Genomic DNA, 72089 nt, shown 5'->3' on the forward strand with positions numbered 1-72089 from the left:
ACCGGGATTTTGTTCCACAGCATAGGGAGTCTCTGGGTGATGAATCTGTCCCTCCAGCACGTTCTATTAATAACCGTGTCAAGGTTTAAGTCTCCCGCCCTTGTGGTTCTGAGGAATCTAGATTTTTGAGGTGAAGCATATTCATCAAATCTGGGTTTGACATGGCCTTATATGTCAGGCACAGGTCACCTCTGAGCAAGCGGTATGAGACTGAATAGAGCTGGAGTTCTTTCAGTCGGGCAGCATAAGACATATTTTTGAGACCCTTTATCCTTTTGGTGAGGAACTTTTGGGGCCTTTCCAGCTGCTGCAGGTGTCGGGTCAGATACATTCCGAATGGGGCATTGTACTCAATCATAGGTCTAATGAGTGATGAGTACAGGGGGACGATGACCTCCCTTGATCTAGATGTGAATCCCTTCATGATCAGGTGGGCAATGTAGAAGGTTTTCCTAACTACTTTAGCAACATGAGTGTCAAACGAAAGGCTACTGTCAACCTGGGTCCCCAGATCCCTGATGACTTCTTCTGTGCTCAGTGGATTGCCACCTATATGGTAGCTAGGGGTAACCTTGTTTTTTCCGAAGGGTATGACTGCATTTCTTGGCGTTTAACTTTAGGCCATGGCTCTGGCACCAGTTATCCATTTCTGTGAGGCCCTTCTGAAGGATATCTGTGTCAGATGTGTTTTCGACTATGGCCCAGTTTGCAGTCATCTGCAAACTTTGTCAGCCATAACCCTCCTGTGTTTGCTTGTACTTCAGAAAAGTAGATGCCGAACAAGAGTGGACCCAGGACTGAGCCCTGTGGGACACCACTTGTGACAGGCTTTGAGTCTGACATGGCTCCAGCAACTCTGACCCTGTGGGTTCTGTCACTTAGCCAGTTTGCAACCCATCTTGTGATGCATGGGTTTACATTCAAGCTGATGAGTTTTTCGATGATACCTGAGTGGGGTATTGTGTCGAAGGCCTTTGCCAGGTCGAGGTAGGCTGTATGGACTGCCTTTCCCTCATCAATGGCCTTGGTGATTGTCTCGAAAAAGTCAACCAAGTTTAAAAGGCATGATCTGCCTTTGACAAAGCCAAACTGGGTTGGATCCAAAGTCTGCAAGTTCCCTGTGTCTTTATTTATGAGTTCCATTATGATCCTCTCCATGGCTTTGCAGATAAGGCTTGTCAAGCTAATGGGATGGTAATTTCCAGGGTCGGTGGAGGCACCGCCCTTGAGAAGTGGGACCACAGTCACCGTGCGCCACTCCTACTAGCAAGATTCACATGCCATGCATATATATCCATGGGCAAATGAATGCACTGCAGAAGCAAAGTTGCATGTTCCATCAACAGGAGACGATACATATCGGTCAGTGAGATTCAAGGCTTGCATTTTGGACAGATCAAGACCAAACTGTTTATTTATGTATGTATGTATGTATGTATGTATGCATGTATGTATTTATTTATTTATTTACTCATTCATTTATTGGGTTGGTACAGTAACCCAAAGACCCTTTTCAGTTACGGCATATACCAAGAAGCAGCAAGAGGCAATTTACATAACTATCACAGTTAAAAGAAGAGAAGAAATAAAAGGCCAATTACCTGTAAACAACATATGCAAAACTGTAAACAACATATACAAAACCATATACCTAACTCAAGATACAGTGTACAAAGTTAATATAAACATCATGATATGTTACAAGTAATATATGAGAAAAAGACCCCTCACCTCTAAGTATGGTTTCACAACTTATATATAGTATAAAGCTGATTAAAAAATTAAGATATAACACAACAGCAAAAGTACATAACATTTTCTGGCCTTCATTGTGATTATTCTTGCTGGTTTACTGAAGCAATCATACTTGCTTGTAAAATATTACATTTTTTAACAGTCAGTGAATGTCTGAAGGCTGCTGTTGCTTCATAGGCTCACAAAAATATTCTGGAAAGCTGGGAGAATTTAATTAAATGATTTTTCTGCAATGGCAAGAGTTAATGGTGGGATATGCAATGCTGTACTACTTAAGGACTCTTCAGAGAGTGTATACTACTTATTTGGTGTGTGTTCTTAATGTAAGGACAGCTGGCAGAGAGATTCAGTGAAACCTTCACTCCTCTGCTCCCCCATCAGTAAAACAGGAAATCCCCAGTACCTGCTCCCCTCCCCTTATCTCTAGGGAGCAAGTCATCACTGCCCTCTCAAAGACAAAACATACAGCCTCCATGGTACCCAATAACATCCCAGGATGCATCCTACATGAACTTAGGCAGGAACTTGCAGCACCATTAGGCACTCTAGTCAATCAAAGCCTGAGTATCGGCTTCATCCCAGCCGAGTGGAGGACAGCTGCTGTCATCCCTTTGCACAAAGGTGGAGCATCTACAGATTCAGGAAATTATAGACCCATCAGCCTAACTTGCCTGATCTGCAAGGCCATAGAGTGGTTTATCATGGACCTCATTAGAAAGGGCATTGGCAATCTCCAGTCACTTGATCCCACAGTTTGTTTTTTCAAGGGGAGGTCATGCCTGTTAGATTTGGTTGACTTCTTTAAGACAGTCCCCACGGCCATAAATGAGGGGAAGACAGTGCACACTGCCTACCTTGACCTGGCCAAAGCCTTCAATACTATTTCCCACTCAGGTATAATAGATAAACTCTCTCAACTAGGCATCAATCTATATGTTACCAGATGGGTAGAAAACTGGCTCACTGATAGAACCCACCTAGTCAAAAAGGGGAAGCCAACTCAAGAAGTAGACCCATAACAAGCGATGTACCACAGGGATTGGTCTTAGGGCCTCTGCTGTTTGGAATATACTTCTCAGAGGTGCAGGCCAAATCTAGAGGAGTCTCACCCAAACAAATGACTGGCACTAGAAACATGGCCTCAAACTGAATGCCAAAAATACATCAGCATCCCTTTTAGGGAGAGTAATGTCCCCGCAAATTATCACATTGATAATAAGGTAGTAAGCACACAATCAGTCATGAGGTACTTGGGCAACCAGATTGATAGAAAACTGACTTTTGACCACCATATTGCCTCCACTGTATGGAAAACCTTCTATATGTCCCACCTCATTAGTAAGGGTATTTCATCCAGGGACAAGGTGGTAATAACATCCCTGTATTCTTCTGTTATAAGGCCCATAATTGAGTACAATGCCCCTTTCAGCATGTACCCCACAAAGCACATGCAACAGCTATAGAGACCACAGAGGTTCCTCACCCGGAGAATCCAGGGCCTCAAACATCTACCTTACACAGGATAAAATCCCTGTCCCTCTACTCAGTCTCCTACAGACTCCTCAGAGTTGACCTCTGTCTGGCATACAAAGTGATCTGAGACCCTGCCCTGATGGGACTGCTGCATATCTGCAAGTTAAGCTCCACTCGAGTAGCCCATATGCGTGACCTCAACCTGGTCTGTGACATCAATAGGACTCATTGGCAAGATAGATTTGTGTCCCAGAGGCTCCACCCTTGTGGAATAGACTCCCTCTCCATGTAAAGCAGAATACCTCATTAAACATTTTTAAGCGCAACCTGGATAACTGGATGGGGAACAGAAAATACACAACCTGCTGGACTGTGGCATAGGGTGCTGACTTGTTGGAACATGGACTAAATTGTTGGGTAGGCTTGTAAGGGCCTCAGGGCTAATAGCCTAGTAACTTCTTATGATCCTATGAATAACTCTCATTTATTAATTTAAATGTCAATTGATTTAATAAGGAGGCTGCTCTGTCTTTTACTAGTAAACACATTGATTTTTTTCAATGTAATACAGATGGGTTCATTAGTAGTGCTCAGATTAGTAAATCTAGAAATTTAATCCCTCAGTTTTTTGCAACAACAATGAATTATGTAAAGATAGCAAGGACATGACTGGTTGACAGCAAAACATTTATAAGTATGATCAGTCTTACTTCAGTGGTAAACCGATGAGAGATTTTAAAGGCTACCTTCAATTGATTTAATCCACTTAGTAAAATATTTTCAGTATGGGATATGAAAGTCAGTTTCTGACCAACTGTAAATCCTAGGTATTTCAGAAGAGTAACTATAGTCAGATTACTCCATGTGGATCAGAGGATTTGGTCAACCTATGAGGTGTTCCAGGGAGCACTATAATTTATTTTTGAGCATTTAGAGATATCTTTATGCTCTGTAGCTAATTCTAAAACAAAGTTGGATCTCTTTAGAGAGTATTGTTGATACCATGTACAGATTTACCTGGTCTTGTAACTATGATATCATCTGCATATAAAAGGCAGTTAAGATTTCTTTGGTTCATGGGAAGATCATTAATAAAGAATGAGAAGAGTAGATGCCCTAGGACTATCCCTGTGGTACACCTAACTTAATTGTGGCCCTTTGCTTCTGAAGTCCAACAGCACAACAGCAAAAAATCTTTCCTTTAGTAAATCTTAGTAAATCTGAAAAACAATAGTCCTCTTCAATGGGAAAAAACGCACACACTTTGTTTTGCAGTTTCTCCATAAGCAGTTCATGACTGATAGCTTTTAAGACCATTTTTAGACCATAAATGGCCCATGTAAGTAAGCCTGTTTCCAAATTGCTGAAGACCTTGTTGGTAAGGATGTAGAGTGCAGTAAATGTACTATATTTTGACCTAAAACCATGGTGTCAGTTTGAAAGTATGCCACATTACTTATATATTCTAGAATTTAATTATAAATACTTTTACTTGGATTTTAGCAAGTATGGCAATTTTAGATATATGCCATAAATATGTTAGATTGTTTCATGCTTAAATTGCTGTGGTGCAGTTTTTGTGGTAAACAATTGATTAAATATGTGGGTCCATGGTTAATATAGAGTACTTGGTTTACATATTAAGACATTAATTTCTTGGTAGTTAAGACTGAAGTTGGTTTGAAGGTTGTCAAGATATTTCTTAACTTTTTTCATAGTAATAGCTTTGAAACAGAAGGCAGTAAAAATTACACTTTTGTGGGGGTTGTTCAATAATGTTGGAAAAGTGATTCATACCTGGGATCAGAGGATTAATCATGTTTTATCTAATACTGTTTTTAAGGTTTCTATGTTGACGACATTACTGGCACTTGTGTTAGGAAATAATGTGGGTGTGGCTAGTCTTTTGCAGTTTTTTAGAACTGGTATGGAACTACTTTGCAGTATAAAGCATTAGTGTTATTTATATCGTCTGGTTTATTTTTTTATGATGTAATAAGCTGCTATTTAGTTTGATTACTAGGTTCTTTTTTCAAGCTTTCTAGGCTGTATGTCTCTTTTTAATTTCTGGAAAAAAAAATCTGGCACTAGCTAAGCAGTAATTTTACCACTTCATCTTTTTGTTCGTAAAGGAAAAAAAAGTTTATCTCAGATAAAAGAATGCATGTTTAAATTGTTTGTCAAGAGCTGAAGTAGGGTCAGTGGTATTTGGTGACCAAACTATTTGAGTTAGTTTGGCATTAAATATGACATCAGAGGATTCAGTTATATTTCTCGTATTTAATTTAATTGTGGTTTCCATCTATCACTTGAAATAAAATTGTCATTGTGTGTAATGTATTTGCTAAAAGTGATGATGTAGTGGATAATTCTGAACAGGAGATTATTCAAGACTGGTTTCTCTTAAGAATTCCCTCCTCCCACAGCACACAAATTTTTTTATTTGTTTACTCACTCCCCCTTTAGAGATCTGTGACTGAAGGATTAGTCACATTCCTTCTCGAGATTGTGTACCCAGCAGTCTTTATTATTTCTTGATCATGCAGAAGCACATGCAGAAAGTCAAACAAACAAAGCCATCTCCATACACTCAACAGTAATCGGAAGAAAAAAAATAGTAAGGAATACACAACCATCATAAAAAGAAGGACACTGAGTCAGCATACACATAAATATAACCACAATAAAAATCCAAAACAGCCAAAGATGAAGTAAAAGTCCACAGTGGTAAAATATATCATACAAGATAAAAAGAAAACCAAGTGGAACCACCACAATCAGTTAAAACTTTATTTAATACACAGATAAGACACTTTTGAGCATTAGCTCTTCATCAAATCTAATTTTTTGTCCTAGCTATTTTTCTCTTAACTCTTTGTGTTGGATAGCCACAACTAGCAAACATATACAGCATGTTATCAAACTCACTTTCATATATACTACCTTCATTGCAGAGTCTAGAAATTCTTAACCCCTGCCCACTCATTACATTATCAAAAATGTGCCTTAGGTGAATACTGTCATACATTAACATATTTCCCCAACAACTTTTTCTATGCACTCTGGTTTGTAGTTTGCCAGTCAAATCTTTCTAAATTTTCACATCTAAAAAAGCTATTGATTCATCAGGATAGCTCACAGTAAAACATAAGAAATTTGTTGTGTTTTCCAAATATCTAACAAATGACAATCATTCTTCAGATGTATCACTCCATAAAATAAATATGTCATCCACAAAACTATGGGATAATTTCAAAACTGCCTTCCATGGACAAGTACTAGATAGAACATGGGGAGCCTCCCATTGTGCCAACACCAAGTTGGCATAGGTATTGGCACAGGGGGTACCCATAGCTATACCATCTCTCTGCCAATAATATTGATCATAAAACATTAATAAATTATTGCCCAAGATCAATTAAAAAAATGCATATCTGTGCAACTTTCCTTTCATCAAATGTTGCATGAGTTAGAGTAAAATCTTTAACAGCTGTGATTCCACAAGAATTCAGAATTACAGTAAATAAATTATTTACATCTACAGTCACAAATATGAAACTTTCATGACCAGTTATAGTTTCATAAGAATCACTCAGAGATTGTAAGAAACAGGAAGTGTCATTTATCACTGCTGGCACATAAGATAACATTATTTTAAGTTTCATCTCCACCCATATGGAAAGGAGCTCAGTACCCCAACCTCTGCCAGATAGTATTGGTCTATAGGAGGGTTTGAGGAAATTCTTATCAATCTTAACAACACAGTGGTAAATGAAAATTAGTTGCAAAATGAAAATTTAAGTAAAAATGGCTGTATACTGCAGTTCCAATGTGATGCAGCCACAAACAATGATACAAGCTCACATAAAGAACTCGGAGCCAGACTGAAAGTGATGCCTTTGATTGGTTTGGATTTTCCTACTCTTCCAGTCCCCATGAGGATAAAAAAATACACAGCGGAAGGAAAGATCAACCAACAGATTCAGGAAAAGTAGAAAACTGATGGGATAAAATGTACTATACTTTATACTGATGAAAACATTGTTTACAATCTTTCTAAATATGTTTTATCAGACTCTGAGCTTAACCAGTTGAACAGAGGTAGGTCTTTTATATGAGCACAAAGTGCCAGAACACATCAATTTTTTTTCTGGCTTACATTTATTTGGGAGAAATGTTCTCCTTTAATTACTGTTTGGCCAACAAGACAATGATAGTACTGAGATAACTCTGAAGAAACCAAGTACATTTTTACCACCTGCATATCCTGTTATGGACACTTTTTCGAACTTATGCATAATGGAAATTTCTGATATGTTAGCTACAAAGAAGAGACATTGTTATTATAATTTAACTGAGTGTGAACTGAAAGCTTTCAACAATTTGAAGAACAATTTTGATGTTACTATCAGACCAGCTGTTAAGGGGGTGGAGTTGTAATGCTTGATTGAGGAGGTTACTTACAAGATATGTTGAAAATGCTTAGAGAAAATGTTACTTATCAGAATATGATATGCAATCAATTGAGTGAATTCATTGCATATGTAAAACATATTTTAGATGATTTATTGCAATGCAATGTATAACTGAAGACATATATTGGTTTGTGATATTCGAACAAGCTGTTATACCTATATTGAAGGGTTTAAGTATGATTCATAAGAATCTCCTCAAACCCCGCTATAGACCAATAGTATCTGGCAAAGGTTGGGTTACTGAGTTCCTCTCCATATGGGTGGAGAAGAAACTTAAAATAATGTTATCTTATGTGCCAGCAGTGATAAATGACACTTCCTGTTTCTTAGGATCTTGGAGTGATTCTTATGAATATATAAGTGGTCATGAAAGTTACATATTTGTGACTTTAGATGCAAATAAATTATTTAGTGTGATTCCGAATTCTTATGGAAGCACAGCTGTTAAAGATTTTATTCTAACTCATTTGATGAAAAGAAAGTTGCACAGATATGTGTTTTTCTTGAATTGATCTTGGGCAATAATTTATTCATGTTTTATGATCAATATTATTGGCAGAGAGATGGTATAGCCATGGGTACCCATTGTGCCAACACCTATCCCAACTTGGTGTTTGCACAGTGGGAGGCTACCCATGTTCTATCTAGTACTTGTCGATGGAAGGCAAGTTTGAAAATATACCATCGTTTTGTGGATGACATATTTATTTTATGGAGTGGTACAACTGGAGAATTATAATTATCCGTTAGATATTTGGAAAACACAACAGATTTCTTACATTTTACTGTGAGCTATTCTGCTGAATCAATTAATCTTTTGGATGTGAAAATTTGTAAAGATTTGACTGGGCAGCTACAGACCAGAGTGTACAGGAAAAGTTGTTGGAGAAATAGCATGTTAATGTATGATGGTATGCGCCCAAGGCACATATTTAAATGTAATGAGTGGGCAAGGGTTAAGAATTTCTAGACTCTGCACTGAAGGTAGTATATATGAAAGTGAGTTAGATAACATGCTGTATATGTTTGCTAGTCATGGCTATCCAACACAAAGAGTTAAGAGAACAGTAGCTAGGACAAAAAAATGGAGAAGGAATAGAGGCAAGCCATGGTTTGAATATAATAGGGGCAGTTCTGGCAATGGGACTATTGTTAGTGAACAGAAGCTGAAAAATAATCCATTTGTGAGAATAAATTTACATTATAATAGTGATATTGATGCCCCAGGTGATAAAAAAAAACTGGAAGATTTTACTTACTGATGATAAGCTGAAAGTATTAGGAGGTCCCCACCCCAGATTTGCTTATACTAACAGCCAAAATTTGAAGCAGATCTTATATAAGAACATACTTCCCAACAGGTCCACAACACGTAGGAAGAAGTTGGGAACTTTTAAATGTAAGAAATGCAAGGAATTTCAATGTATCAAAGAAAATGACATCTTTATACACCCTGTGTCAGGTAAGAAGTATATATCTAGATTCCATGCAGACTGCAGAACTAAGAACATGGTGCATTTAGCTGAGTGCATATCATGCCAAACATTCTATGTTGGGAAGACTAATAGAATGTAAAAGCAATGGGCAGGATTCACGAAGGCTTGCACGGAGTGTAAGAGACGTGCAACACTCCATGCAAGCCTCGCGATCCAGGAACAGCCCTAAACTCTGTGTAAGAGACCAGCTAAAACGTCTCTTACACGGACTGGGCATGGACATGCTAAATACCTCACTTGCAGCAGAAAGGTATGCAAATGAGGTATATTAGCGATCCATGAAGCAGAAACCAGTCTGTGTAAGAGACGTTTTAGCTGCAGAAATGTACTCAGTTGACAACTGAGTACGTTTCTGCAAATTCCACAACTGAGCCATGTCAGCTCCAAATAAAGGGTGCATATGTCTCAGGCAGCATGCCAATGGCCAAATATGTGGCCATTGGCAATGTAACCCGATGCAAAAATATTAAAAATATAATTTTTTTTTCGACGATCGCCGATGTTTAAACCCAGCAGCCAGCATAAATGGGCTGCGCTGTATAAAACCATAAAAAAGAAGGTTATAAACCCACAAATGTGGGTTTCATGCAATACACGGAATGACAATGCAGGGAGCAGCAGACCAAAAACAACATGGCCACCGTGTAGTGGTTGCTAAGGGGGGAAGCCTAGTCTAAGACATGTAACTAAGCATTAGTAGGCAATCTCATGTAAATGAGGGTTAGGATACTGAATCTCACAGTCACATAGCAAATGAGCACAATCTGAGTAGTGTAAGAGATACATAAGGGGGAGGAATAGAGTAGGAGATAGGTGACATCACAGGGGGGAATGGTAGAAAGAAATACAGTTCATTGGAGGTCAGTGTAACATGACAGATGACAGACACAGATCATGAAAAGAGGTGTGCTACTAGATAAGTCAGGGAAAGTCAAGAAATGGAAGGTGTACACTGTTACTTACACCAAAGTTTCTTGCTGGGCGGGCATGCAAACGTGTGCATGCCATGAAGCACGAGTAGGACACTGTGCATGCGTGTAAGGCAGACTGAGCATGTGGGAGCATGTTGGGAGATGTTTAACACTGTTTGCACTGGTGTTCGCGCGTGTAGGGCAGGCTGAGCATGTTGGAGGCTGTTGGCAGACATGTAACAGTGTTAGCGTGGGTTTGCATGAGTTTTAACCCGAATAAGTAGATTCTGAACCGTGTAAGCACTTGTGCGCTCGTGTAAGCCACTGTGAGCATGTTTCTGCTGGTATGCACTTTGCTCCCCCCTGAGGAAACAGAAAGGAAAAAGGAAGCAACAGAATTAATAGGAAGCTAGCAGGGATAACTGCTGCAGCTAGCAGGTGAAAGCAATTAGAAGCAGGCAATTATACAGGCAGAATAGTAGTCCAGCCCAGCACTTAAAACTCTGCAAACAGTAGTGCAGGATGTTTCTGTTAAGAGACACTGCAAGACAGGAGTAAGCTAATAGAAGTGAAAACTGAAAAAGCTTCACTCAGAGCAGAAATGTTAGGGGCTGCCATAGCTGTCATAATGAGACGTAGGCGACTTGCTGAGGGTGGTGACAATACAGATGGTGCCAGACAACCCACAGTGAGGAGATGGAGAAGAGTGTACAGGCCCAGGGTCACCTACCACGGGTTACATGAGCTGGAGATAGTAGAGCGCTATAGAGTGGACAGAGAGCTCCTGCAGCAAATTGTTGAGCTGTGCAGTCCACTTCTCACACACAGAACCAACAGAGGGGAACCCATCCCAGTGGAAACCAAGGTATGTGTTGGCCTTAGAATACTAGCAACAGGTACCTTCCAGAGACCAACTGGCGATATGATGAGGATATCACAGGCATCAGCCTCCAGGGTACTGCACCAGTTCCTGGATGCCATGTCAGCACATGTCGGTGATCATGTATATTTCCCCAATGCCCATGAGGTATTGGCCAGCAATATGCATCTCTTCCAGCAAATAGCGGAATACCCTGAGCTAGTGGGTGCAATAGACTGCACGCACATACGCATCAAAGCACAAGCCGGTGAGCAGGGTAGGGCCTACATTAACCACAAGGGCTTCCCTTCCATCAACTGCCAGGTCATGTGTGATGTCCAGGGCATAATAATGAATGTGTGTGCTGGCTGCCCTGGGAGTTACCACAATTCCCACATCTGGCATTTGACGCAGCTGTACCAGACATTTGCCAATGGGGACATCCCACACAGACACCTAGTGGGGGATGCAGGTTATGCACTGGAGCCATGGCTGATGACACCCATCAGAAACGCACACACACCTGAACAGGAATGCCATAATGAGGCACATGCACAAACACGTAATGTAATAGAGCGTGTGTTTTGGCTGCTCAAGTCAGGGTTCCGGTGTCTGGACACATCTGGTGGAGCCTTGCAGTTCACACCAACTACATGTACCCAAATTGTCATGGTATGTGCTATGCTACATAATATGATCTTGCAAAAACAGCTGCAGCAGGACCAGCATAGGGCTGGGCCAAACAGCCCCCCACCATTGCCAAGGCCATCACAGGCAGAGCGTGACTCGGAGGAGGAACAACCTGAGCCTGCCCCAGTAGGCAGAAGGAGGAGTGCCCAGTATGCCCTGGCCTTGGCAAAGAGGCAACGCATAGCACATACACTGGCTCAGTAGGAACCCTGGGAATGATACCCCCTCTGACTCACTCAGATAATAACATGGATGCCTAAAATGACATGACCTGCTCACAAACATGTACAGGGAAGTGTAATATGCGCATCCGACAGAGGCAGCCCTGCAGCACCACCTGAGGCATGAATGCCATGTGTTAAGTAATGTAACACCATGTACTATATGCACACCTGAGCACCCTGACTAACATCCACCCTCACCAAGCATGAAGCCACAAAATGACGATGGGATGATCAAGTGCAATAACTGGCTGAAGTAATGCAGTTATTCAAAGGGGAGCCAATGTGTTTCAGGCTGAGAAGACATGCGGAGCATGACATGATGCACCACCTGCTAGGGGTGGCGTGCACCTATCATGCCATGCCCCATGGATACTGGCCACGGCTGTCAGTACCCACAGCATGCCCTGAATAGGTAAGACTCAAAACACAAACCCACCTTCATAGGTACCACAAGGGATAGGAACCTAGATGTAACGCTACCCAATGCCAGAAGTCTAAACAGCAAGATGTGTGCAGTGTAAACGCACACAGTATGGAGAATGTAGATACCAGTCCTGTAATAGAGAACTGGGTCAAGGCTCACATCAGCACCCTAACATTACCAGGTCACACCTCATACTCTGCTGTACAGCCGCAAAACATGGAACAAGCTACAAAAGGAGGGTGACTAGCAATAAATGTCAAGGATAACCACACACCCATGTTGGTACCACAACAAGAAGCAGCATGGATTAGCCATGGTCAAATACCAATGGCTAAAACTGCCTCCCAGTATATAGCCTGCTGCAGACTACTGTCCTAATACCAGGAACTGCACCTGGCCTATGCTGGAATACATGAATATATCAAGCCCCCCAAACCACATTATATTGCTTGACTGAAAATACCCAGACATACACCGGGAGCATTATACTAGCACCAACACAGTAGGAGAAAAGTTCCCAGAATCCATAAACCAAAATGCCCAGGAACAATGTACCACTCCCACAAGAGGGGTAAGCATACTGGATGTGATAATCAGCAACATGTGTACTGTATGGCAAGATGAGAAGTGTATCCCTCACCGGTAAGACCAGACCATAGAGTAATCACACTGGATATACACATCCCGACCCCAGTCCCTGGCCAGAATACCACAGTGAAAAACATGTGTAAAGCATAGGTTGCAGCCCTCCAAACTCATGTTGAATCCACAAAAGGCCCTGTGCAAGTGCAGAATATGGGACACAACACATAACATGTTATACAGGCATTCCATGAACACAGCCAGGAATGCTTGGAGTATGCAATCACAAATAACAACAACACACAATGCCATACACGCAGGCATCTGACATGCTGGACCCCAGCCATTACCAAACCATGCAAGAGAATGAGGAAGCTACCACATGATAGAGCAAACATAAAAAAGGGAAGTAATCACTAACCAGTAGTATGGCAATAACATATGTCCACACATACAATCCACTAAGTCCAGCCACAACAAGTAGAATCTGTGAATCCAGAGGCAATGTGACACCTGTCCCAAGTACACAGACAACCACAACACCCCCCAATAAATACAAATATATGTGATAGATGCAACCATGTATCCAAACCAGAGGTTGAGCTCCACCAACTCAGTACTGTCAAAACTAGTCAGGAGGAGAAGGTAACCACATACACCACAAACCCAGTCCCACATAGACCTACCACAACTTTAAACCAAACACATAAACACAGAAAAATATTCCCAGAGGCCTTAATTACAAACACACCACATCAACAGAAGCCTCCAAAGCAGATCACAAGCAACCACAACCTCCAAACATAGCACATGCAACGAATAGTACACAAAGCTGGTGTGCCAAACAGTCACAGGCCAGAAGGAGAAACAACATGCCTGATACAGTTGTAATAGGTGTCTGTATAGGCAGACACACTGCTGTCCCACTCACCATACTGAACAAGGGAAAGGGTAAAGTAAGCTGCCTGTAGGCTGCCACAAAATGCCACATAACACAAGTACGCAGGTCACCCCAAAGCAAGCAGAAATATGATGCACTCAATGTCCATGCTGGTGTGAATGACCTGAGATGTACCTCCCTGGTCAACATGAAAAGAGACATGGATGATCCCTCTGAGTATGTACCCCAGGCCGGTATGACACTGGCTGTGTGCAGCATCCAACCCTCACCAAGAATGATGCCACAGTACAAACACAGAATGATCATGTTTAACAGCTGGCACAGTTACAGCTGTCAGTCCAAGAGGGTCTAATGTCTGTCTGCTTGAGATGTCAAGCATGACAAGCCATGCTGCTGTTCCAGGGATGGCTTGCACCTGTTACCCCTGTCGTCTGGATACTGGATAAGGCCTTTGCCACCTCCATAGAGCCGTATGTAGGCAAGGCCAAAGACTACCCACCACCCTAGAAAACATAAGTGGTAGGAAACATAAGGGTAATGCTGACCAATGCCAGATGTGTAAACTGCAATATGCATGCCCCTGAGGCACTTCCCATTATGGAGAACATCGATGTCTGTGCAGTGACAGAAGCCTGCTGCAAGCCTATTGATAGCACACCAGCACTACTAGGTTATACCACATATCATGTGTTATGGCCCCAACACCTGCACCAAAACATCAAAGGAGGGGGAGTATCCATATGCAGCACAGACACCCATATGGCCAGGTAACTGACACTGCACAAAGCAGGGGAGACCACCCATGTACACCTAAGTGTAGTCCAAACTGCTGTACAGTCTGTAGCATGCGACAGACCACACTCTCACACACAAGAACTCCATCCAGACATCCTGAAGACACTGGACAGTATGAATGTCCCACCAAATACCAGACAAGGTACACACAAATTACCACATAGGTGGCAAACCATTATGTATGTAAGAAGTAATCAGGGACCTAGGGACACAAGTCAACAGTAATCTGTCATGTGACACTCACAATGCCAATGTGGCTAGGAAGATTGTCGATATTGGACACCGTATCATGAAAGGATTCACATCTACATCAACAGAGGTCACTGTGCTGCTGTACTGTTCCCTTATCAGACCCATAATCTAGTACAATGACACATATGGGATGTACTGTACATGACACCTGCAGCGGTTCGGAAGACCTCATAGTTACCCCACCAACAGGATAAAGGGTGTGAAATATATGTCATATGCTGCCTGGCTGTAGACACCCCAGCTGAATGCAGTCACAGACTGCCTACACAGAGGCATTGTATGTCTGTTGTACAAGGCCATGTCCAACACAGGAGTAATGGATATGCTCCACCACAGGAAATCAAAGCCACTGGAGCTGTGAGAGTGACAGATGTCATCCTCAACACATAATGAAATAAGATGTGCTGGAGGGACAGATACATAACCCAGAGGCTCCCCACACCCAGAAACAGGATCCCAATCCATGTCAGGCATAGCCCCTCACTGACACCCCTCAACAGGAATATTGCCAAGTGGCTGGATGATCGTACATGTATACTGGGGGTCTTCACTGTGTCACGACCAGACAGAGGCACAGTGAGGAAATTCATAAATGGCCATAATAGAACATAGCAAGTGGTGGCGAAAGACACACACACTCTGGCTAGGCTTAGTAATGCCCTAGGGTGTATAGCCTAGTATGAACCCATGAACCTATGAAGATACAAAATGTACAGGACACTAAGGATAATCACAAGGCTTACCCAACTGATGGTAGGAACCATGTTGGGCATCCACAGATATGCTCCGAATCACACAGATATTACAAACAACATACCAAACACACACACACATATTGCTAACGTACAACTTGTCAGGTGCGGTGCAAACACCCCCCCCCCCCCAAGAGTGCAAAATATCTATCCCAGCAGACTATTGGTCCCCTGACATTGCAGATGCTGAGGTAACAGCCATCATCTGCAAAACAGAACACACAGCAGCAAAGGTATGTGATGGTGTCCTGGGCTGAGGCCAACATGGACTCCAAGAATAATGGAATGCCAAATCACACTACTGCCCAATGTCAGCCTTACCACAGGATATGTACCCAAAGAGCAGTGTACAACAACAGTGGTCCATCACAACAAAGGTGTTGCCTGAATGGATACTGCAAACTACCACCCCAGGATCCTGACAAGCTTGTTCTGCACAGCTATGGAAAGGATCAGTATGTACCACAGACAGAAGGCTATTGTGGACCTACTGATACTGGACCCTACACAGTGTGGCTGTCGTAACTGCAGATCCTGCCCCTAAACATGTTTGACCCATTTGAAGCAGTCATTAAGGTCATTGATGAGGGCAATGTGGTCCACACAGCGTAGCTGGACCATGCACATGCTTCTAGACAATACTGTACGAGTTCAGTATGGATATGTTCACCAGCTTAAATATATACCCCTATGTCAGTAGAGGGGTTGCAAACCAGACCAAGGACAGAACTGACATGGTCAGACATGCCACATCCATGTGAGACTACAAAGCAGATATGAGTGGCATCCCACAAGGCCTGGTCTTGCCCCCGTTCTGTATATATGTCCCATAGGTATAGGCCAACATGGAAGGACTGTGACTGAACATGTATGCAGAGGAGTACAAACAGCCCACCATATCTGACCCCCAGCTGACACAAGCAACCCACAAAAGGGCCACCTACAAACAGACAACTGGAGCCATAGGCATGTCAGCAAGCTAATTGCAGAACTGTGTATAGACAACCACCATGGATATACAGTAAGTTCCCACAAATTACCACACAGGTGTTAACCCATGACGTACCTAACATGTAATGTGAGACCTGGGTACAAAAGGTGATAGATATCCTGCACTGGACAAACATGTGGCTGTAGTGTTCAAGAGAAACATATACTATATACCCACCCAAACATGAAGGTTGGCAGATGTAGATAAGGGAGTCACTGTGGCTCTGCAGTCATCCTCCATCAGCGTCACAATTGACTACAATAGCCCCTGTGGGATATACCGCAGCAGACACCTCCATCAACTGTAAAGTACACAACAGTACCCCGCCAGGAGTAGCAAAGAGCATGAACAGATGCCATGTGTTGCCTGAGCAAACAAACTGCAGCCCCACACACTGCCATACTGCCCAGCTACAGGCAAGCTGTGCCTGATGTATGAAGCCATGTCCAACCTGGAATCAATGAACATGCTGCACCTTGTACAATCTGAATGGCAGTGAGCTATGCACATGAGAGACCTGAACCCCAGCACTGACATACATAGGACAAGCTGTACAGAATGATCCATAACACAGAAGGCACCCCCACTCTTCAGTAAACTCCTGGTACATGTCAGCCAGAGAGTCACTTATCGACATCCCTCAAGAGGAATCCTGACGAGTGGATGGGAGATGGTAGGCTAACCCTGGGTATCACTGTTATGTCAGAGGTAGACGGAGGCACAGTATACTAACCATGACATATGTCATGGCAAACTCCAGTTACAATGTGTGTCGAAGGACAAACACACCCTGTGACTAGCATCAGAAATGGCCTAGGGAACATCGCTAGTGTTTGCCAATGTCCACCCATGTTGTGGAATACACTAGCAATGTTGGACGAGCCTGGTGTAGGTAGTCCATATCTGAACATAATGCAACATGGTCATATGTGCACAACTGGCCCCTACACAGTCTGTTGTGCTCACTATGAAGATGTCAAGCAGTCATAGGACTAAAGCCCAGGATACTGTCCTCCACAGTGAAAGTACTGAACCAGTACACTATCGGTACTACAGTGTTATGTCATTATGAAAGTATGTTGAGAACTGTCTGCAAAGTATCCCATGCAATCCCTGCAGGCACAGTATAATCCCTGTTGTGGCAGACACGAAGCAGTTGGCCAGTTAGTACACAGCATGACACCCAACACACAACCATAAACGTGAGATATTGTTGAAGTTCACACACACCCAAATATGCGGTGGACTTCAGAGTGCAACATATGGAAAGCTCACACTGGGCATGCTCGCACACTTTGATAAATGAGGCATATGTCAGACAACATGCCATGGAAAGGCTGAACTGGGCATGCTCACACACTTAGGCCATATCTCCGTTTAGCAGTTGGCCACACATATCTGGTATTTGTACGTGTCAGTCCAGGAACCAACCACAACACAGCAATCTGCCCAGTGCACACAGTAAATGACTACAGAGACATAAGTGATATAGTGGATCGCCGTCATATGCAAACATCTTCCACAGATACACATGTTGGTCAAAAGGAACAGGGAATGCTATGGCAATAAAGACCTGCAAACAGTAGAACAGCACAACAAATATTGTGCATCCAACAATTGAGCATATGGGTGTAGAGGTCAATACTAGGCTTGTTGCCCTAGGGAATGACAGCTCAGCCAGAGTGTGCTTGGCATCTGCATCCCCAGTACAGTAGGCTACTGTGCCACTGTAAAGTAGGTCACAGAAGGCAAGATTTGAGGCTAGTGAGCTGCGCCTCTGTCAAGCAGGGGCACAGTGGAGGCCCCATGGATTGAATGTGCTAAGCCACAGCCATGTTGTCGGTGTGTGCTGGGAGAGGGTTGCAGAGGATCTCTGACAGTAGGTGTCCGTCAATAACAGACTGAGGGGAGCCCTATCTGCATTCTCTGGACAATTCCACTGTCAACACTGTATTGTAATGATTATGTGTGAATGAAGTGCCGTGCCGGAACTGTTCACAGATGTCCTCCCTCTGTGGGCTACAGCTCTGCAATGTATTAGCTCCCTCTGTCTGTTGTATGGCGCATATATGGCTAGTGTACAGCTGACAGGTGTCTTGTTGTGGAGCAGTCATGGGTATATGTGGGATAGCATGATCAATGCAAACTGTACACATGCTCATAGAATGCAATTGTCAAGGATTATGCTGAGTGGCCAGTATAGTCCCCCAGCATGGGTCCTCTGAAGTCGTCCACCCCAGTCTTCACAAGTGTAGAGTCTGCTTGTGCTAAATACAGTTTGTGTGCAGTGACAACCTTGCCTGGGGGTGGAGATGGGATATGGATGTCCAGGGAAAGGTGGGTATGGTCAGATATCAACAATGGTGGTCTACCTCTGGTGTGGAACAGTGAGTACCCACGTTGCAGATGGACAGGTGCAATATGTATTCCCCCATGTGGCTGTGGTGTGTGGTTCTGCCATAGCACATGGACCCACAAATTGTAGTGGCTGTAGGGTAAAGTGTTAGAGGCCTGAGTAGTTCTCACACACAATATGCCTGTACCTGATGTTAACAACTGGAATGGTGTATGTGAACACCTGCATATCCCGGCACTGTTCTCAGTGAAGCTAAGTGTGTGTCCTGGATGTGAGTGTGGTGTTCTGGACTGGTTGTGTTGTGTGTTACAGGTCCTGTGGTCACAAAGCATGGTATAGAACATAACCTGCCAGTGTGATTTTCATATCTGACTCTAACGTAGGTGGCTGCAAATGCATATATATGCTATCCCCCACCTGACAGGTAGTACTACATGTACATACCTCTGTAGAAATAAAGATGTCAGCACCCTATAAATACTGCAGGTGCAGAACAGATGCCCAGTAATTTGGATAGTGCGCTCTGCTAATGCGTCTCCTTCAAATGTCATAATATAGTTAGGTAGGAGTTTGAATCCTGCAAATGCTGTGTGTGTGGGTGGGTGAGTGGGGTTTGTGTGTGTGAAAGGCTATGAGAGGGAAATGTCCCTTTTGGCAACTGGGAAAACACACTACAGGATGCACATTCCCCTTTCTAAACACTGATGATGTCAGCACCCAATAAGTGCAGCAGGAGAAGGGAATCCTCCCAGTAATGCGAGTAGCGTGCTCTGCTAATGTGTCCATCTCGAGTGTCATAACATAGTTAGGTAGGGGTTTGAATTCTGTAAATGCTCAGTGTGTGTGGAGGGGGTTCGTGTGTGTTCAAGACTGTATGAAAGAAATATCCCTTTTGCCATCTAGGAGAACACACTACAGGATGCACATTCCCCTTTCTAAACACAGATGATGTCAGCACCCTATAAGTAGAGCAGGAGAAGGGAAACCTCCCAGTAATGCGAATAGCGCGCTCTTCTAATGTGTCCTTTTTCGAGTGTCATAACATAGTTAGGTAGGGGTTTGAATCCTATAAATGCTCAGTGTGTGTGGAGGGGGTTAGTGTGTGTTCAAGACTGTATGAAAGAAATATCCCTTTTGCCATCTAGGAGAACACACTACAGGATGCACATTCCCCTTTCTAAACACTGATGATGTCAGCAACCTATAAGTACAGCAGGAGAAGGGAAACCTCCCAGTAATGTGAATAGCACGCTCTGCTAATGTGTCCGTCTCAAGTGTCATAGCATAGTTAGGTAGTGGTTTGAATCCTGCAAGTGTGTGTTTGGATGAGGGGGGGTTAGCGTGTGTGCAATTCTGTGTGAGGGAAATGTCCCTTTTGGCAACTGGGAGAACACACTACAGGATGCACATTCCCCTTTCTAAACACAGATGATGTCAGCACCCTATAAGTACAGCAGGAGAAGGGAAGTCTCCCAGTAATGCGAATAGCGCGCTCTGCTAATGTGTCTGTCTCGAGTGTCATAACATAGTTAGGTAGGGGTTTGAATCCTGCAAATGCTCAGTGTGTGTGGAGGGGGCTAGTGTGTGTGCAAGTCTGTATGAAAGAAATATCCCTTTTGGCAACTAGGAGAACACACGACAGGATGCACATTCCCCTTTCTAAACACTGATGATGTCAGCACCCTATAAGTACAGCAGGAGAAGGGAAACCTCCCAGTAATTCAAATAGCGCATTCTGCTAATGCGTCTCTCCCGAGTGTCATACTATAGTTAGGTAGGAGTTTGAAACCTGTAAATGGCATGTGTGTGTGTGTTTGGAAGTGGGGACTCTGTGTGTGTGTGTGCAATTCTGTATGAAAAACATGTGCTTTTTTGAAATCAGGAGATCACACTACATGATGCACATTACCCTTTCCAAACAGTGATGATGACAGCACCCTATATATACAGCTGGAGAAAAGACATCTGCCAGTACTCAGAATAGCACAACCTGCTACAGCGTCACTCTCAAGTACCATAACATATTTAGGTAGGGGTTTGAAATCGGCAAGTGTGTGTGTGTTTGGATGTGGGGAGTTTGTGTGTGTGCATTTCCGTATGAAAAACATGTTAGTTTTGGCAATCAGGAGATCACACTACCTGATGCACATTACCCTTTCAAAATACTGATGATGTCAGCACCCTATAAGTACAGCCAGAGAAGAGGAACTATCTAGTAATCCAAATAGTGAGTTTTGCTAATGCGTCTCTGTCACGTGTCATTACTTAGTTAGGTAGGAGTATGAATCCTGTGAATGGCAAGTGCGTGTGTGTGTGTGTGGGGGTAGTAGGGTGTGTGTAAATGCAAGTGTGAGAGAACAGATCCTTTTGGCAAATACTACAATACACCAGATGCTGCATATTCCCCCAGTAAACACAGGGGATGTCACCACACTATCAGCACAGCCAAACAGGGCTAGTTGGCCAGTAATGCCAATAGTGCGCTCTGCTACTGGGTCTATTATCATTGTCAGAGTACAGATAGGTATGTTTTGGTAACCCAGAAATGCCACATGTGGTTGTGTCACACATGACCTTGTGTGGGTCTTTGTACATAACAATGCATGCCATTGCCTAAACCAGCAATGGCATTGCACACATGATGTATGTGTGTGACACATACACATAAATACCTGTGACCTGCAGTAGTTACCATGTCTGACACATGCCTCGAGTGGATAAATGGTATTTGTAATGTATACCAATATGACTGTGTCTTACTGTGCAGGGGCCGCATGTGGTATGTGTCTATACAGTGTGGGTGTATATGGTAAAATACCTACAGCAGGGGATACACATCTGGTCTGGGCCATATAGTCTACATGTAGTCGATGTACAGGTGCTGCATGTTCCCACCTGTTGTGGGAGTGGTAAAATGTCATTGCACTGCAATTAAGTGACCACATGCTGTGAACCCTTCAACTAGTGTGTTGTAGCTTCAGTAATGCTCACACGCACAATGTTTGGCTGGATGCAGTCCAGCCATATAAAGACAGTTTTTGAGACTGTCATATTGTCAGTGTTGTTATGGAGGATAGGTGGTCTTCCTGTGTATGGGAGGGTTGTGTGTGCCAGGCTATAAACCAAATGGCAGTCTGACACACTGTTAGCTGCACATGATTAGGCCCTGATGCTTTGTGCTGTGCCAACAACATGGAGATGTGTGTATCTGTGGTGCCTTGGGATACCACCCCCCTGTCCATGTGTGTTACATGTGTAGGGGATGGCAGACATGGTATGGGCATAACCTGTCAGTGATGGGTAACACCTGTGAGCCATGAATCGGGACTCTGGTACTGCACGGACATTGCAGTTCACCGTGCTGAGGACAGTGTCCAGTGCATGCATCTTGCGGTGTACACTGCTGGTGTTGTGTAGCAGCACTGTTAGTGTCCTAACCTGTGTGATACCCGCGGAGGTGGCTATGTAATCCGTGTCCTGCGTCATAAGGCAGTATGTGTGTATCAAGGAGCTTTGCCAATATGCATCGGGCCATGGGTGTCACGTGCAAGATGACCCTTGCACATCATTGTGGCTTCCCTAGCATGTAAGCACATGTTGACAGCCAGCGGATACCCTATGAATGACATTGGAGACTGAGCAGAATGTAGACATACAACACCCTTCCTACATATAGTGGTAGCATACCTGGTGAGGGTATGTTGGCAACCAAGATCAGGCTCATACTGGACTGTGCCACATGCTGAGAGATCTATTCTATGTTCCCTATCATGTAGTTCAGGGAGGTATGTCTCAGATCAGCCATAGTGGCATGGTCAATGAGTGAGTCATATATGTCCATGCCTCTGACTGACCTGTATGCATGTGTTCTGTGGTGGACCATAGTGCCCCTGAGGCATATCACTGTGACCTTCACCAGATACAGTCTGTTGAGTGGGACCCCAGTGCAGCACCCAAGACAGGTACCTGACACATCTGTAGCAGGTGTGTTGTGTAGCCCTACAGGCTGTGAGTGTGTGGCACACGGGATGTGTGTGCCATGTGTGGCATGTGCTCTGTTCTGATGGAACATATGACTGTGTGCCAGCTGCAGAGGTGTGTGATGCTCAGGCAGGATGCTATTCTGAGTCCCCACGTATGCCCCAGTGTGTTCAGCATGCTGTCAGTGCATGTCTATGTCTGACTTGTATTGTAGTCACTGTAATATGACATGCCACCTGACAGGGTATGGCATTACTGGGTTCAGAGAGCTCAGTCCCCAGATTGGCTGTGTGGTGGCATCCCACACATGTGTTGTACGTTCCTAGCCAAGGGTGATGGCTGACTGCATACGTGTGGCAGCTGTGACATTGCCACATGACTCACATAAACCACAACTGGACCATAGAGGTGATTCACAGGTTACCTTTGCACATGCTACCCTAGTAGCGTGATTGCCATGGTGAGTACCAACACATAGGGCCAATGGGGAACAACATACTGAAGGTGTGTATGTGTGGGTGTACTGCTACTGTTTCATAGCACTGGCATATATGACTGCACACGTGGGTAAATGCCAGGTAAGACATGTGCAATGTGTCACAGGCAACGTACATGCGAACAGGACAGACAGTGACGTTCTGTCATGTGTAAACTTGACATATGTATCATACGCTATGCAGATGTCACTAGGAGTCTACAGAAGCACTGTAACTCTGCATTGCAGGTGTAAGCAGTGTTCCAGGGAACCACAAGCGAACATGCATGCAAACAAAGCTACAGTAAGCAGGGCTGGAAGTAGTGCATTGTACAACAAAGAAGGGGTAACAATAACAGTAAGTAACAATGCAAATATGTAGGCACTATCAACATGTACCCAGGAATACACAGCACAGATGCCCATGGTAGAACTGATATTATGTCATAGTTAATTGTGATTTGGATTACATTGGTACTGCACACATATCAACATGCGCAAACATCCACATTGCATAGTCGTTGTGGGCAACTTGACACCATTACTGTACATGTCCACCATTGCATATCACTACTTGCATTAGCTTCCCCCCTGTGCTACCCATGTATGCGGCTATCTGTTGACATCCTTACCACCGGCATGCAATTATGTGCAGCTGTTACACTTTGGTGCGTACTATGGGTGCAGATGACAATTCAGGACATTCATACGGTTACTGCATCAGGCATGCTGGGATATACACACAGTCATATCAGCACACTGTACTGTTACCAACATGATACTACTAATACACTTCTATGTAGTCACCCTGTGCATCAACAGCGTGTTTACCTGTTCCGCAATGATGTTGGAGAATGCAGGAGGTGGCACAGTGTCATCATATGCACAGGGTGTGAATTAGGTATGCCTGAGTCTGCCACTGATACCACCAATTGACATGTGTGTGTATGCGTGTTGGTGAGGGGCAGCAGTACAGGGTGGGGCACTGTTGGTGCAGTGTGTGCATGTATGTGGTTGCCTTATGTGTTAACATTTTGCATGTGTGTATGCACACACACAGTTCCACCTCATGGCTGCCATATACAGGGGTTTGTGGACAGCCAGAGACTGCACCTGGCAGGTCATACAGATCAGTGTCTGTGGGCACGGACACAGTACCTGTGCCTGGCAAGGGTGCTACGGACCGTATCCAGTACTAAGCCAGACTGGGTACTGTCATCAGAAACAGGAGTGTGTTGACTGGACACAGGTCCCTGTTGGGACTGTCCAGAGCCACGTGATCTCCTGGGGTGTTCTGATGACAGCACAGACCCAGCATTGCTGGGGCTGCTGCTGGTACTGTGGGGGTATGCGCGGGCCTGTTGTCGTCCGTGCTGACTGCCAGCTGCTGCTGTTGCTGGCATACCACCACGTTGACGCCGCAAACGCCCACCATTGCCCTGGCTCATGGACATGTGGTTGTGGAACTGCTGTAATATGTCCCCACAATGTCTGTCTATGACATCGGTGAAATTATGGATAGCATCTGCGATGTCACGCATACTGTCAGTCATGGCTGTGTGACATGCTCTCAGCTCCCTCAGACCCTGTCTGGTGTACCTTTCCATACGCAACTGTGCCTACATGACAGCCTGAAACATAGCTGAGGTTGACAGACCTCTTTGGGCACGTCTGCCAGAGGCAGTACGCCCATGGATGCTCCCATGAGAACCCATGGGCAACTGTCTGTGTGGTACCATCGCAGGAACCTGCCCATGGCTGCTGTGTGGGGATGCATGTGCCACAGGTACCACATTACCCTGGTCAATGCCCACTGTATCCTGTCCATCACCTAGGGACAATGGTGACAAAGGATGTACTGGCAGGATGACTGTGCGCAATGATGGGGTTGACAGCTGTGTACTGTCAATTGGCTGACCAATGGCAGACCCTGACACACCTTCCTGTACCATTACACAGATATCATCATTACCAGTACCTGTGGCACCAGATTCAGGTTCCCTGCTGCAGGACACCAGAGCAGCACCAGAACCTGTGGGAGGAAGACAGGAAACACAGTTTACAGTGTCCACACATTGTTACCAGTGATGCACTTATGCACACATGCACACATGGACACATGCACACATGCACACATGGACACAGGCACACATGCACACATGGACACAGGCACACATGCAGACATACACATGTGGACAGATGCACACAGGCACACATGCACACATGCACACAGGCACACATGCACACATGCGCACATGCAGACATGCACACGTGGACACATGCACACATGCATACGTGGACACATGCACACATGGACACATGCACACATGCACACATGCACACATAGTCACATGCACACATGGACACATGCACACATGCACACATGCACACGTGGACACAGGCACACCTGCACACATGCACACATGCACACATGCACACATGGGCACAGGCACACGTGCACACATGCACACATGCACACCCCGCAGTATACACACAGAGCACTATTGAGTTACACTAGTGTTACTAGCACTATCAGGACTATTATAGGTATTGTTAAACACACTCACCAGCATGGATGGCCTGCCTTGCTGTAACCCCGGAGGGACCTGCAGAAATGATGAGATTAATGTCAGTGGGCACAACTGTGCCACTGATACTGCATATGATACAGTGCAGTAGTACACCAGTTGCCTTTCACATGTCAGCTGCTGATATTGCCAGTATCACACATGCACAATTACATACTATGATGACAGATACATACCACGGACACACCTTACACATGCATAAACTAACAGTGTACAGAACAGTCAAGTGTACATATGGCATATTGCCTGCATGCTCCATGTCATGCTGCTGTGTGGATCCAGCCTCCATCATGATGCAGGTGTACTGCTGTTGCTGTTCCAGGGCTGGATCCACAACACTTAGGAGTAGCCCCTCCAGTCTGGTGAGGGGGGATGTGTGGCCACCCCACCTCCTGTGGCAACCTGTTGCCTGTAGATATCCGATGCACGCTGGTGGACACTTCTGATTAAATCACTGCAGTGATGTCATATCTGCTCATATGTCCTATTATGCGTGCCAATGTCATTTACCCTATGGACAAGGTCTTGACACAGTGCAGCCCTCTCCTGCTGATTCTGACTGGTGCGGGAAAACAGTATGTCATACTCCCGCACCAGGCTCTGGTGTATCTCCTCATCTTCCGCTGCAGAGTAGGCAGGATTACGCTGACACGCCATCTCCCTGGAAGTGAACACAAACAGGATATCAGCAGGCTATGTCAGCAATATATGGCACACATACTATACATGATACTCATGTGTAGTGATATACTACTACTCCCATATGTTGCATGTGTGTGTGTCGTCGTGGATACACAAGTACATGGCCAGATATCAGCACTCAGCCAACACCTGTGCAACAATACCTGCCACATTCCACACAACATAGTAGCATGCCCCATCGGTCAGCACACACTGACAGGTCCAATGCACAACCTCACTCTGGGGGTTCATCCCAAGGTACTGTATGTGGGACGCCATCACTAGTGTGATGTTGACACAAGTTACTTGGCCTGGATATACATATCCCACCACCACCACCAGCACAGTAGACTACTTTGATATGTATGTGATTAGACAGTTATTCACTTGTTAGGACTGAGATGGTATCCATGCAGCACACTGGGCCAGTGGAAGCCACAACCCACACTGCTGACCCATTTGCAAATGCTTACCACGGACATGCCACAGATTGCATGGAACTTGCACACACATTTCTAACCCAGACCCTATGCACAAAGGTTAGGCATCCTGTCCGGTGGACCCCAGACAGAGGCAGATTGTATAACAATAGCAGGAGGCTACTGCAGGACAGAGCAGATTCACATTAAGGGAAGGCATCTGTGGTCAGCACTGGTACTACGCTACGGTCTCTCATAACAATGGCCACGGCCTACTCTGGGAGGGTAATGGCCACAAACACTATGGATAACCACAAGGCCTTCTTCAGTTATGTTACACATATGGACCAAATGCCTCAGATATGCTCTGCGTTAATACACACCTACTTAACATTCACCAAACACACAGATATTGGCAACATTCTTGCAGACAGGTTCGGTGCATGTATCCCCCCTCCTTCTCCCCCACCAGTTGAAATACTTATCACAGCTGTATGTAACCTCACTATCATTTCACATGTCCAGGTGAGGGCCCTCCTCAGCAAAGCAGAACACACAGCATCACTGTGACCTGATGGTATCCCTGGATGTGTGCTACCTGCACTCCAAGAGGACATACAACCGCATATAAGACTGATAATTAATCTTGGCCGTACTACAGGATATGTACCTGGACATTGGCATACAGCAACAGTGGTCCCACACCACTAAGGAGGCACCTCTACTGACCCTGGGAACTACCACATCATATGCATAACCGGCCTGGTCTGCTAAGCAATGGAATTATTCAGTATGGGATGCACATGCAGTGATATTGGGTACCTGCAGACACTTGTTCCCAGCCAGTTTGCCTTTGTGATGGGCTGAGCCTGCCTTTTGAACCTGGCTGACCTTTCAAAGCAGTCACTACAGCCATTGCTGAGGGCAACGCACAGACAACTGCTGCCAGGATCATGGCCTAACACTGATTGACATGTAATGTATAGTCATTCCCTTTTGGTGGAACTATGTACACACAACATATCACATGGACATACCTATAGATACAGACCTATGACACATTTGGAGGGTTCACAGTATGCACACTATTAACCTGCTACTTTGCATTACCTGTGTTTATCGCAGCTGGTTGCATTACCACTGCTTCTGCTTCCTGCTGCTACTGTCACTGCTGATAGCTTAAAGTCACAGTGTGTAGCGTTTTTTTTTTTTCTCTCTGTCTCGGTTTGTCTCTCTCCCTCTGTCTGCTTCCAGTGCAATGAATGTATTGCATGTGTGGAGTATTAGTACAGGATGCTTTTGTAGGTATCTGCATAGGTCCATGTGATGGCCTCTGCACCAATTGTAAGCCAGCATTTGCTAATTGCATGCAGCCAGTTGTGTACTGATTGCAGTTCTCACTGTGATTTCAGGACAGTGCTATAAAAGGGTATGTGAGATAGGCGTTGCCCTTTCAGATTGTAAGGGCAGGGACCATGCTGGTATGCTGTGGACACTGTTCTGTGAGTGTAAAGGTTAGTATCTCTCTCATGATTCAGGCTGTGTTGTAAATTCACATTTCTCCATTCCTCTCTCCTGTTCCCTGTAGTAAGTGTGTATGCACAATGACACCTACAACTATATATAGATATATATTTATATATATATATATATATATATATATATATATATATATATATATATGTAAATATACATACATTTATATATGTACATTAACTGACATTATTACCTACAAGCTACCAACTAGCATGGCTGTTTCTGTTCATACACTACTATTATGGAAATCCAGTAGTTTTGACAGTAATTCTAAATGACATGCTTTGTGTACTACACATCCTATATTCCCTTTACATTCATCCCTACTATTGCATGTTATATTTATTTTAGCACAATGCTCTTGTATAAGAGTCATATCTTAGTGGTAGGTCATACAGACTACTGTTTCCAAGGTCCTGGGTTCAGGACTGACAGTGGGATTTTATTTTGCTTTTGAACTGACTACAGGACCTGTCAATCAAAGTGACTAAGGCACTTTTAAGCAGTTGTAACCAGGTTAGCGCTGGTTTGCACGGAGCTCACGCATGCGCACTGGTGGTTAGCTCCGCGCACACCCGCTTACAACTGCTTAACAGTGCTTACTCTGGCGCACACCCGCGCTATTTTCTTTGAAAGAAATGAAAATGGGGAGACATGAAAGTGGTGAAAAAGGGGTCACAAAGAGGGTAAGACAGTAGGGAAACAAGCTTGGGATTTGCAGGTGGGATGTAGGTAAGGCCCATAGCTGCCCATTTCTTCATCAGCAACAGCTGTGCATATGTATGTAATTTGGTGTGACATTTGAAAGCTTCCACCCCTGAGAGAGGTGTCAGGACAACAATAATACTTGTTGTACAGCCAATTGTAATTGATAGTTTCCATGTCCAGCAGACATGTGTGCAGAATGGGGAGCTATGTATGGGGCGTAATTTTTTTGTGGGTACAGAGTGCCCTTTTTTTTTTTTTTTCAGGTGAGAGTGGTATGTCAGGTGAAGGAAGTCGGTACAGCTGGGGAGGTAGGTTGGGTAGGTAAACAGACAAGACAAACAAGACGCATACAGGGGCGGTGTATGACACGTGTGGGGGGGTTACACAATTGATGGGGATGGAGGTTTGGATGTCCAGAGCCTATGAGCCCACAGATGTCAACAGTGGAAATGATATCCCCACCCATAGGCAGTTGCAACTGTTCCTTCACTGCCCAGGATGGGGCTGTGCTGGGGGCTGTGTAGGTCGGGCAACAGGCATGCCCGTAAGTTGTGCCACCTGTGCCTCAAGCTGGCGTAGGGGCTCAAGAACAGAGTCCCAGATCTCCCTACGCACCACAGTCCGGACGCTACGGAGGGTGAGTGGTGGTTCTCCTCCGGCCACACTTGCAGAGGGGGGGTGAGCCCCATCCCCTGCAGCGCTTCCACCCGCAGGTGGCACAGGGCCACCGGAGGAGGGTCCAGACTGGACACTAGTGCCAGGTGCACTTGCCAGCTGAGGTGGGAGAGGTGGGTCCGCTGGAACCCGCCTTCCCTGTCGTCCTATGTTTTGCAATATGTCATGACAGTTTGGGTTAGTGACATATAATACCACTCACAATTAGTTGTAATAGCATGCATTAGTATTCCCATTAACCAAACACCCAGATATTCACACCATTGAACAGCGAGCATAACACATGCATAATTTGAACAGCAATATACAGTCCAACAACATGCAGGGTTGATTGATGGCAACAGGCCATCAGGTTTGGATGTATAAACAGGGCAGATGCATCAATGGATATGCAAATATATATGACCCAACAGGACAAATGTCCAGGGGTGTTAATTGTGATTGCACATACCATTTTCACGTGGAATGGGTTATATGAGGTTATAGGGTGGGGTGAAGAAAATAATATTAACACCTTCGAATACCAATACATATGCTGTACATTTCTAATAGCTGCACATATATACACACTACTGTTCTAACTACAGTTTCCTATATGATAACTATTTCAACTTGGTGATAGGACTGTTACTGCAACATCAATATACATTTTATTGTTCTTCATACACATTCATATCTAGCTTTGTTCAGCTACATCATCCTGCTACATTTGCTTTATATAGCTATAGACAGGTGTGGATATTTGGTATATCAGACAATCATACTATCTGCATATTGTAGACTGAGAGCAACATATCCAGATTTTGGGATACACATTCCAGATGCAGCAACACTTTGAACAGATTTTGCTGTTTGGTTTTGATACTCACATGCATTTAATTTTGTCTTGACTGCAGTATACTTTATTCAGGGGTTATTACTACTGTATTGCTGGATTGGGTTATATGTGGTTATAGGGTGGGGTGAAGCAAATAATATTAACACCTTCGAATACCAATACATATGCTGTACATTTCTAATAGCTGCACATATATACACACTACTGTTCTAACTACAGTTTCCAATATGATAACTACTTCTACTTGGTGATAGGACTGTTACTGCAACATCATTATACATTTTATTGTTCTTCATACACATTCATACCTAGCTTTGTTCAGCTACATCATCCTGCTGCATTTGCTTTATATAGCTATAGACAAGTGTGGATGTTTGGTATATCAGACAATCATACTATCTGCATATTGCAGACTGAGAGCAACATATCCAGATTTTGGGATACACATTCCAGATGCAGCAACACTTTGAACAGATTTTGCTGTTTGGTTTGGATTCTCACATGCATTTCATTATGTCTTGACTGCAGCATACTTTATTCAGTGGTTATTACTACTGTATTGCTGGATTCATGACACTTTCTCACACTCTCTCACTTGTTTTCATTTTACTATTCAGGATGGTACTTACTTCTAGGCTTTATTGACATGTTTTACCTGTAGTTATTACAAGCCTTTCCTGCAGTCTCACTTCTGTCATGTTTCAGTATTTCAACAGGGATATATTTCTCACATGTGATTTCATCATCTTCTGCAGCTATACTTTTCAGCCTGCTGCAGGTTGTGTACTATTTTCTTACAGGTGGGGCATTTTTATTTCAGAATTTATGTCAGACATTTTCATTTTTCTGTTTGGATTACAGACTGCAACACACTTTTGTAATCAAGCAATACTTGCAAACACTTTCACACTGTTATTTGCACATTTTATTACTTAGTGACTGCACTGCATTCTTTTGCTGACTGTCATACTTTTATATTTCTTTACAGTTACTGGTAGTGGATTACTGACCTGCCTGGTGGTGCAATCACACCAGCCTCTCGCCATAGGCTCTGCGGTTCACAGAACGGACACCTGCAGCTGTAATATAAATGAAGTAATATTGGAATACACATCTCCATAATATCAGCTAGTTTAATTTCTTACATACATAATTAAATGTACTTACTCAGTAGTGGGGCGTTGGGCATTTACTGGGCCCCCTGGATCCAAAGGTTCAATTGGTCCTGCTTGTGTCTATTCAGGTCCGCATGGTGGTGACGAACCTGCTCACCAGTCCTTGGAATCCCTGTGGCACTGGTGAGATCATGAGCCAACCGGTCCCACGCCTCAGCCCTATATGCTCCTCACAGGACCTGACCCTGCATGAGTTGGGCCTCATGATTGTGGACTAGGAGCCAGACCATGTACCTGGACTCCTCAATGCCCCACCTCTGTGCTCGAAAGCAACTACCCTCACCTACTCCTGTCATTCTGGCTGCAAGTCAGTTCTACAATCATTTATGCTGTGTATTCCCGCCTATGGGGCTTGTATAGTCCATTTTTCCCACACATATCTGTGATTGGCCAATTTGGAATTGTATCAACTTCACTAAACCTGCATTGACATGCTCCAGTTTGTATTCATTCCTATATATTAGCTATTATTGCATGCATAGGTACTGCTGTCATGGCTTAGTGGTTCAGTACCTTGACTATGGTGTATAGTATCCTGGGTTCGAACCTGGCCACTACCTTTTATTTTTTATGACTGTCTAGACAAGCTGAGGTGTGTGTCTGTGTAAAGGCTGTTTTGATACGGCTTGCTCAACGTTGCCCGCCGGTTAGCTTGTTTGCGTGCTGCGCAGCTCCACGCAAACGGGGTAAGCTGGTATAAGCCTCATTTGGCTATCGGCACGCATATTACACTCAGCTCAGTTAGGGGCACATAGATTTAGTGTGTTAAACCACTGCTCAGCTACGGGCACTCATTTTGCACCAGTTAAACCACTGCTCACCTACGGGCAGATGCACTCACCCTGTTAAACTGTAGCTCAGCTATGGGCACATCTGGCATTTTTTATTGTTTTGTTACTTCACATTTCTTCCATATAAATGGGCTATTTCATTACATTTTACATAAAATTTGATTTTATGTGTACATATTTGTCATGGACTTGTTTAGTGCTTATTTTGCTAAAAATAAAAATTGGTGTTGTAGTGGCTCGAACCATGAATGCCTGCTCTTCAGCCAACATCTTTACTGCTACGCTATTGCTTCTTGGCTTACTTTGCATATTTAGTTCTTATATGCTTTCCCACTGACTGCTAACTGTAGCTGCGCTACACGCCAGCAAACGAGCGCACTCAAGGTTAAACATCTTTACAATTTAAAAAAAATGATGAGATGTTCATTTGTACATTTTATGTTTGTAGTCTGTGGGGGCATGTGTTGTGTTGTGTTTATTCACATTTCCATGGACTCTGTCATGGGTGTTCACTTTGGGCACTTTTACTCTTCTGGGGGTGTGTCCGCTTACAGGGCTCGGCCTATGGACACGCCCCCTACTGTCTTACACGGACCGTGTTAGCCTTAGGTGTGATTCAGCATGCTCTCATGAATATGCAGAGCATGCTGACATCACTCCGTTTAACTGCAGCCTCCGTGTATGAGTTATAACTCTTACACGGAGGCTTTGTGAATCCTGCCCTATGTATATTGCAACATATGAGTGACATCAGATTTCATATAAGTGACAGATTATGTTTGAGAAGTAATGATCTATATCAGCATATTGAAATAAATAAAGCGCATAGATTTCAGTTTATGGTGTTATATATTCAACAAGTGAGTATAGGGGGATGACATTATACACAGTACTGAATTAGGTAAGTTAGGATGGATAGCTGAATTGCAAGCTAACCATACACCTGTGTTAAATGTTTGTATGCCTTTAAAACCCTTAGTGAGGGGGCATAGGTTTTGCTATTGATTTTAATTGGTTGTTAATTGTTTAACTCATTCCCTCCAGTACAGCTCTTTTGAGTGTGTACCTTTAACTCCTTGTGAGTGTGGCTTGAGGCTTTAAAAAAATGAAGTTATCACCTTACAATTCTAACAAATACTTATTTGCAGAGGTCAAATATGAATATGAATATAATTGTGTTTGCTGTCATGTATGCTTCAAGATAAAATATGTTGATACCTTGCATGTAGCATGGTTTTGGAATTATTAATGCAAACATGACCATGCAAACTTTGACGCCTAGAACCACAGTAGGAGGTAACTGCAGAAACACCTGGAGGCACACTTGGCTGTAATAATATGGTTGATTTTAATTGTTTTTTTAGATCTGATGAAGAGCTAATGCTTGAACTTACTTATCTGTGTGTTAAATAAAGTTTTAACCAGTTGTGGTGGCTCCAGTGGGTTTTCTTTTTTTCCCACAAGTATAACCATGTGCTACATTTAGATTTTAGATTATGGCACATTTAAACAACAAAGAGCAAAGAATGTGAAACAAAATAACATCATTGTATCCTGTATTCAAAACTTGCAATACTAGCTTATCTCTGCTTTCTGTTATATTTTATTTCATTTGTTTGTTGAATAGGTAAACTTACTAGACACACGTTTCCCTTTTCAGGGGTGGCCTGAGAGCTCTGTCTTGTTAAATGACTTGTTTAGAGTTACAAAGTATGAAAATAGAAACTGAGGAATCCAATTCAGCAGTACACTAACAGCTTGTTACCAGTGGCTTAGAAAGGTTGCCACTAATGGTAAACCTTTTTTTACCACTGATGTTAGCCATGTCTGATTATTGGACTGTCCTACCACAGTGCTTACATCAAAGTGGTGCAGCACAATAGTTAGCTATCTGGCCTAATGCAAATGTCAATGAGGCAATCTGTGGGAAGAGCATATGGTAAGTTGCCATTTGCTGTTTCCTTGAAAATGCTAGTGATAAGGTACAGAAAGCAGAGATAAGCAATGTAGACAAAACAGCTTGACGAGAGGAGGTGAACAACCTAAATGACTGGTGTGACATCAGTAACCTTACTTTGAATGTTAATAAGACCAAATAGTTAATACTGGACTTCAGAAAGAATCAGGAAGCACATCATCCACTCAGAATTAAAGAGAAAACAGTGGAGAGGGTGAAGAACACCACATTCCTAGGGCTCCACATCTCTGAGGACTTGTCATGGTTGACAAACGCTAACTACATCATCAAGAAGTCACAACAATATTTACACTTCCTACAAAGGCTGAGGAAAGTTAATATTCCACCTTCTGTCCTCAAAGCCATCTATAGAGGTACCATCAAAAGCATCTTGATAGGCAATCCCATAATTTGGTATGGAAACTGTAAGGGTTCAGACTGCAAGGCTTTCCAAAGGGTGGTGAGAGTAGCAGAGAGCATTGAAGGGTCCTTGCTCCCATCTTTACAGGAACTGCATGAGGCTCGGTGTCTAGGCAAAGCCAAAAAGATAGTCAATGATATCACCCACCCTGCCCATGGACTGTTCTCCTGCTTGTCTTCAGGCAGGTGATACTGCAGCATGCATTGTAAGTCATCCAGATTTAGCAGGATCTTCTTTCCACAAGTCATTAGACTGTTGAACTCTAATAGCATACAAAATAACCGTACATCAGATCATTCAGTTACATAGCTGCAGGGAAACTTCTGTGTGCAAATGTAATGCAAATTGATCTAAATGGTACAATAGTTAGGCTGGTTCTTTCCTTACTGCTGTGCAATTATTAGAGGCAAGATAACATTCTGTGCAAATTGAATAACTGTTACTCTCATATTCTGTGCAATATCTACATGTGCAATGTTGACTGAGTGCCGCTACTAGTCTAAGAGGAAATAGCCTACATTATGGCAACTGTCTACTGTTACTGTGTTGTGAATAGTCATGCTACTTTCTTGTATTGTAGATGCCTATTGTTACTGTGCTGTTCAGGTTGTATCTCTTATATTGTATGAGCTGTATGCACTTTGAGACCAAAGCAACATTTGGTTCAGCTTAAACTGTTGTGTAAGTCTGAATGACAATAAAGTTTACTTTGACTTTGACTTGACATATGCATCCAGATGAATCATAGCACTGTTCTGCTATGTAAATCCTTACCATAAGCAATGGTAATTAACTCAGCCAAAAGGTTGTGTTTATCCATTAATTACAATAAGTAAGTACTGAGGAGTTTAGTGGGTAGGTAGTGTTGGTGGTGTGTAGAATAACTGACCTGTTTCCAGAGATGGAGAGATAGAGAGAGAGAGATCTGCCATCTGTGATTTTGGTGAATCGAGTTTTCTCAAAGCCTAGATACTGGAAGCACATGCCATAAAGAATTAATTATCTTCTACATTTGTGGAGATCAGTGTTCAATTAGTTAGACAGGTGTTACAAGCTTAACGTGTGAGTGCATGTAGAGGTATGAGTGGTACCAGGACAATATGTGTGCATGTGTGTGTGTGTGTGTGTGTGTGTGTGTGTGTGTGTGTGTGTGTGTGTGTGTGTGTGTGTGTGTGTGCGTGTTGGTTTTTGTGTCTGTGTGTGTGCCTGTGTACATGTTTATGTGTGCGTGTTTATGTATGCGTGTGCGTGGTTGTGTAACTGCTATACCTAAACACCCCTTGACTGATGAACAAATCTTGTTATACTGGAAGAAGACACTACACACCGAAGACAGCCACATTAAAAGTTAATAAAACAACTAGTTGTACAGTAAGAAAGGTGTATGTAGGGACATTAAACACCAAGGCAAATTTTGTGTAATACCCTAATCCAATAACAAAGGTAAAAGGACATAGATTTTGAGGCACAACGCTTGGAATTGCATGTACTATGAAGCTCTAATGACTGAAATTATTGACTGACTGTAATGGTCCATGATGTACAGAAGCTGTGCTTGAGACCTCCAGACAAAGCCATGGGGTGGATGCTAGATGACACCAGGGAGTCTTACTAAAAATTACCTTAATCCACTTAAAGAGTAAGAGTAACAGACCTTGTATCAGAATGCAATTTCTGTGCAGTAATAAAAAGGAAAAGCTAATGACTAGGATTAACTATTGACTGAAATAGTTTTTGATCCATGAGGGATGCATAAAATAATAGGAAAAAACATAATGGACATTCTGATTACTCAGGGACATTTAAGCAGTATGGCAGTTGTCCGTGTGTGTGTGTGTGTGTGTGTGTGTGTGTGTGTGTGTGTGTGTGTGTGTGTGTGTGTGTGTTAGTGTGTGGTGTGTGTGTGTGTTTGGATGTATATATGCATGGGGGGACTGAATGAGCTGCATGTCTCTTCTAATGCTATACATCAATGACCAGTGGTGATTGCCAGAAGGACTGCAGAAAACTGCCCAGTAGCACTTGCAGTAATCTTTAAACAATTCAAAGACCTTTCAATTAGTGAATAATGAGGTATTTCCTCAATGCAATTTATGCATCACTGAATCACTGGTTTTCATAATTGAGCTGACAGGTCTTTTATGCTGCAGCCTTTCTACTTGCAGCTGGGCTTTTTTCTGAATCCTTGCCAGAGTTGTAATCCTTGGTAATGAATTGCCCATTTTCATAAAAGTGTAACTTAAAATGGACAAAAGTGGTTAGGCTTTGCCATCTATTAGATAGGAGAGCTAGCAACAGCAACCCAATCCAGCCCTTTTCCCATTAAGCTTGTAACACCTGTTTGGGTAATTGAACACTGATCTCCACAGATGTAGAAGAGAATGAATTCTTCATGGCATGTGCTTCCAGCATCTGGGCTTTGATCAAACTCAGTTCACCATAATCACAGATGGCAGATCTCTCTCTCTCTCTCTCTCTCTCTTTGGAAACAGGTCAGTTCTTCTACACACTCCTGTCCATGAAGCTCCCTTCCTAGCTGTCCTGTGGGAAAGCGGTGTCTATAAAAGCCAGAAGCAGCAGGAAGGACATATAAATACTGAAGAGCAGATGACAAAAACAACAGCAATGACAGCAGATTAGTAGGCGATTCCTAAGATGAGCTTTAAGTGAACAATGAGTGCGTCGTTGGCAGTGACTTTCTTCACTTTGCAGTGTTTCACACTATTGGTTATCAGAGAGACTGAGGACAAAATGGTGATGTGGTCAGTTGTTAAACAAGATACCGCAGAGTTTGGGCTTCACAGCATGGTCACAATGTGGATAGTTGCTTCCTCTGTGGGTACTAAAAATGAAAGAAATATATTTTAATGGTACCTCATTGACTGCCCGAGTTTTTTTTCAATAAACTATAATCAGAAGAACCCACTTATATGAACTGGCACCTGGTGATACCTTCCATAATGTTTCCTGAGGTTTACTGAACACAGAATCAATTCTATTAGGTAAGGGGGTTCAAGGGATACAGCCCACTGCATGGGGAAGGTCATGACTCCATATAAGAATCTTTTGAAAAAAATCAATTTGAATAACATAAGCATGTTTCAGGAAAAGTTACTGAGTTACATCCATTTTGAACTTTCCTTTAAATATTAATGAACTATACCATACTTTTTTTCTGGGACAGACAGATGTATGTAATATTTAACAAAAGAAGCAAAATTCTATAATTGCAACAAAGCCTTGTAATATAGAGGGGTAAAATCCTGACTATGACTCAAACAGCTTCAGTCTCATTAATGCCTCTGATGTTGGAAGAAACAGAACAGGAATGGGGTGAAGTGACAGCTGACCGCAGTGCATCCATCCTGGGGACTCGGGGAATAGCCCGTTGCACTGTTGAACCCAGAGGGAGTATTAAAGAATTATATGGTGTAGCTATTGAGTGAGTGTGACTGTGTGCTGTATGTAAGACAGGAGGTGTGCAAACATGTGCATGATCACTCATGGAAACTCCTAAAGCAGAAACAGCATATGCAAGGGACAGTGTCGATCTTGAGGAGGTGTTCCGCTTTTGGGAGAGAGAGCTAACATAAACACTTGACTTTTACTCCCTGTAAGACAAATAGAATTATAAGGCATTTGTCCAAAGGATGAAATGAGGAGGTAATAGGGCTCTTGTCCTGGTTTGGAAATTAATAAATGGATGTAGGTCTCGCTCTTTCCTTTATGCCAGGAAAAATGGGTTATTTTGAGGGAAGAGTGCCTGAAGGTGCTTATGTGGTGGTGGATACAACACATTCTGCAAAGGTAGACCTTTATTTCCATAATAAAAACAAAATAAGTCACTTTCACTGATTGAAGTTATGGTTTGTCCTGAAAACCCTCATATTTCATTAAGAAGTACCCCGCTTTGAGGATCTGAAAATCCTGGTGCATGGCTGAAACAGAAACAAAGTGCATTACATTTTAATTGATCCGTTCCTGCGTAGATTGCTTTGTTTGCTTGACATTCACATTAAAGGGAGTAAATCAAGGTTAGAAGATGAAACATTACAGAATATAATGCATTGCTTTTCTTCTTTTCAACTCTTGGAGTTCAGGCTCTGAAAACTCTTCTTCACCATAATCCTGAAGCTATGACATTTCTGAATGGATAAAGAAAAAAAACTACACAGAGGAAAGATCTGTATTCATCCCGAAGCAATGCTGGAGGTTGTGTAGTAATTTCAGAGCACTTCGTTTTTTTTTATTCACTGCACTTCTGATGCTGTCTGTGGTCCATCTCCAATTATAATATAAAACATGGCCTCTAGCCAGTCTGATGTCAGCTGCAATGAGTTATTTTTTCTGCACAGAAATTAATCAAACAATCATTTTTTCTTCAGGGAAGATAAGAATTTAACATTCAAACCACAGTTTGTGGTGATTATTCACTTAGATTCTATTTATCATTCAAGCCACAGTTTAGATTTGTTGTTAACTGAGATTACCATGAGAAATTAAACCACAGAACAAAAGCATAAGGCAATTAATATCACAAAGCAGGACATTAGAGTGAACCATAATATACATGTTAGCAGACACAGTGGCTCTGTGCAGTAATAATATTAATTTATCTCATTATCTTTCATTTTTAATGCTGAAAGGTATGAGATGTTGATGCAGCAATGTATTCTAATGTCTTCACTAAATCCACGAAAGACACATTTAAGTATCTTGTTATAAGAAGATACTTTTTTCATCAGCTACATGTGATATAACCTCACAGAGTCACATTCAACTCTAAGCTTGTATCAGGATTCAAACTTTCAAGGAGATGAAAGAAATAACACTGGTTTTACAGCTGCATCATTTCTAAATGTCAAGCCCTTTATTGTAGGATCAATGCATCTCTCATGATGTTATTCTGACCACTGTTTTGAAAAGTCACGTTTTGATAGAATCTTAAAAGTCTTGACAAAGATGGACCAGGATGGTAGAAAATTACTGAGGCTAACCAAAAAGCTAAAAAGATGTATTTACTTTTTGATGCTGACACTTTTCCAGAGATAAATATTTTCCCCCATGATAACAATGTCAAAATGCAATCCATCTATTTAGTAACTGATTTACAACCCTAACATTGCAAATAACAAACTGCAGAATCGGAGTCTGTGTGGGTACTCGACAGAAGTAATAGCATTTGTTTATTTTATTTACATCCCATAAACTACACACAGCATTACTGCTAAGATTTGCAGAGCAGAATTAGTGTAGGTTATGTGACTTATCTGAAGGCTAGTATCCCTGCAGTTTAAGCCACAAAATGCATAAACGTTTGAAGCATACAATTAAGCTAGGGTACATCTTTCCAAAGTTCTGCTCTATAAACATCTGTTTATTACAGTTTGTTATCTAGGTACCTCCTACTGAAACCATGACCATTTTTATAGATGGCACAAATCCTCTAGAAAACCAGTAAGCTTAATGAAGTAGTACCTTATATAAGTTTTTCTTTCTGATATGTAAGCAAGTCTTCTTTACTTATTACTGCCTATGTCTTACTGCTAACAAATCCACCATGATATCCATCCATGCCCACATTGCACATTCATGCCATCAGGGAGACAGAAATCCTCACAGTAAACAACTGGTGAAAGTCAAGAAACATTGCTGGACAGGAAGCTAGTCCATTGTAGGACATATGAATATCCACACACATACCAAGGAGCAATTTGGAGCATTGTCAGTTCCCCTATTCCTGTGCCTTAAGGATATAAGCAGAAAATGGAGACACCAGTTAGAACCCACAAGGACAGATGGAAGACTTACACCCAAACATTTGAAAACATGAAGTTTGGAGTCTATGCAAAAGATGTTACAAATGTTATGTGTTTTCTCTGTCTCTCACCAACTGTTTCTCCCTTGATCTCTTCTCACTGTGATTTTGATGAAATAGTCTAATGAAACAGTTTAGTCACCCTGTATGTTTGTCATCTTGGATGATCAACAATGCAGAAATACTGAGAGATGCTGACAAAGAGCATTCTCATTTCATTTTAACAGTTATAAGTAAACAAACTATAATAACAAACATGAGCGCCTGCAGATGAAAGTGGCAGCTTACCATTGAAGATGAAGCAAATTAGATGAATGGTTCCATCAAAAATGATGAAATGTATTAAAACATCATATTATTAATAATAATAACAGATTGAGGAATATATTTTAACTAAAAACAAATTGTCAGTGTATTTCCTAAGTATGTTAAAGCTGATAAGCATCCATCACTGAAAAGAATGAACTTACACAAATGTTATATGGATTATACAACAGCTTTTCTGTAAGAGGACTTTACTAACAAAATGACTAATAAGAACCAGGACCACTTATCTAGATGCAGGTTTGATGTGTTTGACGAAAATTTCAAAAGAACTTCAGTCATGGTTTTCAAATATTGCTATACACGCACACACACACACACACACACACACACACACACACACACACACACACACACACACATATATATATATATATATATATATATATATATATATATATATATATTAATGGGTCCCATTCAGTCGATCGAACATTTATAAGTTTTAACCGCATATGGCCGAGACCATATGTTCGAACTTATAAAAGTCCGATCTGACTGAATGGAGATCTCCATACAGAGCGGAAAGGGAAGATCTTCCATTTCTGCAATGTAGTGCGATCTCAAAGTTGGTTTATTTAAGTAAGGGGGGTGTGCAGGGGGGGTATAGCCTCCCTGCTATAGACATTTACTCTTGTGTTTTTTTTGTTTTTTGTGGTTTTACTTCGGCTTTCAAACTTTTAAAAGTTCGAACATATGGTCTCGATCGACCAAAGTAGACCCATATATATATATATATATATATATATATATATATATATGCACACACACACACACACACACATATATATATATATATATATATATATATATATATATATATATATATATATATATATGGTTTAATATCAAATACTCGCATATGACTCATTCAGAACCACGTTTCATGAAACCCAAACCTCAAAAGTTGGCAATGTTGAACTCCAACATCACAGAAGTACATATCTTGCCCCTATTTCAGCCAATGTTAATGCCTGTCCCTAGATTGCATTTGACATGAATTTCAGTGATAGTGGAGTTCATCATTGTCAGTTTTCATGGACATAGGTCAGTGATACGACTATTCAACTGGGTCAGCCATGAGTATTTGATAGTAAATATATATAGATAGATATAGATATAGATATAGATATAGATATAGATATATATATACATCAGCAAAATCATCACTGAGTTTTGGTTGCCAAGCAGGTAGATCAATTGTTTCCAGGGTATTTAAATAAAATGACATAACAGTCTGAAAGTTTCTACTTTTCCCCTCTGTTGTGCAGTCTTGGAGTTAAAATATGGAAGGGAGAAGGGAAGGGGGTGCAGGGAACAAAAACACTATTTTTATATTTGCATTGAAAGTTGCTTGTTTAACAAGAAGGTGTTACATGGAAAATGACTCTTACAAAAAAAATGTATGTGTAGTGAAAGCTGCTAGTGTGGGGTTTAACAATAAGGTAATACATGGAATAGGACTCCATACATTTGTCATCTGGTTGCCATATAGTCATATACATTTTTATATAAATTATCATCCATATGACCTTATATATATATATATATATATATATATATATATATATATTAAATATGTGTGTGTGTGTGTGTAAATATCCGTATTATTCTTTTCAGTCTGTGCATTTTATATATACAGACCTCTCACCCATACTGACTTCCTCGGTCTTTATCAGTTTTGAGGTCAAAATAATGGGGTGCCACGAATTTCCAAGTGGCCCCTTTAAATTCTGAATTTCCTGGGTTGTTTTTCAATTTTTTTTTTTTTTTGGTGAATTGTTTGCTGGCATCATCGTATCTGTGCTCTTCTCTCCACCCACATAAGAGACTGCTGTTGTAAATCTTCTCTTTCCACACACACAAGAGACTACTGCAAAGCTCCTGCTGTTTTGCAAGTAAGTTTGGTTCTTCTGTCCTCCTGCACAAGCCTTGTATTTATTTTTTTGCTGCCATATTAGTATTGCTGACAAGTTCGTAAAGGAGTTATTATTGTATATGGAGCTAGCAAGTTATTGTGTAAGGAGTTTAGAGCTATTGCATATGGAGCTGTGAACTTGCAAGTTCATATTTTTTAAAGAGTTTATAGTGCATATGGAGGAGGGGTGCGTGTGAAGAATGAAGTTCGTATTGCATGTGTTTCTTTCAGTCCACATGCATAAATCTTGTCTTGTGTTGCAGTGTTATTGCATATGGAGCTGAAAACTTTCAAGTTTGTAGGAGTTATTGCATATTGGCAAATTTGTTGTGTACATATGAAGTGTGAGTGTGACAACTTACATACGGAGTGTGTGTGGCAACTTTGTTGTGCACATACAGAGTGTGTGTGTGTGTGTGTGTGTGTGTGTGTGTTCTGTGTGTGTGTGTGTGTGTGTGTGTGTGTGTGTGTGTGTGTGTGTGTGTGTGTGTGTGTGTGTGTGGCAACTTTGCTATGTACATGTTGAGTGTGGTGTGTGTGTGTGTGTGTGTGTGTGTGTGTGTGTGTGTGTGTGTGTGTGGCAACTTTGCTGTGTACATACGCAGTGTGTGTGTGTGTGTGTGTGTGTGTGTGTGTGTGTGTGTGTGTGTGTGTGTGTGTGTGTGTGTGTGTGGGGGGGGCAGGTTTACTATCATAATTTCGAATGACACTTGGTCGACCGCACTATGTTCAACAACAGAAAGTCGAACACGGCAATGTCGAACTTCAAAAGCAAGCCTAGGAACAGGTTTTAACATGAGTCAAGATAGGGGTTCACTGCTATTGCCAAACTACAAATCTCGCCCCAATCTCGACCCATGTTAAAACCCATTCCGCTTGCTTTTAAAGTTCGACATTGCCGTGTTCGACTTTCCCTTGTTGAACATAGTGCGGTCGACCGAGTGTCATTCAAAATTATGATAGTAAACTGTGTGGCAGCTTTGCTGTGTACATACGGTGTGTGTGTGTGTGTGTGTGTGTGTGTGTGTGTGTGTGTGTGTGTGTGTGTGTGTGTGTGTGTGTGTGTGTGTGTGTGTGTGTGTGTGTGTGTGTGTGTGTGTGTGTGTGTGTGTGTGTGTGTGTGTGTGTGTGTGTGTGTGTGTGTGTGTGTGTGTGTAATGTCCCAAATACTGGCAACTATCGGTTAGGGTTACTCAGGCTCAAACACTGCACCTTAGGTACAAGGAACAAGAGCCTGAATTTTCTACCCATACCACCACTTGTGACTTGAGCTGATAATTCCATAGCTCTCAACTGCCCATATTTTTCATAGAATGTTTGGCTCATACTTTTGGTCTGTTTCTCTTAAAATTTGTGATTTTCTGGCAGATCATTTAGACCTGAAATCACTAAATAATGATAGCCATTTGAGTTTCAGTCTTATCTTTCAGGAAACACATAGTAGCACAAAATATTTTATTCTATTAACGTTTTGAAATTATACAACCGATGTTTAAAAGATGCCCCTGTTCTTGGGCGTTTGCCCCCCCCCCCCAATAAATTCTGACTTTTTCCAGATTTCTTTTGCTGCATAATTCTTCAGGGGGAGAGAAGTTTAGTGCTGCTTATGCCACATCTGCATGTGTTGTTAGTAGCACAACAGGTAGTATATTTACTTTTGATGCAGAAGGCTGTAGGTTCTACTCCCACAGTACGTAGATGAATTGCTGATATTGTACTGTGTTGCCCTTTTAAAGGGGGTGGTTGCTGCAGTCCTGAGAATGTCCTCTTTTGTGGAGATACCTAGTAGCTATGAGTCTGTTATCAGTTTGCTATCCATTCCTTATTGCAATATTACTAGCTTATCATTTTTTAATGTAACATAGGCAATTTATTCTTCAAGGGCAGCAAGCACTTTATTTGTAGATGATCATTTTTAAAAAACAGCTAAAGGCAATGTTAGTTCAGTAGCCTAAATGTAAGTGTTTCAAAGGTAATATTTTGCATGGATAATTTTGCAATAAATTGCTTAAATAATTTCCATAGCAAATATTGTTTTATAATAATGATGATGGTGATTTTTATAGAAATGATACTGAATATATTCCTAGTGTTAGTTAAATCCATATATTATTACAGTTATTTGAATTCAGTTAATTGCTACACGTCTCTGCTTTGAAATAACTTATTGTGTTTGCCAAAATGTGCGCAGTCTGTAGATCTACATATCTGCCGATTTCCTATGTTTAAATCCAGCTCATTTATTTTCTGGCTGTAGAAGGCTGAAGCAGTTAATTTTATTTTTATAAATGAACATTGTATTTTAGTTTTGCAGTTTGCACAAGTTCAAAGTTTGATACAAGTTCAAATATCAATTTAAAGAAAACACTAGTGTTTCTTTATTTTCTTTGTAATATTTTGTCTGTTTTTTGCATTTAAAAGTTGGTATCCCACAATTCCACCAGAGTGGGTGGCCGTACATAATTAGGCAGGCAAGTTTTATGTTAATCAGCCTACAAATTTGTACCTCTTTTACATGTGCCTTTATCCAGATTTTTTATGATTTCAGGTTCAGAGGTATGTATGTATGTATGTATGTATATATATATATATATATATATATATATATATATATATATATATATATAGATATAGAGAGAGAGAGAGAGAGAGACATACCAGAGCTTGTACCACTTTTGTTAAATTTAATTTCATGGCATTGGAACAACTAGAATTATTTTTTGAGGACTATGCTACACTGTTAGAAGTGAATGAACTCAAATAACAGCTCCAACTGGGAGTGGACTCAGCACCAGGGTTAAACAATAGCTTGAATTTAAAATGTGCATTGAGATTGCATTGCTAAATTTCAGATTTCTTGTTATTTCATTTTACTCATGTTTTATTCATTCTTTATTCATGTTTCAGGAAGTGTTATCTGTTTTGCATTTCTAAGATGTCATTGGTTCATTCTGATTTTATTGCTTTGTGTAACATTATTTTTCCATTCTTTTCTGGTTCTGATCTAATTTCTGAAGAAGTTCTTAGATATGGGAAAATAAAAGCACTAAAATAAATCAGTTCCAGAGAAGTTGTTGTCCTTGCTTCATTTATGTTATGCCAAAGAAGTTTATTTTACATGTGCTGTGTTTCTTCTTTTGTTGGTTTTGTTCGCATATATATATATCTATATCTATATATATATATATATATATATATATATATATATACATATATCTATATATATATATATATATATATATATATATATAGATATAGATATAGATAAATAGATAGATATAGGTATATACTTGTTTACTGGTTAAGACACTTTAAAGCCAAATTTCTGTTTTCAAGGGCATTCTAAGTGTAGTGACTTAGGTCTGATTAAGAGAGTCATCAGAGTCATTCAGTATGCTAGTGAAGAGTGAAGGAATTGCATCTATATTACATAATCAAACTTAAAAGTTTGAACTTCATATGGTTGACACAATATGATCAACCTTTTAAAAGTTTGAAAATGTAGTAAAAATAAATAATCCAAAGAAAAAAACTACCTGAATGGTTTAAGCAGAAGGACAAGCCCCCCTGCACCCCCACAGGGTGTGCCCCTCACACACCCCTCTCTTTAAATATACCAACACTGAGATCGCACTACAGTGTAGAAAAGGGAAATCTTCCCATTCTTCACTGTACAGAGATCTCCGTTGAAACGTTTGAACTTTTAAAAGTTTGATCATATGGTGTCGACCATATGACGTTCAAACTTTTAAGAGTTTGACAACATGATATAGACCCAAGGAATCATGCCTATGGGTGCAGAATGAAGTTGATTTACAGCTTATAATGATAATTTCTTGTACCACACTAATAATCCTCATTCACCAGAGGTGTGGTTGCGTATTTTCTTAGGAAATTTCCAGAGCCAAGTAATGAGTGATAAAATGTTAATGATGCCAATATTTGCAGGAGGGATTTGTATTGGTTCAGATATACACTACTATCTCAGCAATAGTGCAGTACACTTCCTTTAAGTATTACATAAGTACTCTGCATATGATTAAAAGGCCAAATTCTGTAGCTTGTGTCTGTTGGACATAATAAATAAATGGTTGATGCTTGTTGCTTTTCCAGACTTAATTCTTTGCCATTTTTTCACACCTAAAACCTGTAGAACATGAGACCTTCTCTAATTCAATTGGCCTGTCCATTCCACATGTCTGTGGGGGGGGGGGGGTGACAGCTGACCAAAAGACACCTTCACAGAGGGAGCCATCAGAGATGGTTAATGTTTCTATTTTTTTTTTTTGCAACCCTGTTCCCATTTCACATACTTAGTAACAAGTCCAGGGATTGGCATACAATGAGCTTCAACAAACATGTGTGAGCTGTAAGGTCTCTGGTCTTTACGTGGGATTCAGGTAACTGTTTGAATTTCCTCAGACCCAATACAAATCCCTATCTGCAAACAATGGCATCACTTAACATCTTATCACTTGCAATGCTGAAATGCTGTTTCCCAGACTGTGGATAGTGGAGACTAAACAACTAAAAATTCAGACTTCCATATATTAAGGCTGAGATTTCCCAGAGTATTAGCTTTTCACCAAGGTATGGTGATCTCGACGCTGGTATATTCAGTTTGAGTTCAGGAGGTGTGGAGGGCTTTCCCCTGGGGAAAGAAAAACAAGTCTAAAGGGAAAAAAACAGTGTGTAATATTCCTGTACTCTTTCTTTGACTTACAAGTCATGTGATTTCAGTAGATAGCCTGTAATTTTTCCAAAGGATCATGCATCCTAGGTGTGTATTCCACCACCCCTATTCCAATGGAGAGGCAAGCTAGGTAAACCACAGCACTCATCTCATCCCATGCTAGTTCCAGTGGACAACTGAGCACCTATTGAAACTCAGGTCCCTCGGTCATAATCAAAGCTTTATCCCTATGTGCCAATGGAATTGACATTTTTTTGGAATACTCCTGTAGTAGCAAACTGACTACATTGTAGATATATCTCTCTCTGATGCTTTAAGCCTCACAGAGCACATAATTGGTTGTTCTGACAAGGACTATACTTTATGTTTGTCCTTTGCATCCTTTTGTGGTCAAGTAGTACCTTGGTTTCTACTGGTACCATCCGTTACTGCGGTCAGTTTTGCTGTTCCTTTACAAGTAGCTCCAATTTTCCTACAATCCATCTGAAGGCCCATTGCCTAAAATCGTTCCTACATGTCTTAATACTCTCTAATTCACCTGCAATTATAGATGGTATATGAACACCCACTTTGCGCTTGTTTCCTGCCTTTCCTGTAGCTAGTCTAGTCCGGATACAGATTTGCTGTATCCAGGACTGTTTGTAAGCTTCTGAGAGTTACTAAAATCTGCTCTTCAATTTTCCCTTAGATCTGCTAGTTCTCTCCTCTCCTGCACTTTTACTAACTTAGTAGTCTAGCACTTTACCATACCTGACTTCTTGTAGCAATTATTGCAGCAAACAAAAGTGCTGCTAGCACTAAATGTTCTACAAGGAAACAGCTCCAGTACTTATTATTAATGCCCACCCCTTCAGACATGTCTAAAGGTCAGTTCCCTGTGCTTTCTCCTGTTAACCTGGTGAACTTGGGCATCCTGAGGCAATGTAGCAACTGCCTCATGTGTACCGACAACCCTCTCCTCTTACCTCCCAACACTCAGACTTGCGAGAGATGCACTTATATATCCAAACTGGAACCCATGCACTCTCCCGCCAAGACTGGAATAGCTGGTCAAGAGGAGAAGGTCAGCACTTGCACCATACCATATGGAACACATAGCCCTCCAGAATACACACCAGCACTGCCTTCACATAAAAACACAAACCACACACCCACCTTCATGGAGGCTCTCAATAAAAATCTACCCAAACAGCAGTGACCTCCAAGGCAGAAATGTACTCAACCATCACAACACAGCACTAATCACGAGACACATAACTCTCCTAAACAGTGTGCCACTCAACCAAAGCCCTAATGCAAAACAGCATGTCCAGCACACTAGTCACAGGTGACTTGATAGTGAGGCAGACTGGTGCCCCATTCACTAGGTTGAATAAGGAGAAAGTAACAGTCAGCTGCCTGTCAGGTGCCAGGATCTGCCATATAATGCATGCACTCAGGTCCCTCAACAACAGGTACAAATATGACTCTGTCATTGTACATCTGGGTGTGAATGACCTTTGACATACCTCCCTGGACTACATGAAAGAGACATGGAAGAGCTCTTGGATTATGTAGCCCAGGTGGGTACGACCCAAGCCCTGAGCAGCATCCTACCATCACCCAGAATGATACCACAATACAAGCAGAAAATAATTGATTTCAACAATTGGCAAAGTTTCTGGTATCATTCTAAGGGGGATCCAGTATCTGTCTGCCTGGGATGACATGACTGACAGACTTTGATGCTTTCCAGAGATGGCCAGCATCTGTCACCCCTGGGCTTCCAGATACTGGCCATTGCTCTTGCCACCCTAAAGTACCTTTTCAGGTGTTGTTCCAGAGACTAAATTACCACCATAACAGCTACAAACAAATGCAATCTGAGGCTCATGCTGCTCAACGCTAGAAGTCTAAATCTCAAAATGCACTCACTCGAAGCACTCCTTAAAATGAAGAACATCGACATTTGTGCTGTACAGAGATCTCATTCAAGGCAGCAGAAAGCACATCTGTGCTACCAGGCTATAACTCATTCCACACCTTTTTGTCTCAGAACTTGGACCAAAGCTCTAAAGGTGGTGGTGTTTCCATATTCATAATGGATGCGCACACCTCCAGACTGGTAGCCCAACATAATGCATCAGAGATAGTTCAGGTGCAGCTAACATTGGGTAAGACAGCGATTCAGGTCGCAGCCTGTTATAGGTCCCCAACCATGTTCCAAGACACTCACTCCACATTCTTAAGCACCCTGGAGAATATTAGGGTCCAACCTAACACACTCATACTGGATGACTTCAACTACCCCTCCATTAACTGGGAAATCTAATCATGTACCAATACACTTGCCCAACATTTCCTGGAATTCATTGATTCCAATGCCCTGGACCAGCTCATTTTTACCCCCACTAGAGGTAGCAACATCCTTGACCTGGTCATTGCTATCATGGCTGATCATTGCCCTACACCAATAGTCAACTCCTCCCTGGTTAGGTCTGACCAAGCCTCCCACCCCACCCCCGCAAAGGTAACCACCATGGAAAACTTCTCCAAAGCTAACTTTGGACTGCTAAGAACAGAGGTGGCTAACTTCACGGCACCCATGCAAATGGGGAATAGTTGCATGACCGCCAAATCATACACCAATCCATTATACGAACATGTACACAAGTGCATGTATTTTGCTATACCCAATAGAACCAAGACCCTCTCCTCCAAAAAAAGGAAGAGAATCTGGTGGTCCCCTGCCATAAACAAACTCTACAACAGAAAGAGGAAACTGATGTGGAACAAGGTGAAGTCCCAAGACTGGAAAAACTCCCTTATCAGCCTCAACAAAAAATGCTGAGATCCCTCATCAAATCCTCTAAATCTAGCTATGAAAACAGAACTGCAGCAGATAATAAAGACAACCACAAGGCCTTCTATAGTTATGTAAAGAACCTCCACGGCAATACCTAGATTTGCTCTGAGCTACTGCATAATGGTATCTCTTATACTGAACCAACAGATATTGCCAATATACTGACCGACAGATTCAGTGCCATCTTTACCCCTCTCCCCCCAAAGGATGAATCACAATACCAGTAGATTGCCAGGCACCCAGTATTACTGCTGCACAGGTTAAAACAGCACTGTCCAAGGCCAAGAATACAGCTTCTATGGGACCTGACAATATCTCTGGCTGTGTTTTACATGAACTACAGAGTGAACTGGCACCTCACCTGTGTGCCCTATTCAATCACAGCTTCACCTCAGGATTTGTCCCTACTTAATGGTGCACTGCTACAGTCATCCCTCTCCACAAAGGAGGAGCAACTACAGACTCTGGGAACTATCACCCCATTAGTCTGACAAGTCTGATATGCAAAGCTATGGAATGCATCATCATGGAACTAATAAACAAGGATATAGGGAATCTCCAAACTCTGGATCCCACACAGTTTGGTCTTGTGAAGGGTAGATCATGCTTGCTCAACTTGGTCGACTTCTTTGAGTCAGTCACCAGAGCTGTGGGTGAAGGCAAGGTGGTTCATACAGTCTACCTTGATCTGGCAAAGGCCTTTGATACCATTCCCCACTCAGGAATCAGAAAAACTCACTAAGCTAAGCATAAACCCCTATATCACTAAGTGGGTTTTAAACTGGCTCACAGATAGACCCCACAGTGTGGAAGTAGCTGGCACCACGTCAGACTGCTGACCAGTCATGAGTGGAGTCCCACAGGGATCAGTCTTGGGTCCTCTCCTGTTTTGTATCTACTTCTAGGAAGTCCAGTCCAACAAGAAGGGACTATGGCTGACAAAGTTCTCAAATGATTGCAAGTTGGGAGCCATTATTAATTCCCAGAGTGATGTTGACATCCTACAGAAAGGCTTCACTGAGACCAACGACTGGTGTCAGAACCATGGCCTTAAGCTCAATGCCAAAAAATGTGTCATCATTCCCTTGAACTACCACATTGATGGTAGTCCACAGAACACAGAAGGCGTTATAAGAGATCTGGGAACACAAGTTGACAACAACCTCTATTTTGACCACCACACTGCCACTGTGGTGAGAAAGTCCTTCTATGTGGCACATCTCATTACTAGGGGTTTTGCATCCATGAAGAAAGAGGTCATTGTCTCCCTTTATTCTTCCCTCATTAGGCCAATCATTGAGTACAGTGCCCCATTTGGCATGTACCTCACTAGACACCTGCAACAACTGGAGAGGTAGCAAAAGTACCTCAGAAAGAGGTTCCTAGGCCTTAAACACTTGTCCTATATGGACAGCCTCAAAAAACTCCAACTATTCTCTCTCTCATATCGTCTACTTAGAGGCAATCTCTGCTTGATTTACAAAGCCATGTCCAACCCAGCTCTGTTAGAAATACTACATCTAAAGAAATACCAATCCCTCCACACCACACAGTCACGAGACCTCAACCTCATTACCACAATCAACAGAACTTGCTGGAGGGACAGGTTCATAACCCACAGATTGCCCATGCTATGGAATAGACTTCCCATACATGTCAAACAGAGTACCTCACTGGCCCTCTTCAAGAGAAATCTTGATGAGTGGATGGGAAATAGAAAATTTACCCCAGAGATCACTCCAGTGGCTCTACTCGACAGAGGCACTGGAAACTAACGTTGAGTGGCACGATGCCAGGGTAACCCTACGGGCTAGGCTTGAAAAAGGCTCCAGGGCCATTAGCCTAGTACACACCTATGAACCTATGAACCCATTAATGTATGTAGATGGTAAAGTCTATCAAGCATTGTTTATATAGATGAAGGAGGAATTTAATAAAACCTACATGGTCTTTTTAACCATGTAGGCATAATGGCATGCTGCTTACACAAAAGTAAGCAGGTTTGTGATCCAGTAAGCAGTGCTGAGCGGCACACATGAGCAGGCCAAAACGGGAAGTTTCATGGCATGCAAATCACCTTATTAAGAGGTGAATCTCATGCAAATGAGGCAAGTCGAGTGATCCAGCAAGCAGATAGGTAGCCATGCTGACCCTATGTTGGTGTTCATAGTGTATATGGAAAACTTCTGTGTACAGGATTTTAGACAGACAACAGGGGCTGTAAAATGCAGGTAGATGGACAGAAATGCCATAGCAACATACAGATATGACCAAACTATCCACTGTGTGTCCAAAAACGTAAGGGAAATAATTTAAAATAATTGTATTTTATTTAAAAGATCTGGGTATGTTTAAGCAGAGCACTGCAGTGCGCAAACATGCTTTTAAGAAAAAAAAATAAATAAAAAGAGAGTGGAGAAAACACATTTAATAGTATGTGAGAGAAATTTATTATAGGACCCTGAATGGAGTATCTGCAATGGTGCAATGGTGCTGTTGCTAACGAAGTAGGGCCTGCAACTGTATATTTTGCAGGCTGTGGGCATGGATCCCTATGCAAATGAGCTGAGGTTACTGAATAGCACAAACTAGTATCTGCATTCGTATATCCCTTCAGTGCAGGCACAAAATCATGTCGGTGTTCACAGAAGAGGGAGTTGACATCAAGAGGGGGTGTGTCTGAGGGCTTGTAAGCTCATTGGAGCTCAGCTGCGTCTGTTTGGGTGGCTACACTATTGTGCTCAGCAGGGGGGTGTACACTGGCTGTTAAGTTTTATTTACCTTCAGGGCATGTGTTTCAGTGTGTTTGCATGGAACACTGCCATGCTGAGTGTGATCTTTCAGGGAAGGCGTGTACAGTGACCGCTGAGCTTTGTTTACCTTTGCGGCACTTGTTTCCCCTAGTTTGCATGGGGTGCCGCATTAATGAGAATATCTAAAAAGCAATGTTGCATTAATTACTTGTGATGCTTGTTTAACTTAAACTAGGGCCAGTAAACAATGTTTATGATATAGTTGCCAGGTGGAATGCACCATAGGTAGCCAGTCACACAGTCAGCACCTACAGTAGAGCACTATAAAGTATGCATACATACTACATTCTGATTTTTTACACATACTCTGCACCATTAGAGTACAGACTTGGAAATTTTAAGTGAAAGAATGCTAGGGGCTGCTGCAGGTCTGCTGCATCTGTATGAGCTAGATACTGAAGTCAATGCTGCTGCTGCTGACAATAGGCCTAGGCAGAGAAGGAGAAGAGTGTTCAGGTCCAGGGTAACCTTCCAGGAGCTACAAGATCTGGAGATTGTGGAGCGCTACAAGGTGGACAGGGACATATTACAAGAACTCACTGAGCTCTGCCACCCTCAACTCAGACCCACAGCCAATGTGGAAACAAAGTTATGTGTAGCCCTTAGGATAATAGCCACAGGAACCTTCCAAAGACCAACTGGGGACATGATAGGGGTCTCACTGGCATCAACATCCAGGGTACTCCACCAGTTCCTGAATTCCATGCTTCTATATGCCAGTGAACACATTTAATTTCTCCTCACCCCTGAGGTGAAGCCAGCACTAAGCAGCACTTCTACCATGTAGCACACTACCCTGAGTTACTGGGTGCCATAGATTGAACTCATGTACACAAAGAGGCACCACCCAGTGAGTAAGGTAGAATCTACATGAATTTCAAGGGGTTCCACTCCATCAACTGCCAGGGCGTGTGCAATGCCCAGGGCATTATCATGAATGTGTGTGCTAGTAGCCCTGGCAGTTTTCATGACTCCCATATCTAGTATGCATCATAGCTGTACCAGGTGTTTGCTGGGAGGGATCCCACACAGCCATTTAGTGGGAGATGCTGGTTATGCCCTGGAACCATGGGTGATGACATCCATCAGAAATGCACACACATCCATGGAAGAACACCATAATGAGGCACACAGACAAACTAGGAACATCATACAGCATGTGTTTGGCCTGCTGAAGTCACGGTTCAGTGTTTCAATATAGCTGGTGGAGCCCTGCAGCATTGTCCAGTCACATGTGCACATATGTTCACAATATTTGCCATGCTCCACAATATGATCCTGCGGAAACAGCTGCAGCAGGATCAGCAAAGGGAAGGGACACACAACCCCCCACCAGTGCCTAGGTCACCACAGCCACATTCACAAGAGTACTCGGAGGAGAATCCCCTGATGATGCCCTGTAGGCAGACAAAGGCATGCCTGGTACACCCTAACATTGGATAAGAGACAATGCATAGCACATTCACTGACAACCTAGAGCCCTAAGGACCGACACCTTACTGCTACTCACATAAGTATAGTAAACGTGTTGATGCCTGGCACCCCACACAACCTGTACCTATCCATGTATTGCTTGTGTAGTGCATGCATCACACCATACCCCTCAACCTCTTAAAGAAAGAAATCTGGACAAAGGCCTGAATAAAATTGGAATAAATGTCCAAAAGTAAGGACAATTTTTAAATATTGCTCTTACAGACTTCGAACGTTGATAGAATAACGTGTTGCATTAGCATGAATTTTCTGAAGGATATGAAGTCTGTAATTCAAATGTCTGTCATTATATTCTGACTTCAATCCTTAATGATTTGCCACTAATTTTCCAGAAAACCACAAGTTTTATGAGACACAGACTAAAAATATGAGGCACAAGTCTGAACATTCTGCAAAAATCTGTACATTTGAGAGGTATGCATCACACAGAGTCAGCCCTAAACTACAGATCTCTCAACTTCTGCATTCGCAAGGTAAGTCTCTAAGCTACACACTAATTGTAAGGATTACTATACTATATCATATGTATGGATTTGCTGCTGTTATGCAAGGAAATATAGTGGGGCTAATTGGACAAATGTAACATCCACATCGGACTACAGATTCCCAGTTGAAATAGTATGTGTTCCTTAATATTCACTAAGCCTCATGGTTGGAATATTCACTACATCAGTCAAGGGAGATGTTAAACAGTGGGCTCACATGATATTTAAACTACTGTATATCCCAGCAGATAATGTGCCATTATCCCCCCACCCCCAACACAGCAGTGTACCGGTACAACTGCTTTAACAGAGAATTACCTATGGTATATCTGTGGACCAGGCAATCTCAGGGCTGTAACATAAATATTGCTCACACAATTGGATGTCTCTACTCATGCACATTAACTATGTACATATTTATACTGTTGATTGTGTGATGAATGACTCCTCTTTCTCTGGTGACCTGAGTGGCTCAGTGGACTAGGAAAGCTAGCACGGGTGCTGGTGTTGATGGTTCTAATCTGGAATTACTCACATCTTTTGCATGTGAGGTAGTACTATGTTGGTGTTTTTACAGACTGTCATACCTCTTACTGCAAGAAATCTGGAGAAAGCCAGTAAGACTGAGGGGGGCAAAGACTCAAACATAGGGGAAAAATTTCAAATATTGTCCCCATAAACCTACAAAGTCACAGGCAGTAAAGGTGTTACATCGGTACATATGTTCTGAAGGATATAACATCTGAAATACAAATGTTTGTCTGTAAGTAGTATAATGTAGTGACGTCAGTATTCAATACTTCACCAGATGATCTTAAATGTATAAGGAACTGACCAAACATATGAGGCAAAACTTTTGACATTCTGTGGAAATCAGAACAGTGGAGAGGTATGTAGACTGTCAGTCTGTTGGTGGTGTAACATTACCAACTGCAGTCACAGATTAAGTACAGCAAACAGCTGTGGGATGCTGTGGACTGTTTGAGGGAAGTGCAGTACTGCAGTAACAGGGACGAATGTTAATATCTGTAACATACAAAATCCTGGACTGGGGTACAGGTAGATGTTGACTGTTGACTGGAGTCACCTTATAAGTACTGACAGTCCCACTGGGCATGTCCATACACTTAGTTAAAGAGCGCAGTCCTATTGCCCCTGCATCAAAATGACCTATTATGTATAATTGTCTATATATACAGATGTATGTATACATATCCGTCTGTCACTATCTCTCTCTCTCTCTCTCTCATATGCATAGTATATCTATATCACTATGTAGTGTCAGATAGATATGTACTGATATATACAGCAATATATATTAAAATGATACATACACCCCCCCATATATCTACATAACAGATATACATATCATACATACATACATACATACACGCAGCTACAGTTATATAAGCATCCCAGTTATATACAGAAATACGTGTGGATGTCTGTAATGTCCAAGATACCCTAATAACAGTGAGTAAATCTCCACTATCACACAGCCATACTGTTGCTTAAAGGATCCAAGCTAAGGGTGCAACAGCCCCCTGTGCCTGCTGGATGTCACCACATAGACAGACACAGGTCTTTAAACTTGTTTTTAGATGGAAACAAACCCCACTGTTACTCATCTTGGAGTCTATGCACCTAATCCTTTGCTATGTATGTATTCTAACATCAGCATTGCTGGATCTAAGAGAATACAGAATGTTCCAAGATATAATTACCTCAAAGTATATATAGATATATTTATAATTTGTACCCTTCCCGACATTTTAGGGACTCACAGTTTCACTGTTTTAAACTCATCTGTACCCTATATTGCAGCTTATCCTTATTTACAGAAAGTAGAAATGTTCATGAGTATGGTAGACCAAGAGGTAGCCTTTAAGAGTATGAGAAAAGTCTTATTGTTCAAGCATTAAGTCAAAGTGACCATAAATACTGAGGTCTGTGGCAAAGATGATGGGAAGAATGAATAAATCTCTATCAAGTGACTAGAGTTTAGAAAATGCTAAGAAATAACTTGAAAAGATACATTCATTTCTGATTGTCATATGTGTTTTGAATCATGTGAGGCAAAATAAGTGAGGCAGAAGTAATTGTATCCTGATACCCATTTCATGGATTGGTATAACATCTGTGTTCCAAACAACAAGCATGTGTCACAATGATGCAGTTAAAAAGTCAAACTGACATCCGCAAGCTGAGAGGCAGCAAGAAGTTTATCTATGTCAGAGATACAAAAGGATATAACAGAACTGTGAACTTTGAAACCCTCCAGGGGAACATATGATGGTGCTTATTAAAGTATGATGACCCTGCATAAAAAAGTGCAAGAGAGTGATTCAAAAAATGATCAGTCTTTCATTCTCAGTAATATAGCTCCTGTGGGACATCACCTTAATACCTGCGATATTAAAAAGGAAGTCAGACCATGATTATCAAAGCATAGCATTAAATTACTTTAGGTGAAATTAAGGACACTGAAAAGAAAACAGACTGTAGGTTTTGTGTGTATATCTATATTTTGATCTATAAAAAGGAAGAACATGCTTTCTACAAGCAAACGCGCATTTGCATACTCACATGCACACACACTGATACCCACACACACACACACACACACACACACACACACACACACACACACACACACACACACACAGAGGCTAGAGTTATTTAAATCTGTGGAGAGGATCACTGTGTATACCACTAAATAAACATGACATGTAAACATGACATATCTTAGTATTATATTTTGTGAATACATAGTATCTCAGCACATCATAAGACTCTGTTGTTGGACTTGGGGGGTTAGGTGTTAATATGCAGACTGTAGCTGCTCACTGCTCTTTGTCCTTCTATTATTAGTCCTTCAATTGAACCCTTTCCCCCATCCAATCCAAAGAAGACCAAAAGTTTAGAATCGGAGAAGGAAAAGATTACTGATGATAATTTTCTACTGAATATAAGAAATTCATGTGCCTAAAATCTGCTAAAGAAACCAAGCTGAGTGCATATCTTCTGGAGTTCAAATGACTTAAAGTAATCTATACTAACTGACAATTTTTGAACAGTCATGGACTTTTCTTATAAAGGAGTCTGGCATCTCTGTAGTGAATCTATAAATATTTAACTTCTGAATGTTTTATGAGCCCACCCAATCCAATATCAGGTAAGAAATGTTTCCATCTCTCTTCCTCTGTGTGTGACTATATATATATATATATATATATATATATATATATATATATATATATATATATATATATATATATATATATATATATATATATATGTGTGTGTGTATAAATATATATATATATATATATATATATATATATATATATATATATATAAAACAAAAAAGAAAAAAGGGGGAGTAGAAGAGGGTGTCCTTAATTAGCATTATTGAAATATTGACAGGTTTGATCCATTTACCAATATTGTTTCTAAGTATAATCCACGGTGGTGCAGCAGTAGCATTGTTGCCTCACAACAAGAGGTTCTCCCATTCAATTCTCAGCTAGTGTGCAGGGAGTGCTTTCTGTGTGGAGTCTGCATGTCCTCCCCGCAGGTCGAGTGGCATTCCGAAAGACATGCATGAATGGGCGTGCCTTCATTGAAGGTTGGGCATCAAGCTGGCAACTCGGCACTGTGAAAATCTACTCCCAATCATTAGCAAACCGGAGTTCCACTGTGGCAACCCCTAACTGAGAAAAGCCGAAAGACAACAACAACAACCAATATTGTTTCTAAATTGATGGTATAGTCTTGACGAAACAGTTTTATAATAAGTGTGGTTATTTTCTATGAGACAGTCCTGTTTAGTGTTTTAAATTAATAAGATTATTAGTTATCTACTTTTTTGCATTGTCTTGTTAACTCGGACCTTGCACTGTATTGTTAACTTAGGCCTGATACATTTCACAAATATGGAGGGGAATTTAATAAAGCCTGCACAATCTTTTTTTTACCATGTAGGCATCGTACCACACTGCTTACATGAAAGTAAGCGGGTTTGTGATCCAGTAAGTAGTGCTGGGTGGCACGCATGTACATGCCAACAAAAGAAGTTCTGTGGCATGCAAATCACCTCATAAGCAGGTGAATCACATGTAAATGAGGCAGTTAGAGTCATCCAGCAAGCAGATAGGCAGCACTACAGACCCCGTGTCAGTGTCTGTAGTGTACATGGAAAAATTCTGTGTACAGGACTGTAGACAGACAAAAGGGGCTGTAAAAATGTAGGTAGAGATACAGAAATGGCATAGCACACACAGATATGAGTGAAACTATCATCTGTGTTTTCCAAAAGTTATAATAAACATGTTAAAATAATTTTTTTTAATACTTTTGGCAGGTTTATGTAGCGAGCCGCAGTGTGTAAACTTCTTCTGGCTTTTCCCGGTTAGGGGTCGCCACAGTGGATCACCTGTCCGCTCATGATTGGCAGTGGAGTTTTACAGTGTCGAGTTGACAGCCCGGTGCCCAACCTTCCACAAAAGGCACACACACATGCACTCACACCTAGGGCCAATTTAAAGTGTCCAATCCACCTACAACATGTCTTTGGGATGTGGGAGGAAACCGGAGCACCCGGAGAAAACCCATGTGACCACAGGGAGGACATGCCGACTCCGCACAGAAGGCACCCCAGCTGTGGATCGAACCGAAGAACCTAACTGCTGCACCACCATAGCCGCCTGAGCTGCAGTGTGTAAACCTGCCCTATTAAAAAAAAAAAAAGTGGAAAAATCAAATAATAATGTAATGAGACAGAAATGTATTAAAGGACCCAGAGCGGAGTATCGACAATGGTGTATTGGTGCTGTTGCTAATGTGGTAGGGCTTAGAAGCGTGTAGTATCCAGGCTGTGAGAATGGATCCCTATACAAATGAGGTGGAGATACTGAATAGCATAATGGGGTAATCATGTCCTCAGATCCCCTCTGTGTAGGCAGAGAACCATGTTGGTGTTCACAACAGAGGTAGCTGACATCAGGAGATGGTGTGTCCACTACCTTCTGAGCTGATTGGATCATAGCTGCTCCTGTTAGCATGGCACACCGCCATGTGGAGTGTGCAAGTTTGGGCGGTGTGCACTAACTGTTAAGCATTGTTTACCTATGGGGCATGCATTCATACAGTTCACAGCAGTGCTCAGAGTATCTAAAAGGCCAGTGATTTATTAATTAGTGTTGATCCTTGCTTAACTTAAACTAGGACCATTACATGATGTCAGTGATATGCTAGGCAGGTGCAATGCATCATAGGTAGCCAATCAGGCAGACAGCACATACAGTGGAGCACTATAAAGTATGTATACACCCTACAATCTGATTTTTTTTCCATTCTCTGCACCATTGGAGTACAGACTTGGGAATTTTAACTGAAAGAATGCCAGGGGCTTCTGCAGATCTATATCTGTATGTGCTATATAGTGAAGTCAGTACTGCTCCTGCTGCTGACAATAGGCCTAGGCAGAGAAAGAGAAAAGTGCTCAGACCCTGGGTAAACTTCTAGGAGATACATGAGCTGGATATTGTAGAGTGCTACAGGGTGGACAGGGACATACTACAAAAACTCACTGAGCTCTGCCACCCTTAACTCAGGCCCAGAGGGAAACCTACCCCAGTGGAAACAAAGGTATGTGTAGCCCTTAGGATAATAGCCAAATGGACCTTCCAAATACCAACTGAGGACATGATGAGTATCTCACAGCCATCAGCATCCAGGGTCCTCAACCATTTCCTGGATGCCTTGCTACCACATGCCAGTGAGCACATATATTTCCCCTCACCCCTGATGTGAGGGCCAGCAAGATGCAACACTTCTACCATGTAGCACACTACCTTGAGGTACTGGGTGCCATAGAGTGTACTCATGTACACATCAAAGCACCACCCAGTAAGGAGGGTAGAATATATGTCAACCACAAGGGGTACCACTCCATCAACTGCCAGGTCATGTGCAATGCCTAGGGTATTATCATGAATATATTTGCTGGCAGCCCTGGCAGCTGTCATGACTCCTGTATCTGACACCATCACAGCTGTATCAGATATTTGTTAGGGGGGACATCCCACATGGCCATTTAGTAGGGGGTGCTGGCTATGCAATGAAACCATGGATGATGACACCCATCATAAATGCACACACACCCATGGAAGAGCACCATAATGAGGCACACGCACAAACTAGGAACATCATAGAGCATGTATTTGGTGTGCTGAAGTCATGGTTCTGGTGCCTCAATATATCTGTTGGAGCCCTGAAGCACTCTCCAGCCACATGTTCACATATGTTCACAGTATGTGCCATGCTACACAATATGGTCCTGCAGAAACAGCTGCAGCAGGATCACCAAAGGGAACAACAACCCCACACCAGTGCATAGGTCACTGCAGCCACACTCACAGGAGGATCTGGAACAGGATCCCCCTCATGTTGCCCCTGTAGGCAGACATATGCATGCCCAGTACACCCTGCATTGGCTAAGAGACAACACATAGCACATTCACTGATAACCTAGCGCCCTAGGGAGTGACACTTTACTCCTACTCACATACACATATTAAAATAGCTGATGCCAGGCAACCCACACAACCTGTACCTATCCATGTATTGGCTGTGTACCACTTGCATCACACAATGTCAGCCCTGGACTACAATTTAGTCAACTGCTGCATTCTCAAGGTAAGTCTCTAACTTACACACTAATGGTAAAGATTGCTATAATAAGGTACTGTGTGTAGGGATCTGCTGCTGTTATGCAAGGAAATATAGTAGGCTATTTGGTCAGATTTAACATCCACATAAGACTACTAATACCCAGTCTAGTAGTATGTCTTCCTTAATATTCACTAGGCCTCATGGTTGGAATATTCACAACATCAGACAAGGGAGAAGTTAAACAGTGGACACACATGATATTTGGACTACTGTCTACCCAAGCTTATCATGCGCTGTTGTTCCCTCACTCCCATGACAGTAGTGTACCCATATAACTGCTTTAACAGAAAATCAGCTATGGTATATCAGTGGACCAGGCAATCTTAGGGATGTAACAGATAGCGCTCACACATTGTATGTCTCTCTTCACACAGGGTAACAATGTACATATGCATGCTGTCGATTGTGTGATGGATGACCCCTCTCTGTCTGGCAACCTGTGTAGCTCAGTAGACTAGCGAAGCTAGCATGGGTGATGGTGTTGATGGTGCTAACCTGGAATTATTCACATCTTTTGCATGTGAGGTAATGCTATATTGGTGTTTTCACAGAATGTCATACCTCACAACCACTTAGTGCAAGAAATCTGGACAAAGCCAGAAGGATTGGGAGAACAAAGGCCGAAATATAGGGGCAGATTTTAAATATTAGTCACATAACCTAAGCAGTTGCTGAAAGTAAAGATGTTGCATTAGTACATATTTTCTGATGGATATAAAGTCTGACACACAATTGTTTTTCTGTAGTTAGTAGAATCTATTGATATCAACATTGAATAAAGCACTAGATGACCACAAATGTGTGGGAAACAGACCAAACATATGAGGCAAAACTCTAGACATTCTGTGAAAATCGGGGCAGTTGAGAGGTATGCAGACTGTCAATTTGTTGGTGGTGTAACATTACCAACAACAGTCGCAAATTTAATACAGCAGCTGGGGAATGCTGTGGACATTTTGAGTGATGTGCAGTACTGCAGAAACATGGGTAGATGTTAATGTCTGCAACATACAAAATCCTGGACTGGAATACAGGTAGACATGACCTGGAGTCAAAAGACTAGTGAAAAGAAAAATGTAAACTACACAACACACCGAGAGTCCTTGTCCGTAACACCACACAAAGGGTTCGTTAAAGTCCTGAACGCGTTTATTGAAGTATCACAAGGCGTTTTCGCCACAGAACACTATGGCTTCATCAGAGGCAATATAAAAAACAAACAAAAGGTACACTGTTTAAATCCTGTAAACCAGGAAGTGACATTGTCTAACTTCCTGACACAACAGAAATATAAACCTTTCTTTACAAGTTATTTGCTTTGTTAAAAAGAACAGACACTACAAAACATTTAAACCTGTACAATTTTTACAGAGACATATTATATAAAAAAATATATATCAAAAATCTGTGTTAAAATTATACATTAACAAGTGTGTATGCATTAACTAACTCTTTAAAATATGTTAAAATGCAGGTCCACATGCAGGTTATCCACTAAGGCACAAACTTTTTCCCGTATATTCAAAAAAACTGAATCAATTTCAATCGTATACATACAATCCAGCACAAAGCATATTCCTATGACTTAGTTTTTAATAATTGTGTGTGACTAATGTGTTAGTAAAACTATTAGCTTGAATAATACCTGTTGCTAACAAGAAACTGTGAATCTAAAAAACAAAAACAACGGTGTATAGCCAGCCTAAACATAAGGTGTTTTAACAAGTTAAGCTGTACCCTATCTAAGGTAGCTCTTCAATTTGAGTACAGGAGCTATGTTGCAGCTACTATTAAGACCAGGATGTTTAAAAGAATCTAAACGTAGCTGCCATTCCAGCTCACGATTCTCCAAGATTAATGAAAATGGGCCACCTCTATCCTTACATGGAACATGGTCTATAGCCATAAATTGAAAACTATGGCCTGGGTTCAAAATGATGTGTTTTGCTAGTGCGTTTTCATCTTTACTATTTTTAATTGCGTAAAGGTGTTCATACATTCGGTCCCGGACTCGCCTGTCCGTTTTACCTATGTAGAACCCCTGACAGCAATTACACATAGCAATATATATGACGGATTTACTCTCACAATTAAGTGTGAACCTAATGTCATACTTATTATGTCCAACCTGGAATGTTTCACCTGTTCGTACGTAATTACAATATTTACAAAATCCGCATCTAAACATACCCCTCTTTTTGTGGAATGTGTCCTTGTATACATCCCTTTGTAGTAACTCCTTAAGATTATTTGATCTCTTAAAAATAAATTTGGGCTCATAACCTAATTTTTCAACTAGTAGTGGGTTAGAGGAAATAAGATGCCAGTTCTTTCTGATAGTGGATAAAATATTCTTAGAGTTACCACTAAAAGTAGTGACAAATCTCAAAGAAAAGTCATCTGTTGTACCCATTGGAGTTATTGTGAAACTCACCTCATTCTCAATCAGGGTTACTTCTGACCTACTGTTGATGTTAATATCACAGTGTGCTGCATTTTGTTGGAACAAGAGTGGTTTATAAAAACCATTGTTCCTTTTAAAGGTGACTTCACCTATAAGTTCTATAAGTAAATCATCTGGATAACCTCGACTAGTAAACATCTCCCTCAATAATGAACATTCATTATTGAAGTCGACCAGTGTACTGCACATCCTTCCTGCCCTCACCAGTTGCCCTTTTACTATAGACCTCTTCTGTTTATAAGGGTGAAAACTGGTGAAGTGCAGGAATGAGTTACAGTATGTAGGTTTTCTGTAAATGGTCGATGTCAATACCTGGGCAGTTGTTTCCCTCACAAGTTTAACATCAAGAAAATCCATTTCACTGCTTGAAAATTTAAATGTAAAATTCAAAAATTCAGTAGTTGAACTAATGGTTTCTACAAAAGTACAAGCTTCCTCAGATGAACCCCTGAATAGAATAAAGATGTCATCCAGGAACCTTGTGTAAAAAACTACAGGTTCCATAAGTCCAGGTATCAGTTTCAAGATGTTTTCTTCCCAATATCCCATGACATAATTGGCCACTCCTGCACCACATGGGGAGCCCATCGCCACTCCACGTTTCTGCAGGAAAAATTCACCATTAAAGGTGAAATAATTACTGGTCAAAACTATTTCCAGTAGTTCTGTGACCAAGTCCTCTTCCAGTCTTGAAGCCCCCAATGTACGAAGCATAGACCCAATCCACTCCACAGCTTCCTGATGGGGAATTGAAGTGTATAGGTCTATGACATCGATTGTCAAGAAGTTATTCTCACTATTGTATGGGATGTTATTTAAACTGTCCAGGAAAGACCACGAATCCTTGCATATACTCGGAATACCCTTAATGTATTTGTCGAGTATATTTGTAATAAGTTTAGAACAAGGGTACGTGATAGATGACCTGCCGTCAATCAGTGCTCTCATAGGGGGATTGGAAATACTTTTATGAATTTTGGGGATACCAAACATGGCAGGTATTTTTGAACAGTTAATGTCAATATAATTATACAATTGTATGTTAATCTTTCCTGCCAAAAATAAGTCCCTAAAGTATCCCCTAATCCTTTGAGTACTACCATTCACCTCACTCCTGGATGACTTAATGTAAACATCTGTGTTCAATAACATGGTCATCTTTTCATTGTAAGTGGAAATGTCAAGTACCACTAAACCACCACCCTTATCTGGTTTTAATACCCGCACAGGTAGTCGGCACAAGTCATCTAATAGTGACCTCTGTTCCTTAGTAATGTTGGAATCTCTTACACTCATGTTATTGCTACTGTTGTTAGCTAGAAATCTTAGGTCCATTTCGCAGATAGTCTCAAAAAGTTGTAAGGTTAAGTGTAAAGGGGGGTTAAACACACTAGCTAGTTTTAAATTAGGCAAACCTTCATCTATGTCCTGTTCGTTTACGCTCTCAACCTGAGGAGAATGGTTAAACATCAATTTTAAATTCATTTTTCTTACAAAGCACTTAAGCTCTATAATTTCTTTAGCTATGTTCCCGTTTCTACTCAGGACAAAGGTGTTACCAAATGCTAAAAGTTCAACCAATTCTTCATCAATAATAACTTTAGAAAAATTATAAATCTTAAAATCTCCGTTCTTGTTGGTGAGAACAATGGGATAACTTTCCTCTACATTTGGAATAAGTAAATCGGTCTGTACCAAGGGTGGGAAGGGCGGGTCACCTGAAATTGATCTACTACTATCCGAAGTGACCCTTAATTCCTCCTCCTGTTCACATACGGCCTGTTGTTCCGTTGGCCTAAAAAATTATTGTTGTTGTTGTTATTCTTGTTCCAGTTACCCCCTTTATTGTTAATGTTAAACCCTTGCTGGAAACTACTAGAACCACCTTTGTTGCCAGCAAAACTTTTTATCCTGTTACTTCTTCTTGGACCTGGATTTACTACCTCTTCGTTATCCTCTTCGTCTATCTCATCTAATACATTCATTCCTACTGTCCTATCTGCTGTTTGGTCACCATTAGTACCTTTCAATTGCAGTTCACTAGGTCCCTTTAACTTAGGATAGGCAGTTTTCCTAGAGTAAGCTTCTCTGTCCCTAGCAAGCTTTTTACTTTTGTTCCCTTTCAACTTTACCAACAACATATCAATGCTAGATAAAATACGACTGTAATCAAATCTATATCTATTAAAGTCCAAGTCTGTCTTTATTTCGTTGTCCAAGTTGTTAATTTCAGTATTTAGTACCGAAGGGACTACGGAACAACTTTACACCATCTGGTTTGATTACCGACCATGATTTTACAGCTGACTTAGAACTGCTTTTTCAAAAACAAGGGGTTGCATTGCTAGAATTGATTATTAAACATTATGCTACGCATGTGGAACTTTTAATGACTGAAATTAACAACTTGGACAACGAAATAAAGACAGACTTGGACTTTAATAGATATAGATTTGATTACAGTCGTATTTTATCTAGCATTGATATGTTGTTGGTAAGTTTACAGACAAGACTCAGGTTGGAGAGAGGAACTGAACAGGACATCGAGATAAGTTGTTTGGTTAATTTAAAGGGGAACAGTGTGTTTAACTGAGCTGGCAACTTCTTGAAGGGATACTTTTTGTGGAAACTCTTTAAATTATTATAACTTTCTAGCAGAAGACAGCTTTGATGTGTGATGTGTATAGATGACACATAGGACGAATTAAGAACGAAACTATGGTGATGTTTCAAGAGACTACAGAATGAAAAACAATTAAAACGAGATAAAGGTGGTTGGCAAATACTTGACATTTGGCTCATAATGATTTTTGACCAGTGTATGTTTACACAGGTGTTTACATGGAACAACAAGGAGTCGGGTTGAGATTTCTACTGTGTAGAGGATTGGGGTGCTTTTTCAATTACTGAATGGTAATAATTTAACAATACAATTGTATAATTATGCACAATTGATTTTGAAAATACCATGAATCATTGATGATGTAAATTAATTTTTGGTCCAATTCTACATTGAACAATACTGAATTGACCAGGTGGCATGGAACAGCTTGAAACTAATTGATATATGATAGCTCGGTGAAATACATGGCACCTGTAGTACTGAAAAATCTGGTTAAGTGTGACTGATGGAACACGCCATACAGTGGTATGGTAATTCTGGCTCCATGTGGTAGACCCATGGCATCGTGATTGAATCAGCCAGATTAATTTCTGTCGGGGCTGAACTATGGCATGAATGACCGTAAGACTGACAGAAACTTGGATACACAACTACTGGGTGGTGTGATAATATTATATTTTCTTTCACCTTTCATTGGTTGATTTCAGAGGTTACCGATTCCTGTGCATGAGTGAAGACGACTGACGGAGGGCCACTTGAACATGGCTGTAGTATTTGAAAAAGGGGCTGATTTATTGTACGGCGGGCTGGTAACTTAATTTTTACAAGGTTCTGCATGCCATATTGTTGACGCGATCTGGATGAAATATCTAAGAGTTTTTGATTGTGAAAAGTTCAGGTTCAACTACGTCCAAAAATATTTACATTTAAATTAAGGCTATCGATAACTTGCCTTAATGTCCATCTTGCATACGAGTGTCTACTGGTCGTATTGCGAAGGACCGGGGTGGCAACTCCTGGACCTGTAGAACTTTATGCAATGATGCCAGAAGGATCTGTCGGCGGGAAGGGTGAAGGCAGTTCACAAACGTGTTGATATAATATTCTGGACCAGTTTTTAAACTAACTTTTGCGTCGAATGTTGATATTGAGGGAGATGCTTATACTTTCTAGGTTGATTTCTGGATAAGCTTATAGTACTTTATAGGTGATGGATCTTGAAACGAAAACCGTTATTGAGGCAACTGTTCTTTGAGAGGTACTGAAATCGCCACTGTGATATTATGATGCAATGACTTTCTGTTAAACTCCTGATTTTTCGCTACTGCGCTTTTTTCAATAACGGTCCAAACTTAACTTAGAATGCAGGTTCTCTGCTGACGTCCGACGGAAAAGTGGTAGCTGTTGAGGCGACATGACGGACAGGTGTCGATGTGTTTTTATTTTTGTACCACCGAGGCACTGGAAATGGTTATATAGGGAAAATTCATTCATTGGAGATTCGAAATTTCCATGAGTGGGCAGAACGAAACGGCACAGGACACATGTGCTGGTGTTGGAGATGTTCGACTGAATGCAATGTTGACTACACCGATTTGTAATATAAAAGCTGATTCTTTGAACATGGTAGGTCTCTGAACTCGCGCCGCTTTTAGGAAACGGATTTAAATCTGACTATAACCACATATTGACTAAGGCGTTTATGAGGATCATTGAAGGGAAATTTAGGTAAAATTCGCAGTTTGTAAGTCATGACCAATGTATGGACACTCTGCTGCAATTAAAATGTAGAAATCGATGTTTTTGGAACTACAAAAATGACTCAAAACCAGGATCGTTGGCTATTAAAGTGGTAATATTATGAGAAAGCAAGTGTAAGGAAAAGCGGGTCATATATACGAACACCTGTGACATCTAAAGCTGAAAATGAAGCTACTGCTTGCTCTTCGGACATCTTATTCCCTATTAGTAGCTGCAACATAGCAGAGAGACTCAAGCCCGGCCTGAGTTTAAATATGATGTGGATGAATGGGGTTGTTCACCTGCGTGATATCTGGCGCTCTGCTGAGAATTGTTTTTTTGCATTTGTAGGTCTCTGGTGTAGCAACAGACCTTATTTCAGGACCTGTTGTTTAGTGAACATTTTATTTTGGGCACTGGTTTTAAATTCACAGTTCTTATTTTACACTTTATAAATTTGTTTTGCTGTTTGGATTGGTTACGCATTCAGTTTTTAAAGCTATGGAAAAGTTTACGCGAACGTTGTGTAACCGATATTGGATCTATGGATTTGTCATATTGGTAAGAAACGATTTTAACATATTTTAAAGAGTAAGGTTGTATTTTAAACGCTGTTTGTCATGCATTATTGTGTACCATTATAAGTTTATGAATTTGCACGGTTTAAATATATTATGTAGGTTTTTTATGTTTTGTTTTGTATGTCTAACTCTGTATTTAACAGCAAATATGCAATTTAGATTTCTCTGTTGTGTTGATGTGACTTGTTGGAAAACAGGATTTAAATTTACGAGACTTTTCTATTTACTTTGTTTTGCAATGTTGCTCTTGATATGGTCGTGATACTCATTACTGCTGCATTTTCTCACTAACGCGCGTTTAACTTTAACCTTGTGTGGTTTGACAAAGCTCTCGTTCCGATTGTGACCTGGAGTCACATTATAAGTACTGACAGTCCTACTGGGCATGCCCGTACACTTAGTAAAAATGACCGCAATTCTGATGGCCCATTTTGAAATTATTTTGAAATTATCTGTTATATATAAATGTTTATACATACAGTGCATGGTGCAGTGCAGTGTGCAGCCCTGCTGAAACATGTCTAATGACTGTAATTAGCAATTACTATGTTTTGTTTAAACCACCTGTTTTAAATGCTGTGTGGTGTGGTGGGTTAATGCAGTGTGCTGCAGGTTTGATGGGCTCGGGTTTCAAACATGGCCGAGGTGTTTATTTTGTACATGTGTCTTACAATGTTATACACACATATAGTCATTATACTATATGTATCTGAGCTTAGCAAAGCTGTGCAACACAGTGCATCAAGCAGTGCCACACTAAAAAAAATAAAGAGAAGAAAAAAGGGGAGATAGGAAAGTGGTGAAATGGGGGCAAGTAATAGTGAAAGGAAGGGAGGGATGTGCAGGAAGGGTGTAGGAATGAACCATAGCTATCCATTTCTTGTACAGCAACAGCTGTGCACTTTGACAGAATTTGTAGATGAATTTGGGTTCTCAAACCAGAAAGAGAGGGGTGAGGACAACATCACTGCATTGTCAACCGAATTGGACCAAATTACATTTGTCCATTGGACACGTATGTGAAATAGAGGGCTATGTAGTTTTTTTTTTTTTTTTTTTTTTTTTTAGGGCGGTCAGGTGCCCATTTTTTTTTTTAAGGTGAGAAGAGAATGTTGCGGAATCGACATAGGTAAGGTAAGTTGGGTAGGCGAGGATGAATTTACAAACAGACAAGGCAGCAGACAGGGTTGGTGTGTGACACATAAGGGGGTTGAACACCTTGGATATAGAAGGCATCGTGGAATTCAAGTCCCATGATCCACTAGAAGGAAGCAGCTTGACTCATATTCCCAACCATGGGACTGCTGACACCACTCCTTCACTGCTCTGGGGGTGGCAGTGCTGGAGGCTGGGCACCGGGGTGACGTTGCCCCACCAGGTTGGCCAGCATGTCCTCAATCTGGTGCAGGCAATGGTAAGCTATGGTGAACTATCCTGTGCACCAAAACTGGCAGCCCAGTCCAGGTGACAACTCCCCCTCTGCCACTGCTTCCAGAGGGGGGCCAGTTCCTGTCCCATGGGGCAGCACTACTTAATGCTGCAGGTATTGATGCACCATTGGTCTGGGTCCAAGGCATGTTGGAATACAGTGTCACAGCTGGCTGAGGCAAGGTAGAGGGATCAGCCGGAGCCAGCCTACCTTGAAGTGCTGTAGTAACTGAGGTATAGCAATACATTGAGGTTACTTATGAAAAAAATATTGTTAGTATTAACAGTATGGAACATCATATTAATTAACCCAAATACATATTAGTGTGTATTATGTATGACACATCATGAAATAACATAACAGTCAGTATGTTAACAGTATGCCAGTAACAGGTAAAGCATAAGGGCAACCACATTGTTAAGTTAACAAGATATGTTAATATGACAACTTAATAACACATAACAATAATAAACTGCATAAGGCTAACAAAATGGTTAATTTAACAAGATATGTCAACATGAAAGCATAATAACACATAACAATAATAAACCACATTTCCCAAAATATAATTATTTTAACAAAATATGTTAATACATAATAATATTAAATGCATGCAGATAAGGGATGGGGAGACAGAGAAAAACAGTACATTACTTACATTACAGATAATATCTCTGAAAACAGTAGTAATATTAACTCTGCAGGTGTGTATTGTCAGTTTTGTGTACAGTGACTACAAGTCTCCTATAGGTGATGTAGCACGTACATACCTCTCAAGCTGTTTCATGGGACAGTGTGGGCCAAGCAATAACAAATGCAGATACACAACTAGACAGAACACTTGCACATCATGTGGACGTATATAACTACCAATGTGTTCTGTAAGCAGATTTGGTAAGACACTGCATTCCAAGTAATAATGTCTTTGTTAATCCTGTGACAGATG

This window comes from Protopterus annectens, chromosome 12.part0 (assembly GCF_019279795.1).
Source record: "Protopterus annectens isolate FY-2018-M chromosome 12.part0, PAN1.0, whole genome shotgun sequence".
In the NCBI taxonomy this organism is placed as follows: domain Eukaryota; kingdom Metazoa; phylum Chordata; order Ceratodontiformes; family Protopteridae; genus Protopterus; species Protopterus annectens.